A 72,089-nucleotide genomic window follows, 5' to 3' on the forward strand; every position below is an offset into this window, starting at 1 on the left:
ACTATATTTTTGCACAGCAGGGACTGAACTACTCCAATAAGCCTCCTTTCTAGTCTCCTTGTCAGCACTGTTTCCTTTTTCTCCGATTCTTTCTAAATGCCATTGCTTAGTTGCTTGTCTTGAAATATCATTTTCATAATGGGACTTCCCAACTTAATAAATTATACTATACTTTTGATGGAATTAAGTGCTTCCTTCTTAGATATGGATGAATTATCCTGCCGGTAAGCCCTGTGGGGGTCTCCTTTTTCATTTAGCAACTTCTGAATTTCCCCATCATTTTCATCAAACCAGTGTTGGAGTTTGTGAATGTTCTGACCCACATGAGCAAATGCAGTGCTATACACCAAATCTCTGAAAGCTGTCCACTCCTTTTCTGCTTTACTGTTGCCAACTGTGTGTTGGCTCAACTTTCCCTCCAAGTTGGCAACAAACTGTTCCTGCTCAGAGAAGAACTCTAATTTGTTGACATTAATTTTTCTGGTAGTCATTTTGTCTTGGAGATGCCACTTTTGTTGAATGTGAATATTTAGCTTGGAAAGGATAAGTCTATGATCAGTCCAGCACTCTGCACCACACATTGTCTTCATCACTCTCAAATCCTGTCTGTCTCTTCTAACAATCACATAGTCTATTAAATGCCAATGTTTGCTGTGAAGGTGCATCCATGAAGTTTTATTGCATTTTGGAAAATGGAAAACAGTGTTGGTGATGAGAAGGTCATGAGCTATGCAAGTCTTCAGTAGTAAGTGACCATTACTGTTGCTGTTTCCAGTTCCATTCCTTCCTAGGACTCCCTGCCAAGTCTGGCAGTCTGAGCCTACTCTGGCATTGAAGTCACCCAGAATTATAAGCTTGTCTTCTTTTGGCACATTGATGATAAGAGTCTCCAGGTTTTCATAAAATTTTTCTTTGACCTCATTAGGGTTCTTCATGGTGGGAACATAGGCACTGATGATGATGGCATGACTTTTTCCTGAAAGTTGCAATCACATTGTCATGAGTCTGTCATTCACTCCTTTTGGCAGGCATGCAAGTTTGTTGACTAGATTAGTTTTGATTGCAAAACCTACACCAGCTTTGCGGCACTCCCCTTCACTATGACCACTCCACAAAAACATGTATCCAGCTCCAACTTCAATAAACTGGTCTTTATTTGCTAGCCTTGTTTCACTCAGGGCTGCTATTTGGATATACTACCTGCTGAGTTTTCTTGCAACAAGAGCTGTTTGTCTTTCAGGTCTACTAGATTTTCTATTGTCTATAAGCGTACTCACATTCCACGTGGTGGTGGCGAGTGGAAACGTCTTTGCAGACAATTTTATATATTTTTTTGTTTGTTTCTTGACCATAGAGTGGGATTCCCTGCCTGCCATGGTAATCAGGTCAGGGCTGGATAAGCAGGCAATTTTAGGGTGCCTTTTCTAGCCCCTTCCTCACACCAGGAGGTGAGTGGTGCAATATTTAAAAGGCTCCTCAAATACCCAGGGGACTGCCAAATCCCACTGCTACTTCCAGAGAGAAACAACCCTATGGCCTGGGCCGCCTGTGTGCAGGATTGTGACTATTGCACCCAGTGTATATGTACCTGCTGCTTTGTCTCTTGCTTGTCACCACAGGACTTTGAGATAGGTATAATGGTAAAATGGTATGGGTGATGTCTTTCAATTCATGTGTAAATTGGATTTAATTGAAGCAGTCGCATGAAGTTGTGAGGCTCACTCTCTCCTCCAGAGTCATCACAGTCCAGTGGCAGCATAGAATCCAGATGATTGGTGATGGCTCAAGATGCAGTGGATGACCTTGACATCTAACCAAGCTCTAAAAAGCTAAGAGAGATGCAGGATTCTTGGCTCAGTAAGAAGGAAGATGAAAATTCAGTTTTATGCTGATAGTGACAATCCAAAGCACTTTTATGATGCCCTGAAGGCTATTTATGGGCTAAAGATCTATGGTGCATCTCAACTACTCAGTGCTGATGAAGCCACATTGATTAGTGATAAGGATATGATCCTAGGGATATGGTCCTAACACTTCCATAGTTTTCTCAACAGACCATCATCAATCAATGCTGAGGCCATTGACCATTTACCTCAGGTTGAAGTGAATCCCTCTGTAGCTGAAGCACCAACTGAAGAAGAAGTTTGGAATGCCATTAGGCTCCTTTCATGCGGCAAAGCACCTGGTGCTGAATCTGTTCCAGCTGAGATTTACAAGGTAGGAGGCCCACTGCTCATACAAAAGTTGACTGAAATTTTCCAGGTTATATGGCAAGAGGAGGTTATCCCTCAGGAGTTCAAGGATGCCTCCGTTGTCCATCTCTACAAAGGTAAAGGAAATAGATTGTCCTGTGAAAATCAGAGGGGTTTCTCTCTTAGTCTTTGCTGTCAGGATTCTTTTTTTTTTTTTTTTTTTTTTTTGCTGCTGGCAAGATTCTTGCCAGAGTCCTCCTTATTAGGCTGATCCTTCGGTTGGAAGATGGTCATCTACCTGAGAGCCAGTGTGGCCTCAGAAAGGGCCAAAGAACAGTCAGTATGCTGTTTGCTGCCCAACAACTCCAGGACAAATGCCAGGAGCAGAACAGAGGTCTGTATACAATGTATGTAGATCTGACCAAGGCCTTTGATACTGTTAGTCATGATGGCTTACGGAAAATTATGTCAAAATTTGGTTGCCCAGAGCAGTTCATCAGCATCACAGTTTCATGATGGCATGGTTGCCCAGATTCTAGATAATAGGCAATGCTCTTGTGCCTTCCAGGTCACCAATGGAGTGAAGCAAGGCTGTGTGCTTGCTGCCATGCTTTTTAGCATGATGTTTTCAGCCATGTTGTCAAATGTTTTCAATGAGGATGAACACGACATCAAAGTCAGCTCGTGGTAAATTCTTCAACTTGAAAGGCTACAAGCCAAGACCAAAGTGGAGGGAGTGTCGGTGCATGATTTTCTGTTTGTGGATGATTGTGCACTCGATGCAGCCTCTGAAGTTGATATGCAACAAAGTATGGATCAATTCTCTGCTGCTTATGCTAATTTGGGTTTAACAATTAACACCAAGAAAACTCAGATGCTCCATCAGCCACCACCACACCATCCATACGTGGAACTGTCAGTTACAGCAAATGGAGAAGTTTTGAATGTTGTGGATAAGTTCACTTACTTTGGCAGTATACTTTCCAGGGATGTACACATTGATAATGAGGTTGATGTACACATTGCCAGAGCTAGCTCGGTGTTTGGGAGGCTCAGAAGGAAAGTATGGGAGAGAAGAGGTATTAGACTGATTGCCAGACTGAAGGACTATGGAGCCATTGTGCTGACCTCATTGTTATATGCCTGTGAAACCTGGACAGTCTACCAGTGCCATGCCAGGAAACTGAATACCTTCCATTTGAATTATCTTAGGGAGATTGCGAAGATCACCTGGCAGGGTAAGGTACCAGATTCTGACGTCCTTATTCAAACTAAACTGCCAAGCATTCAAACTCTGCTTCGGGGCGTGCGACACTCATAAGCTGGCCATGTTGTTTGAATGAATGCAAAATGCATGCTTGCCAAAAAGACTGTTTTATGGACAACTCACAGAGGACAAGTGTTCACATGGTGGTCAGAAGAAGTGATACAAGGACACTCACAAGACCTCTCTTAACTTTGGAATTGATTGTGTGACACGGGGGACACTGGCACAAGGTCACTCAGCATGGTGTACCCACATTACAGAAGGTGCTGCACTTTATGAGCAAAGCAGAATTGAAACAACTCAAAGAAAACTCAGGATGCGCAAGTTTGGAGTATCCACCCAAAATGTTCACATGGACTATTTGTGCCCAACCTGTAGTAGAGCACTTCAAGCCCATATTGGTCTGATCAGCCACAGTTGGACACACTGAAACTTGACTCTAGCATAGTGATGCCCTTTTAGTCCTCCTCGAGAACAAGGGACAACAATCAAATTACACTAGCTCACTACTGCTTGATTAGGTCAAGTTCATACCTTTCAATATGTTGCTGTAGGCTCTCTATCTGCTGGCCAGCCATCTCCCTAAACATTTCTGAATATCAACGTTGAGGCCAACTTCCTTACTACCTCCCCACATTCCAAAATGTTTCATATTCTTAAACTTTTTACTAGACCCACAATGTTGGAATAATTTAATGCTTCTATCTAAACCCTTCCCTTCAAGATTTACTTTAACCATAACTTCTTAAAACCACTATTAATTTAAATTCGGGATAATTTTCCCTTACTATGATATAAAAAGCAGTAATAAAATTCAAAAATTATTAATTCCACTTTGGACGTGTTGAGTTTGAGGTGCTTACAGAAAATCCAGGTCAAAATGTCCATCATACAATTGTTAATGTAAAGTTAGAGTTCAGTAATGAGATTAGGTCTGGATACATACATTTACAGTCATCTACGTAGGGAGGATAATTGAAATGATGGGAATGAATGAATTCACCAAAGGAGAGATAGTAGAGAGGGAAGAGAGAGGAGGTCCCAGAATAGAGTTTTGTGGAATACCACACATAATGGGATAGAATGAAGATTTAGCTAAGAGGATTGAGAAAGAATGATCAGACAGGTAGAAGAACCAAGAATGAAAAAGTACATGAGGGGCAGCTGGGTGGTGCAGTGAGTAGAGCACAGGCCTTGGAGTCAGGAGGAATTTAGTTCAAATCCAGCCTCAGACACTTGACACACTTACTAGGTGTGTGACCTTGGGAAAGTCACTTAACCCCAACTGCCTGCCTTCCCCCCTTAAAAAAAAGTACATGGAAGCCGGGGGGGGTAATATGTCTGGGACAATGGGATGTTCAACAGCATAAAAACTTTAAACTAGTATAACTTTAGTTATATTAATTGTAATGATATATAAAATTATAATATTATAATAATTGTTTACTAGTTTCACTTATGTTGAACATATGTCCTAAACAAGATCTTCGGGGCAGAACTGTCTTGCTATTTTCTGCAGTAATTAGCACATTGTTGGACTGAGAACAGGCAATTAAGAAACACTGAATGAATGCATAAACTCACAATTACCTTACTCCCATGTTTTTGTCACTACTGACAATTCCTTCCTTCTGTATACTCTTTCTCCCCTTATATTTTATGACCACCTTCTATCTTGGTTCTCTTCCTACCTGTCTGGCTATTCTTTTCCAGTCTCCTTTGCTGAATAATAATGCTGCTTTCTTGCCACTAAGTATGGATATCTCCTAGGGCTCCATTCTGGACCTTCTTCCTTCCCACCTCTATACTCTCTCTCAGCAATCTTATCAATTCCTACGGAATCAATTATTCACTCTGGAAGATCTCCAAATCTATACATACCCTAACGAGACTCCTCAGCAGCCTGCTGATAGTGCCTGGAACATAGTAAACACTTAATATATGCTAAATTTACTAATGTAGCATCTATTTACTTATGTTCTATCTCTCTATCTTCATCTTCATCAATCAATCTTTTATCAATCATTGCCTATTGTCTATCTGTCTACCTATCTATTTAGCTGTGTCTATCATTTATCTATTATCATCTTTCTACTTTCTGTCTATCCTGAAATCCTTATATTTATTTTTTAAAAAAGTTTTCTAGTTGCCTTCATTTTTACAGCCCAATCATTTCTCCTTAAGCTCTTTTCAACCCTTGATCCCCCAGTCGTTGAAACCTTTTTTTAAATAAAGTAAAACATTTTTGAGTTGTTTTGCTTTATCAGACTTACTGATTATAAGAGAGGTTTTTAAAATAATTACTGGAGGGAGATAGTAATGCCAAAAAAAGAAGAAAAGAATGGAGTGTAACTGATGCATTTAAAAGAAAACATGCAAATAGAACAGAAGGAAGCTCAGAGGAAGAAAATAAAAAATAGCTTTGACACTATGTTTAATATATAATACACTTTTTAAAATAATATTTTCTCCCAATTACTTGTAAAGCAATTTTTTTAAAAAAAAATTGAGTTCTACATTCTGTCCCTCCCATTCTTCCTTTCCCCCTTCCCTGAGATGGTAAGCAATCTGATATAGATTATATATGTACAGTTACATCAAATATTTCCATATTAGTCATTTTGGGGAAGAAATTTGGAACAAAAAAGAAATAAAGAGAAAAAATAGTACATTTCAGTCTGCATTCAGATACCATCAGTTATTTCTCTGGAGGTGGATAGCATTTTTCTTCATGAGTCCTTTCAGATTGTCTTAGGTCATTGTATTGCTGACAATAGCTAAGCCATTCAGAGCTCATTATCATACAATATTGCTGTTACTATGTACAATGTTCTATTCTTTACCAGTTCATGTAAGTCCAGGTTTTTATTTTTCTGAACTCATGCTGCTCATCATTTCTTATAGCACAATAATATTCCATCCTAATCATATACCATAATTTGTTCAACCATTCCCTAATTAATGACCATCCCCTCAATTTCCAATTCTTAGCCACACACAAAAAATCTGCTATAAATATTTCTCTACAAATAGTTTCATTTCCCCCTTTGATCTCTTTGGGATGCAGACCTAGTAGTGGTATTGCTGGATCAAAGGGAATGCCCAGTTTTATAGCTCTTTGGGCATCTTCAAATTAACTCTCCAGAATGGTTGGATCAGTTCACAATTCCACCAATAACAGTATATTAGTGTGCAAGGTTTTCCCATATCCCCTTCAACAATTATTATTTTACTTTTCTTTCATATTAGCCAATCTAATAGGTGTGAAGTGGTAACTCAGAGTTGTTTTAATTTGTATTTGTCTAATCAATAATGAGTTAGAGCATTTTTTCCATACGTTTATAGATAACATTGATTTTTTTGTATGAAAACTGCCTGTTTGTATCCTTTGACCATTTATCAATTGGGGAATGACTTGTACGCTTGTAAATTTGTCTCATTTCCCTACATATTTGAGAAGTAAAGCCTTTATCAGAGATAGTTGCATTAAAATACTTCCCTATTTTCTGCTTTCCTTCTAATTTCAGTTGCATTTTGTTTGTTTGTGCAAAAACTTCTAAAAATTTTCTACAATTAAAGTTATCCATTTTATATTTCATAATATTCTCTATATTTTGTTCAGTCCTAAATTCTTCCCTTTGACATAGACCTGAAGATCTGATGTAGATCTTCACCATAGTTCTAAACTACTCTATGTTTTCTTAATTTGCTATTGAAATTACCCTTTATGACTAAATCATGTACTCATTTTGACCTTTTCTTGGTATGTGGTATGACTGTTGGTTCTGCCATACTGTTTTCTTCTTTTCCCAGCAATTATTGTCAAATAATGAGCTTTTGTCTCAAAAGCTTGGATCTCTGGGCTAGTAAACACTAAATTACTATGGTCATTTATTAAAATGTATTGTGTATCTAATCTGTTCTGCTGATTGGCCACTCTATTTCTTAGCCAGGACCAGATTGTTTTAATGATTACCACTTTATAATACAGTTTGAGATCTGGTACAGATAGACTGCCTTCCTTCTCATGTTTTTTTCCATTGATTCTCCTGATATTCTTGACCTTTTGTTCTTCCAGATGAATTTTGCTATTTTTTTCTAGCTCTATAAATTTTTTTTCATAGTTTGATTTGGCACTGAATAATTATACCTATCAATAGGTAGAATTGTCATTTTCTATTATATTGGCTCAAGCTTTCCATGAATAATTAACATTTGTCCAATTGTTTAGATTTGACTTCATTTGTGTGTGAGGCGCTTGGTAATTGAGCTCATATAGTTCCTGGGATTGTTTTGGTGAGTAGACTCCCAAGTATTTTATATAAAGAAAAGCATTTAAATAAAGTCAAATGATATGAGGATCACACTTCTGGCAGCATGTACCAAGTTCTATATCCATAAATCTCACCTCTCTATTTAGAAGAAGGAGTTTTTTCTTTATTAACAGCTCATATTTCTATTGAAGTCACCACCATGCTTCTAGTCATCTAGGTTACCAATTTTGTAAGTCATTCTTGACTTTTACCTGTCACTCACCCCCACTCTTAAGCTAATGAATTACCCCGTCTTTTGAATTCTACCTCAACAAAATCTTTTAAATGCCTCCCTTAATCTCCACTCATATACTTTCTTTGTCCAGTTCCTCATCCTTTCTTACTTGTACTATTGAGATAATCTAATCAATTCCCCTTATTTCAGTCTCTTTCCTTTCTAGCATGTCCTCCATAAAGTTGCCAAACTCATAGTCTTGCAGTATGGGTTTGGCCATATCATTCCCTAACTTAAAAATCATTAATGGCTCCCTTTTCCCTTTAGTGTAAAATAAAAATCCTCAGACAGGCATTAAAGCCTTGCATAATAAGATTCAGACTTATCTCTCAAGAATTATATATATATATATATATATATATATATATATATATATATATATATATATAATATTAATCCTCTTCTGACAGTCTCTGTTCCAGACAAACTGGCTTGCCAGCCAATTCTCCACATGCAACAATTCTCCTATTCGTGCCCCACCCCCATCCCATTGCTTTTGAAAAAGTGGTTTCTTGTGTTCAGAATCCACTTGCTTCCACTTCAATTTTGTACAGTTACTAATTTTCTTTATTTCAAAGGATCGCTCAGGTACCATTTTCTCCATCAATCAATCAATAAATGTTTATTAAGTGCCTATTATGTACCTAGCACTGTGCTAAGTGGTGGGGAAAGAAGAGAGATAAAAGACTGTACCTGCCCTCAATCAGCTTAAAATCATCAGCCCTTTCCTGATGTCCCTGTTGGGCACTGTCCCTCTTGAAATTATTTTGTGTCACTTTGTCTATACTTATATTTGCTTACCTTCGAATAGGTTCTATATATACAGGAGACTATCAGCAGATTGAGGTTAGGTGCTGTTTCATTTCTGTCTTAGTATCACCAGCACTTAGTACAATGTCTTGTGCATATTAGGTGTTAATACTTTTTGTTAATGGAATTACATTACACTGTATTTTTCCATTATATACCCTATAAATGTGGAGATGTATTCTCATGGAAATTTTGATTTTGCTGCTAGTTATAATAAAAAACCCATTTAAGAATTATGTAATCATGTTAAAACCACATATTTTAAATAAAATAATATTTTTTCTTCATAAAATGGTAATGCTTGCCATAAAGCTCAAGTATTGTTCTAAAACAATTTTATGCAAGAAGCTATGCTTCCTTGAGGCTAGAGCCACAGGAGTGGGAGCTGTGCCACTTCTATTGCTATTGCCTGGGTCTTTAAACCAAGTCTGTGTAGTTGTTTCTATCCTAGGACAAAGTATTTCTTTTTAAAACCCCTAGCTTTTATCTATGACACCCATAGGAATTTATTTTATTCTTTGATAACCTTAATTAGAATTGTTAGTGGCCATTGAAACTTGTTTGCCGTGCATTCTTTATAAGGGAAAAAGCTTTTTATTTTTCTGCTTTACTGTCTAAATTACCACTAACAGGATTCTTTAAAAACATATTTTTGGCAAGTCCTAGATATTTGCTTGGTGACTAATGTGTATGCGATATACATATATATATATATATATATATATACACACACACACATATGTATATGTGTGTGTATGTATATACACATACATACACATATATACACATATATGCATGACAGAGTGGTGTCAAAGAAAGAACACCTGCTTTGGAGTCAGCAAACTGGGTCCAAATACTGACTTTGTACTAATTCGGTGATCTTGAGGAATCCATTTTGAACCGTGGTTTCTTCATGTGTAAAATAGTGTCTCTATATTTGCACTCCCTACCTCCCAGGATTGTTATGAACTAATGAGCTAATGTGAGCAAATATAAACCACCAGATTCTAGATAAATATTAGCTGTTATTGTTTTCATTGAACACCGCCCCCCCCCCCCCCCCATTATTTGAAACTTCTGAAGAGTGCGCTTCCTCTATCAATGCAGATTCATGCCTACTCTACAGGTCACAGTGTTAGGGAATTGCTTCCTGAATTGGGAGATTAAGTGATTTCACCAGATCACATAGTCAGGCTGTGTCAGGAGCTGGGTGGGAATCGATGTCTTCCATATTCTGATGTCGGCACTCTATCCACCGAGCCAAATGACATCTAATTAGTATGACTACTGTTCTAGTTTGTTAGTATATAAAGCCCATAGATATACTTATGATTAGTGAGATGACACAACAAATGTGGGGAAATCTGTACTGAAGTTGCAAAAAAAGTTGTTAGGTTAGTGCCAAAGGAGTGATGCTAAAGCTCTAGGGATGGTGCTTTGCACATAAAAGGAGCTTAATAGATATTTGCTCATTGACCAATAATCCTTTATCCTCTATATTTGAAAAGTAGGCAAATAAGGCCATAGCTGATTAGTATAATGCTCTGGATTTATTTAGAACTTTTATTTATAAATCTTAAGAAGGTTTAAGGTTTTCACATGTATTATTCATTTTCACATGTATTCATTTATTTTCGAACATTTTATAAGTATATTATTATTCCTTTTTCCTTTCCTCTCTTCTCCTCTCCTTCCCTCCTTCTCTCTCTCTTCCCCTCCTGTCCCTTCTCCCCTCTCCTCTCCCCTCCTCTCACCTCCCCCCTTCTCCTCCCTTTCCCTCCCCTCCCCTTCCCTCACTTCCCCTCCCCTCCCCTCCTCTCCTCTCCCCTCCTCTCCTCTCCTCTCCTCTCCTCTCCTCTCCTCTCCTCTCCTCTCCTCTCCTCTCCTCTCTTCTCCTCTCCTCTCCTCTCCTCTCTTTTTTTTTCCTCTCCTCTCCTTCATTCTTTGTCTGGAAAGTGAGTTCCAGTGTAAAGAACTGGTCCTGGAACCCATCTTCTCCAATTCCCAGTCCCTATCTATCAACACCAACAACCTATGATGCCTCCTTGTTTCAGCCTGCATTCTCAGACAAACAAGATTTAGTGAATTGAATTAAAGTAGTGGGTTTGATTTATTCAGTCACCTTTTTGCCTTGATCTCATAAAATGTCTTTTCACAGGCTTAGCTGAAATCAGCTACATTTCTGAAGCATGTAATTCTGTAATCATCAAAGAAATCTAAATTGTTTAAAATAAATTGCGGTTTAATTAATAGGTTGAACTTTTCTTTTGTCAAACAATTTCTCCCTGACTAAAGGCAGCTGCAATCACTGAAATCACCTTGAGCCTTTACTGCAATGTGTATTGTGGCAGCCAGTGCTTCCAGTGGAATGGACTTTAGAGGTGTATAGACTAATCATATTTCCATAAAACAATAGTGAAGTGACTACATGAATGATTAAAGAGAGATCTAACCAAGAAATGAGGGCTCAGGTTATGGCCAAGTTATTGGAGCTTCATTGATCTCTTCTCTATCCCTCCTTTCTTCCCAGAAGAAGGAAGATTAATTTACCTTTGTAAATGAGTAAATGACACGGTGTAGCCTCTAGGTATTTCAGTAGCAGCAGGTATCTGCCCTCTAACTCCTGCCTCACCAAACCAAATCAGTGAGCGGGGTTGAAAACTTCTCAGAATGGCCTGTTTGGTCCTCCTGGCCTGGTTTTGTGGTATTTTCTCCTCCAGTTCCCAGTCTGACTCCCCTTGCCTTCTGCTGTGTTCAGTTTGGGGAGAAGAGAAACATCTAGCCTCAGGAGCCTGCCAGATAGGGATCCGTGCTGGGTGATTACAACCATTAGAAAAGAAACATAGGCTTACAGTCTGAAGGGAAGGCAAAAAAAAAATCCCAGCTTTTCTTGCAGTTCTGGCCATGGGAAGTCTAATTATGAAATACATAAGATAAACGGGTCATAAAATATGCCCCCAGGTGGTCTCCTTGACCACCAAACCAGTTGGAAGTCTTACTTTATAAATCCTATGAATGTCTATGTGTGTGTGTTTGTGACTATTCTATGAATATATAGGCACATTTGGATTTAAAAAAAATTGGTGGAGAATGAATTCTATATGTAAATAAATCAAGATTAACAACAACAAAAAAAATCATCACCATTGAAAAGTAGAAGACCCAAGCACTAGGGAGAGAAAGCTCTAGTCATAATCTCCATTTTCAGAAACAGGGGAGGAGAAAAGTCCCTCAATCTTTTTGCCTACACAGCCAACAGAAGAAGGAGAGAACAACACTGCTTGCTCATGCTTTGCTCTAGGTGACTTTCTGGTGTCTGATGCCTCATTTCCTTGTAGTGTACTCTCCATTGAACAACCTTTTCTCACTCTATTTTGCCCATTTCTCAGTGCTTAAACTTCATGAGGACACCAGATGTGATTCTCTCTTGACCGAAGCCCCATGTAGCCTCAATAAATGATTTCTTCTCAGAAGGCGCTATCACATTGCTCCTTGGAAGCCTGTAGGAGAGGAAAGATTTTTATGCTAAAGCTTAAGCAGAATGTTTTGGGAATTTAATCCAGGTAATTAAAACCATAATAGTTATTTGGTTATTTTATTTGCTTAATTTTCTCATATTTTGCTTCCTAAGTGGGACTTAGAACCTTGACATACTTTTAATTTACATGGATGAAGGTTTAGTTACAATTGGTTTCTCTCTTTCTCTGGGATGCAAATACATTTTAAAACACTGGACAATTCTTGCCATGATAAAGGTATTAAATTTAGGCAAAATCAAGGCATAGCATAATCAGATGCTTTCATTTCAGTTGATTCAAGGGTAGGAAGTGTTCTTTTGTTATGGAATTTGCATTGTGGCCTAACGGAAAGGCCAAAGAGAAGGCTTTCTCTGTGTTAGAAGCCTGCCTGCTTAGCTATATTTGAAAATATTACACTTATTAATTGACAACCCATTTTGTTCTGAACAACAAGTGCCATAAAATCCAGAAACAAATATTTTATATGTCTGGACTGATAAGTGACTTTATGTTATTAAAGACTAGTCATGACTTACAATTTAAAGGGTGACACTCCCCAGTGAACTTAGATATTTGAAATAGATGGAGATAAGCATAGAATTTGGAATACAGAATTTTAAAAGACATTATGGTCTAGAGAAATCTAGTGCTCAACTTAGTCAGGAAAACTTGGGTTCAAATCCTAACTCTTGTAATCACTGCCTATGATCATGGATAGGTCACTTTTTTAGATGTTTCTTCATCTGTAAAATGGGAAGCCCAATATCTGTGTTACTCCATGATATTGTTATGCAGCTGAAATGTAATGACATATGTGAAATACTTGGCGAATCTTAAAACAGTGTATAGTATTATCATTATTAATCTGTAAAATGAGGGGGTTGGACTAGATGCTCTCTGTCTCTTTTAAGTATTGAGATTTTTGTCACTCTCTTTTAAGTCTGAGACAAAGAAGAGGGCATTGGGCTAGAGATTAGGATCGCTGGGTTCTAGTCCCAGATTTACCACTAGTTGTGTAACCTTGGGAAAGTCATTTAACTCCTTGGAACTTCAGTTTTCCACTCCGTAAAATCAGAGACTGAAACTAAATGCTCTCTGAAGGTCCTTTCTATTCTAAAATCTTATGACTATCTCTGCTCATAAAACGGAGATAATGATACAAATCCTCTTTTTGTCACAACGGTATTGTCAGAATAACACAATTTTTGAATAAAAAAGTTAAAAGAGGCATAAAAATGTAAAGTTGTATTATTTCACAATAGCAAGAGCTGGTAGGAATAGTAGATATCAGCAAATCCAACCTGTACCTGAACAAGATTCCTACCAAGAAAATACCTGATAAATAGTCATCCAACTTTTCCTTGAAGACTTACAATAAGGAGTAGCTCATCACTTAGTAAGGGAATTTATTTCACTTTTGTAATGTTGTAATTGTTAAGAATGTTTTCCCTTTCTTCAATTCTAAATTTGCCTTTTTGCAAGTACTACTTTCCCCTCCTCCCTTCTTCTGCACTCTGGAACCAAGAAGAGCAAGTCATATGCCTTTTTTCCTTTTAAATTTTTTTTGTAATATGATTTAATTTATTTTTAGTTTTCAATATTCATTTCCACAATATTTTGAGTCACAAATTTTCTCCCCATCTCTGTCCCTCCCCATCCCAAGATGGCATGTATTCTGATTGCCCCTTTCCCCAGTCTGCCCTCCCTTCTATCACCCAACTCCCCCTCCCCTTATCCCTTTTCCCCTTACTTTCTTGTAGAGCCACATAGATTTCTATACCCCATTGTCTCTGTATCTGATTTCCCAGTTGCATGGAAAAACAATTTTTTAAACATTTGTTTTTAGAGCTTTGAGTTCCAAATTCTCTCTCTTCTACCCTCCCCACCCACCTGCCTTGAGAAGCAAGCAATTCAACATAAGTTATACGTGTATCATTATGCAAAACATTTCCATAATAGTCATGTTGTGAAAAACTATTTCCCTCCATCCTATCCTGTCCCCCTTTATTCAATTTTCTCCTTTGACCCTGTCCGTTTTCAAAAGTTTTGCTTTTGACTACCTTCTCCCCCAATCTGCCCTCCCTTCTATCATCACCCCTCTTATTCCCTTCTGTCCTACTTTCCTGTAGGGTAAGGTACCCAATTGAGTGTGTATGTTGTTCCCTCCCTTAAGCCAAATCTGATGAGAGCAAGATTCACTCATTCCCTTTCATCTACCCCCTCTTCCCTTCCATTTTAACAGCATTTTCTTGCCACTTTTATATGAGATAATGTACCTCATTCTATCTCTCCCTTTCTCCTTCTTCCAATATATTCCTCTCTCACCCCTTAATTTTTTTTAGATATCATCCCTTCATATTCCACTCACCCTGTGCCCTCTCTCTCTCTCTCTCTCTCTCTCTCTATATATATATATATATATATATATATATATTCCCATCAACTACCCTAATACCGAGAAAAGTCTCATGAGTTACAAATTTTATCTTTCCATGTAAGAATGTAAACAAAATGGTTCAACTTTAGTAAGTCCCTTATGATTTTTCTTTCCTGTTTACCTTTTCAAGTTTCTCTTGATTCTTGTAGTTGAAAGTCAAATTTTCTATTCAACTCTGTTTTTGTTTTTCATCAAGAATGCCTGAATGTCCTCTATTTTATTGAAAATCCATATTTTGCCCTGAAGTATTATACCAACTTTTGCTGGGTAGGTGATTCTTGGTTTTAATCCTAGATCCTTTGACCTCCAGAATATCATATTCCAAGCCCTTTGATCCCTTAAAGTAGAAGCTGATAGATCTTATGTTATCTTGATTGTGTTTCCACAATACTCAAATTGTTTCTTTCTGGCTGCTTGCAATATTTTCTCCTTGACCTGGGAACTCTGGAATTTGGCTACACTATTCCTAGGAGTTCTCTTTTTGGGATCTTTTTCAAGAGGTGATTGGCAGATTCTTTCCATTTCCTTTTTACCTGTTGGTTCTAGAATATCAGGGCAGTTTTCCTTGATAATTTCTTGAAAGATGATGTCTAGGTTCTTTTTCTTCATCATGGCTTTCAGGTAGTCCAATAATTTTTAAATTCTCTCTCCTGGATCTATTTTCCAGGTCAGTGGTTTTTCCAATGAGATATTTCACATTGTCTTCCATTTTTTCATTCTTTTGGTTCTATTTTATAATTTCTTGATTTCTCATAAAGTCACTAGCTTCCACTTGCTCCATTCTAATTTTTAAGGCAGTATTTTCTTCGATGGTCTTTTGGACCTCCTTTTTCATTTGGCTACTTCTGCCTTTTCAGTCATTCTTCTCTTTATTGGCTTTTAGGAGCCCTTTTGCCATTTGGGTTAGTCTATTTTTTAAAGTGCTATATTCTTCAGTATTTTTTGGATCTCCTTTAGCAAGTCATTCACTCATTTTTCATGATTTTCTTGCATCATTCTCATTTCTCTTCCCAATTTTTCTTCTACTCCCCTTACTTGATTTTCCACAACATTTTCAAGCTCTTCCATGGCCTGAGACCAATTCATATTTTTCTTGGAGGCTTTTAATGTAGGGTCTTTGACTTTTTTGACTTCTGTCTCTATGTTTTCATCTTCTTTGTCACCAAAGTAAGATTCTATAGTCTGAGTCCTTTTATGCTGTCTGCTCATTTCCCCAGCCAGTTACTTGACTTTTGAGTCTTTTTGTGAGGGTATGACTGCTTCCCAAGTGCCCTGTCCCAAGCTTCAGGGGTTTTGTGCTGCTGTTTTCAGAGCTACTTCTTTTCTGAGGTGGTATGATACTCCTCTTCTGACCTGTGCTCTGGTCTGTGAGTGATAGCACTTGTTTCTGCCATGTAATTACCATGAGGACTTCCTCTCCATAGCCCCCACAAGCTCTGCCACACCAGCACTCCTCCTCCCCCAAAGACTGCCAACCATGACTGCAACCCAGATCCAAGGAGGGCAAAGTAAGAGAATGCTGCCTCAGTGCCAGCAAGCAGATCCCTGCACCTCTGCTCTGGTTAGCTTCTTGATTCCCCCCACAGTCTGTGGGTGTAGAGCTATGGAAGCAGCCAAAGCCCCTGCTGCGACCACTTCAGCTGTCCTGGGGCTGGGTCAGGACCACTCACTTCTCTCACCCAGGTCCAATAGTTTTCCCACTGACCTGCTCTGTTGTCTTTGATGTTTGTGGGTTGAGAAGTCTGGAAATTGCCACAGCTCAGTGATTCAGGGCCTTGAGGCCTGCTTGGCCTGGTCTACTCCTGCCTGGTCTATCCTGGCAGGGCCTGCCCTGGGCTCTTCTCCCAGCAGTGTGTGAGAGACCCTTCCCACTGATCATCTAGGCTGTCTTAGGCTGGAGACTTGTTTCACTCTGTTGTTTCATGGGTTCTGTAGCTCTAGAATTTGTTTAGAGTCATTTTTTACAGGTGTTTGAAAGGATTTGGGGGAAAGCTCAAGTGAGTCCCTGTTTTCAAGTTGCTGTCTTGAAGTCATATGCCTTTAACAGGTTAAAGTTTAGCTGATTCTTCCAATTCCCATTGCCAATGTATACTGTTTACCTCTTTTACACAATTGTTTGTAATGTTAATTGGTGAGAGAAAGCAACTCCTGTCTTGCTTTTATCATTAAGAGAAATGATCTTCAACTAGAAAAGGTGAAATAAATATGGTAATAAGGAGCCCAAGTGTAGTTTGACAAAAAAAAATAGTTTTAGGCTAGACTCTTATACCGTCTATTACCAGAAGTTCAAATTTGTTATTTAATTTTAAATCACACAATATAAATTATGAATTTGTATTATATATAATGTATATGTATACATACACATATATTATAAATCACACAATAAAAATTAGAGAAAAATAACTGCAAGTATTTTCACAATTTTGATTGTAGGGGTGAGAGGGAAGGGATTCTTAACCAAACAAGGGATAGAGGAGAACACAAAAAACTCAAACATACTTTTAACTATGTGGAGTAGAAACACATTTGAACAAAAGGAATAAAGAAATCTAGGATTAGGTTGTGCTGTTAATTGGATGAAAATCTGTTTCAAATATCTCAATAAGAATCTAAAATCCAAGATATGTGAAGAAGTAGTTTATATAAATAAGACCAAGAACCATTACCCAACATGTAAGTGAACCAACAGTTTTTGAAAGGAGAATTACAAATTATTAACAACTGTATAAAAGATTGTGCCAAGTTATTAATAACAAGAGAAAGGAAAATTAAAAAAAATATTCTGGTTTCATTTTACATTCAACAAATTGGTAAAGATGGAAATAGTTACTGTTGGAGAGTCTGGAGAGTCTATAGGAAAAGGTACATTAATACTTCACTGTTGGTAGAGCTGGAACCATCCTAGAAAACATTTTGAAAATTTGCTAGAAAAATAATTAAGATTTCTATACCCTTTGAAACAAAAAATCATAATGATTTTGTAATGATAATGTACCCCACAGAGTCAAATACAGAAAGCCCTCATATAAAGCAAAATGCTAATTATGACATTTTTGTATTAGCATAGAACTAGAAATAAAATATGGATTCATTAGATGAATGCAATGGTAAATATATGTTTCAAGAAACAGTGAGGAAGAATTCAGAAAACACAAAAAGACATATATGAACTGATATAAAATGAAGTAAGGAGAAGTAGAAAATCAATAGACATACTTCTTAAAACACTATAAATAGAAAGAATAAAATAAAGGAAACTGATTATTGATTAAAATAATAATAAAGTCTGGTCCTGGGGAAGAGTTAATGAAATACACGTATCTCTTTTTAGCAGATATGGGGGATTATGGATGTGGGATGTAGGATAGATTATCAGGCCTGACCAATATAGTTTGAATTGGTTTTATTAAACTTAAAAAAAATAGCTTTGTTATTAGAAAAGTCTTGCTGGAAAGGTTGGGAATTAGATTCAGAAATTAGTGTGATGTTAAAAAAATTAATAAAATTAACAAAAAGTACAAGATAATTAAGGATTTATGAAGAGATCATTGAGCTGCACTAAATAGTTTAAACTCTTCAAGACCCATTACATCATAGCATAATGAATTTAAAAAAAATGTGTAATCTCTGATCTATTATCTTTATTCTTAGAAAAATTGTTGAGAATAGGTGCGAAGAAAACTGGAAGTGAGTGCACTTTGATTCAAATATTATGGTGTAGAAACAATGGTGCTAGCAGTTGTTGTGGCTGTGTAAGATCAATAACACCAGCACACAGAAGGGATGCCAGCACAAGTTCTTTGATCTGCTTTTCTAAGGGAAGCCACTTTTTGGATTAACAATATCACTTTAATCAAACATACATATATAATTCACTTAGCTCAGGGGGAAATGCCAACACCCTAAACTTCAGAGCAAATACAAACAGAAATTACAAACGGACAATATCAGCACATCAAATAACACAAACCAGCAGACAGGTTTCTAGCTTTCTGTCCAACGCCTCAGTACATAGTTACCAGGGAAGCACCAACCTGTGTGTTTTCAATCCAGGGGGCACCAGGAGCTACCCAGTGTCTCGTCTGGTGAAATCTCATGATTCTCTTCCATTGAGTGGGAGCCCCAAACAAAACATTAATGTCTGAGTTTATATATCCAGTTCGGGGTCAAAGGGCATTGCAACCATGTGACTCAAAACCATGTGACACTTCTTCAAGCCTCACAACCATGCGACTCAAACCTATGTGAACTAGGTTTTCTGAACTAGGTTTTCTTGTTTCTTAAGGAGGTCATCAAAGACTCCCAGATTTAATCAAAGAAACAAAGGCACTTGATTAATTCAGTACTCCAAAAGGGAAAATAGTAAAAAAGTCCCCCCTTAAATTTATTTTGGTTTTTCATTTTTTTGGCAGGGCAATTGGGGTTAAGTGACTTGCCCAAGGTCACACAGCTAGCACATGTGTCAAGTGTCTGAGGTCAGATTTGAACTCAGGTCTTCCTGACTCCAGGGCCAGTGCTCTACTCATTGTGTTACCTAGCTGCCCCTAAAGCGTCACCTTAATTACCAATATATATGGAGGGAAGGATGAGGTTCATTTTAGAAAGCAAAGTTAGTAAATTTACCATTGATTTACAGCAAAATTGTAGAATGAATTGTTATCTTATAGAATACACACACACACACACACACACACACACACACACACACACACAAAATCTATATGCTTCTGAGTACTCAGGAAATGAAGCAGGGGGCACTAAAAAGCAACAAGGGAGGAGTTGTGCTAAACCAGTAATTGTGTGTGTGTGTGTGTTTGTGAGTGTGTGTATGTGTGTGTGTGTGTGTGTGTAAAGGATACGGAGCAGATAATGACTCAAATCTGCCCCACAATTCATAGTTTGAAAAGTGTTTTCTTCCTAATTCTTTGAGGACAGTAAGCCAGTCAGAAAGCATTTATTAAGGGCTTATTCTGAGCCAGATACTGTGTTGAGCACTGGGAATACAAGGGAAATTACAATAAAATAAAACAAAAGTTAAGTAAACTAACCGAAACATTGATCGTATTTGACAATGTAGTTCATATTTCAGGTCTATCGTCTCCCACTTCTGTCACAAAGGTGCTTTTTTTCCTTCATCATTAATATCACAAAATGTTACATTCCCTTTTCTTGTTTGTTCTTTCCATTTACAGTGTTCTATTCACTGGATACATTGTTTTCTTGGTCCTGTTTAATCAATGTCTAATCATTTAAGTCTTCTCATGTTTCACTAAATTCATGTTTGTCATTTCTTATGGCCTGTTAATATTGCATTATGCTCATACACTGCAATTTATCTAAATGTTCCCCCATCAATAGGCACCTACTTAATAAGATGAAATAATAAGCATAAATATAAGGTTCTCTGTGTAGATCCAAAAAATCGCTTAATGCACAGTACAAGACGGAGGCGATATGGTTTAGAGGTTAACACGAGAAAAAATTAGAGTGTTGGTTGACTGTAAACTCCCTATAAGTCAACCATATCATGTAGTCATTAAAGGAGCTAAGAAGGCACATGAATAAATTGTATGATAACATAATAATATAATATACAAAATAGATGATTGTTCTATTTATGTTGGTCAGACTATATCTGGATTATTGTGTTGAATTCTGGCAACCATATTTTAAAACGTTCATTGACAAATCGGATTATGCAGAAAGGAAAACAAATGGATTAGTGAGAAGTGTGGAAACTGTCATGTAACGAATGATGAAGGAAACTGGGAATGTTTATTCTGCAGAAAGGAAGCTTGAAGAAGGTCACAAAATCTACTTTTCAAACATTTTTAGGGCAGTCACGTTAAGGAGATTAGAACTGTCCGATGTAGCCTCAGAGGACAGAGTGAAGCCCAATAGGTACAAATTATAGGTAGGCAGAATTTGGTTAATAAAAGGAAAATCTTTCAAACACGTAAGGACCTCCCAAAATGTAATGGATTACCCCAGGAGGTCATGAGTTCTCCATCATTGTATGTGTCCAAACAGCAGATATGAGTGATGTTATAAACTGGATTACTGAGTTTATAGAACATAGGACTGGATGGCTTTAAAAATACCATCTATCATTCTCAAAAACTGAGGATCAAAATTAGGCAATTATTCAGAGATTTACCTCGTCCATTTCTTATACTTTCAAATCACCTCATACTTAACTTATCCTAAAGAATGGGAAAATACCCTATTTAAATATAAATATATATGTATGCATGTATACACACAGATATTATAAATATATACGTATATGTACACTATTTTATATTATTTCTTGAGAAAGGTGATTGTCAGTCTTTTCCAATGTTTATCTGCCAGTAATTCATTTGCCAGCTAATCACTGCATTTTTATTTTTTTCACACAAAGGCAAATACAAATAGTTGATTTTCTCCCTTCAAAGCCTCCTTTAAACCTACACTGACATGTTTAAGACTCATCACAGTTTTTAAAAAGGACCGTATGACAGCAACCACAGTGAAGTTCTTCCATAGTAGACTATATAATGACAAAGTTTATTTGTTATTACTTAAGACCTTGAAAGATTTTTTTATTATGGTAGAGCCACAAATAAGTGACTGCTGTTCTTCTCAGCTGTTGCTGGATGGCAGGTCTATCTACCTTTCAAGTGTGGCATTATAAAAATCCATAAATCCCATATATCATTTGTAACAATAGAAATTTTGTCTTCTTTCTTCTGCTTGAACCATGTTTCAGAATTATTATTTTGTACGCAGTCCAAAAATATTCCTTTTTCCCCTTTTCTACAAAGCTGGGTGTCCTTGAATTTTATACCTATTGTTTAACACTGTTGGGGTGAGGGAAGGAAAATATTTCTGTCTTTTGAACTTCAAAGCTTCTTGTTTATTTGGAGAAGGGCTCAAAATCCAGTCCAATTCAATTAAAAATGCTCATTTAGTACCTGCTATATGCTAAGTACTACCCTAAATGCTGGGCATAAAAAGAAAGCAAACAAAACAGCCCTAGTTCATAAAGAACTTGTATCTTACTGGTGTTTTTTCTCAATTACACAAAAATTCAAATTACAAACCAATCTGATTATGACTTGGTCAGACACAGTCCCTTTTTTTTACTTACCCACCCTCATCCCCCTTTGATTGCTAGCTTACTATTCAAATTATTAATAAAGTTTCAAAATTTTTTTTCATTGATGATCTATCTAATCAGAGAATCCCTATGTTTATCAGTTGTTTAAAAACACAAACATTTGTTTACTACATTATGTTACATAAATGCTTATTTTATTATTGAAAAACAATTCAAAAATTGAGGCTTAAAACAAGATAGATTTAGTTATTCTAGGTTGAACTTATTCCTTTTATGTAATGAAAACCCTAAAACTTATTCTCATTAGAGTCTCATAGACAGATGTCTTTTATAGACTTCCGAACTTTGATTTTAATATGTCAAAATTAAAAAAATAGTTGTGTGTCTCTTGATGTCACAAAATGTGTGTTTTTACTCTATGAATGAAGGAGATGTCCCTGACATTGCCAGTCTTCCACCTAAATGCATTCTGTGGTTCTCCAGTACCTCTAAGTAATATAATACGCAGACAATTCAGCCAGACATTTAAATCTTTTCACCATACTAACTCTAAGACCCTTTATTATTTCTATCATTTCCTTCAAATATTCTGTGATCTAGCCAAACTTGACTCGTTGCTGTTTCCTGAACTTGTTGTTTCCTGTTTCCTTGCTCTTGCCCAGATTTCTGGTCTCTGTAACTGAAGGTACTCTCTCCCAATGTAGGCCCTTAGGATCCTTGGTTTACCTTTAAGTAAACTAAGCTAGATGGGGAGGCAGCAAGGTGGTGTAGTAAATAAATTGTCAGGCCTAGAGTCAGGAGGACCCAAGTTCAAATCTTGTCTCAGACACTTATGAGTAATGTGACCCTGGGCAAATCATTTAACCCTGTTTGCCTCAGTTTTCTCAACTGTAAAATGAACTGGAGAAGGAAATAGCAAACCACTCCAGTATCTTTAGCAAGAGAACCTCAAATGCAGTCATGAAGAGATGGCTATGACTTACCAAAACCTAGATGAGATGGTGGATAAAGTGTTTGATCTGATGTCAGAAAGGTCTGAGTTCAAATCCTCCCTCAGATGCTTACAAGCTGTTTGACCCTGGACAAGTCACTTGACCATCAATATACCTCAGTTTCCCTATCTGTAAAATGAGGGTAATAACAGCATCTATCCCCCAGGGTTGTGTTGAAGATCAAGTGAGATAATATTTATAAACACTTTCCAACTCTTAAACATGTAACAGTAATAACTGAATGCTGGCTATTGCTGTGATGACGCTCCTTCAGGGCACAGCACAGGCGCTAGCTCCTTTAGCTGCTGGTGACCTTTCTATATTGCCACAACCTCTGTGTTAATCTACCGCTGAATCTTCCACACAATATGCACTTGGTCCTTTGGAGGAGACAAGATGATGATTGTAGTGTGTGATATTATGTGTGATATGCTGTGGGGAAAAACAGATTAAGTCCTTTAAGAAATAAAGGCAAAAATGGATTGAAGCATGTGTATAGTTTCACTTTGTCAGGCAAGATCCTCTCATCTCTTGTTGGGCAGTGCTATATTCATGCTTGAGAGTTCTTGCAAAGAAGAACTTTCCTTTAATGAGCCCCCTAGCTAAGGCTGGATTGATACGTCACTCTTGCGGTACTCCAGCATCACATTCCGGAATCCAAGAAGGTAAAAAAATGCTTATTCTAAACAAGGTAGACACTAATATCCATATTTCTCTAAAACTTGTTTTGAATATATTTCTTCAGCACTTAAATAGATCCATGATATCATTAGCATGTAGCCTCCGTTGGTGCAGAATCTCTCCCGTTTGTTCCTTCTCATCCTGTCTGATTCTTATCTCTTTCTCTCTGCAAATTCTTCATAGGATTCATCCATTGTTCTAAAAGACTTAGTCTGGAAGTTTTAGTATTTTGCCTATAAAAGTGCATCTTTTAGGTTTTCTATTCTCTATTCCTTACTTTCATGTCCCTTGGCTCATCTCCTTTTCTAGTGATATATGGCCTTAGTGGTGGATTAGCTAACAAGTCAAACTAGTTGGGCATGGGAGTAGGAGAAGCCTCAGCAGAATCCATTTCAAGCTCCCAAAATGTAAAAGAAAGGGCTTCTCATTTGTATAGACAATAAGTCTGCTAGATTTATTTTGAGAATATGTAACTATAAATATTTTCTCAAAGAGAGAGGAGAAGATAAGACTCAGAAGAGGAACAGGGTATCTTTATTTTTGAGGGTAGGACATGGCATATACCAGATTAGAAGGAAGCCAGCTTCAAGAAGACCCTAAAAATGGTGATTCTGTAGGGGCAAGATAGCCAGAAAGATAAACAATGACAATGTTTTTGTGATCTTGTGTGAGTCACTTAACTTCTCTGTGCCTTAGTTTTCTCCTTGTAAAATGAAGGAGTTGTGCCTGATGGCTCATGTAGTCCCTTCTAGCTTTAAGTCAATTATCCTGTGAATAGCTTTAATGTTAGCTGGTGCTGTAGATAAAGCACTGGCCCTGGAATCACAATGACCTGAGTTCATATCCTGTTTCAGATACTAGCCATGTGACCCTAGGCAAGTCACTTAACCTCTGTCTCAATTACTTCTGCTGAAAATGGGGATAATAATGGTAGCTGCCTCCCAGTATTATTATGAAGATCAAAGGATATAACATTTGTGAAGTGCTTTGCAAATCATAAAGTGCTATACATATGCAAGCTATTATTTTTTGTTATTCTAAAATGTACGCCTACAATGACCAAAGAATTGAAATTGTAGGTATATTTCAAAACAATACATATTATAACAATACAAATTCAAAACATGTACAGATACATGTATATACATATATATGTGTGTATACAGATACATGTATACACACATGTTTTTATATATTCACATATGTTTGTTACTGTTGAAGGGAGGTCTTCTATGGGAGTATTTCAACAGGTTTCTTTTTGTGATCCAGATATATTTCACTTTCTCAGTTATTTAATTTCAAGTGAAATTGGGCTGAATGCAAATGTAGTCATCTCTTGATTATCCAGACTAATGGAGAGGAACCGATCAAGAAAAAAATCAATCAATTAACAGATAATTGAGTCCTTTGTATGTGCAAGTGTTGTGCTCGGTATAAACCTGGGTAGTAGGAAGAAGTTTATCAGAATACCAAGAAAGGATTGTTAATAGCCATCATTGATTTAATATGGAGCCAACGTCTGTCACTCCCTGAGAGGAAGTTAGGAAGCTCCTCCAAACTAGAAGCTAACATTTCATGAACTTAATTCGTAATTTACTAAACGTTATTTAATGGTCTGGAAGAGTCAGTTGGTTTTCCAAAGCTTTCTAACCTATTCTCTGGCAATGACTCTATGATATGGGAAAATCTTCACTATATCAGAAAAAACCTCCAATAAATGAAGGAAAAAAATTATTTAAGTGTTTACTCTATGAAAATCTGGTGAATAGAGAAAGGATCTCATAGCCAAGAAGATGTGAGTTCAACTCATGCCTCTTAACACATACAGATTGTGTCAGACTGGGGAGGTAGCTTAACACCTTAGTATTCTAGGTCAAAGATGTCAAACGTTTCCTGCAAGGAACATGCAGCCCACAGCTCTCAAGTGCAGTTCGAATCATATTGGAATATAATTGGGAAATACTTAATCAAATACAATAAAACAGAGAATATTATATTTTAAAACTGAGTCAAAATGCAGCCTGCAGGGATCCTTATATGTGGATTAGTAACCCCCATTTCTATTTGAGTTTTGCACCACTGCTAACTCTCTAGTTGAAGAGAAGGATACCCCCTGCATTGATTAAAGAAGTTCTTCACCAGGAGTGCCATATACTGATAAAATCACAGGACTGATTTCTAACCCTTAGTATATACATAGCCATTGGCTAAAGCTAAGGATACAAAGAGAAAAGCAATACAAACCTACTGCTACCAAGGAGCTCACAGCCTACTGGGAAGTTTCGACTTTGTCAGATGCACAGGCCCAGTTGGTACAGAGGGTACAATAACAAAACTTCGGGTAATGCAGTTCCCTTAATGCCATTTCCATAGATAAAACCATACCCATTGTGGAGGTTGAAACATTTGATAGTGCCATGTAGATTGTTGGTAAAGAATTTTCAGTAGATGTGGCTGCTGAAGAGGAAGTGGGTTGTAGCACCCACAGAAAAGATGCCAGATTGTATCTCCATATTAGTCATTGCTGATGGCTACAGGGGCCAGGCTAGAAGTGGGACTGGTGGTTTCAGGTAGGGTGAGTACTGCCATTTTTAGAACTCTTGGACTTTCCTTTTCATTGGAGGCAATTGGTTAGTGATTGGTGTTGGACAGAATGGTAGGCTTATTATTCTTCACAAAGGTTACTCTTTTTAATCATGCCTGCAGGAGGCTAGACTGGAAGCAGTGCCAGTGGTTGGCAGGGGTGATGTCTGTTATTCCTGGGACTTTGGGGATCAGGGACTTGAATAAAAGGCAAGTTTATGGCAAAGGCCAAAGAGCAGTTATACATCCTAGTATAATTATATGTATATACACATAATGCATGTGTACATGCAATATGCATGTACACATATACATATATAATGCATGAGTACCTGTATGTACATACACAAATATCCATAAAAGTACATACACACACACACACACACACACACACACACACATAGAGACAGAGACAGAGACAGAGACAGAGTCAGAGACAGATAGATATAGATATAGATGCTGAAAGGACTCCAAAACATTATCAGGAAAAAAGTGCTAATCTTAGTCATTCAAATTTTAATTGGCATGCTTTACTATTACCTACAAATGTTTTCACCCTTTGCAATATGGAGGGAATTTCAACTATCACCCCCCCCCCCAAAGAAAGCAACCTAAATTAATATTTTCTTTAATTTAAAATATTCTATGGTAGCTTCTCCAATTCTATTCAAATACTTTCCATAGTTACTTGAAAATTCCAGAGAAATTCAGTAAGTGTAATTTTGGGGTCATTGTCTATATGCATTCCAGAGAAGATAAGCACTATTTTCTCATGGATGCAGGATTTATAAATACTTTCATGCAGAACAAACACCCGTAGAAGAAGTGATTTAAAGGGAGATGTTACAAAATAGAAAGATGGGCGTGCAGGCTTGTGTCTTCATGGGCAAGTGATATATGAGTTAAGATTCAAAGCCATAGAAGGAGATAGCAGCATTTTGCCTTTCCAGAGATAGCATACTGCAAATAAATAAAAATCCAGGACCTTTCAAGTAATATTGATTGGCAGATTTATTTCACTTCTAACATCTGTGGCCTCTAAAATTTGGCCTTGGGGTGTCATAATAATTCAAAACTATGGATTTTTTCAAAATAAAGGATTTAGAAGATGGTTTGCAGGTGGTACTTTGCTAAATGCATCTGGATTTCTTTTTCAGACCAAATGAAGATCAAAAAGAAATATTGTGATCCTTTATTGGCAATTGGTGTGGTTTTTCAGAATATATGGATTGACTTTAAAATTTACTTAATTTTGATAAAGTATACACACATGCTTTCCTCTCATATTTCTATCTGTACAAAAGGATAGAACTCAGAAACACTAAGCTTCAATTTTTGATGTACCTCTTTCTATATCCCCAACAGTCACTCCAGTGGAAGTGATCTTAATTGGTGAATATTTCTATATCATTGTGGAGACAGGAGGCATGATGCACAATCTTATAATGATAGAGAATGGTGAAACTTCCTAATGCAAAGCTCTTGCTTCAAAGATGAGGAAATGGATAGCCCAGGGTAGTTGTGACTTACTTAAGGTCAAACAACTCCTGAATGAAAGGAAAAGTGTTAGAACTCAGAACTTTTGTCTCTTATTCTACCAGTCTTTCCACTATTTCACAATCTCTCTTACTGATTATTTTAATTAGAGAGCAAATGTCTCTGTCCATTTGGTGAATGATTAGGAAAGTGTCTATCTAATTAAATGCTCTGCTGGTATTGATAATTGGGTGAAAATAGGATATTTTTGCATGAGACAGGAATCAGGAAATTCTATCAGCAAAATGATCTGTGGGAAGCACTGGGATATTTGTTGGTACGCCATTTGAAGTGGGAATATGGATACTTTATGAGTTATAATCTATTTGTGACATCAGTAAGAAAATAGTTCTTTTCTTATTAGTTGTTAGATCCATAGGTAGATAGAGCCGTCTCCGTTTACTCATCTGTAAGATGGGGATAATAATAGAATCTACCTCAGAGAATTAAATGAGTTAAGATATATGAACCATGTTGTAAATTTTAAGGTGTTATGTAAATGCTAGTAATGATGTTGGTAGTGGTGGTGCTAGTGCTTGTGGTGATGCTTTAAGAGATCTTAGGGAAATTATTTTCATCATATTCCTGCTTCCTCATCTTTTAAATTAGATATGAGTACATTATTTGGAGTAATGGTAGTAATTAATACTGTAGAGTTTTAAGAGGCTTAAGACTCTTTCTACAGAAGTACTTTATAAAGAAAAAAAAATATGGGAGAGAAAGTGACTTTGAAGACCAGTTAAAAACATAGCATTATCGCAACCACCACTTTTAGACTCATTAGATGAAAACTTGTGGGATCCCATGTGATTGGCCTAAATGGCCTATGAAGGCTTCAGTTTTATATAAAATTGGGAATACTTTACATTTCCATCTGATGAAAAGTCATAACTCAAAATGTATTTTCTGTGTTTCTAATGCCAAAGTTTTCATCAAATAGGAGGAAGACAGGCCATCATTTTTGAGCAGAGGTTCTCTTACGAATTTCTTTGCTGATTGTCAGTTTGGCCAGCTAATGTTTTGTTTTCAGCTCTCCTACTGCAGTTGATCCCTGTAATGCCAGCTGCCTTTCATTTTCATCTTCCCTAGAACATCTGGTACTTACAATGTACCCTGTAGCTTCATTGAGTCATTTCCTGCTGATATATGTCTATATGGAGTTGTGATGATCACCTATGTACGTAAGTAATACAAACCTGTTCTCTCTCTTTCTTTTAAGCTGAGATAGCATTGGCACCGGCTTCTAATCTTATGTACCACTTTCTCCCCTTTTCGAGCCAAGATGGCAATTCTCATCTTGAATAGCTTTAAAATTGCTCATAGCAATCAATGACAACTGAGGCATCACTAAAGAATTCCTTTTATCTCCAAGCTCCAATTTAGATCTGTCATTAAGCTTGAGTAAGCTTGAACTGTCGGAACATTTTTCCTCATTGCATGCTCCAAGCACAAAAAGTCAACTTCAAAATCAAATTTTTTCTATCTCTTACTTCGTAATGGTTTAGTATGAACAATAAGCTGAACCAAAATAGTACTGTCGATTTTTAGTAACTCAGATAACAATATGGCTTTAAAATGGGGAGCCTGCCAGACTTCAAATATGAGGTACAACAAATCATTCACTTGTGCTCTATTTCTTTTTTCTTTTACTGCCAAGGAGGAGGCAACATAGTGTGGAGAGTGATAGTTTGGAAGACAGAAGGTCTGGTTTCTAGTTCTTTCTCTATCACTATTGGTGAGGCTTTGGATATGTCACCTAATCTTCCTAAGCCTGTTTCTCCTCTAAAATGCAGGCATTGGACCCGATGGCTTCTCAAGCATGCTCCAGTTTTAAAAAAAAAGAAATATCTTTCTAAATTCTGTTGCTAGTCATCTTCTTGAATTTCATCACCATATTGTTTAGTCTTTTAAAGGAAATACATGGGGAGAAGCTGCCCAAAAAAGGGGTGGGAACAAAAAAACTAGGAAACCTGGTCTCAGAAATCATCCCGCCAAAAGGTGACCAACAAGGGTCAGAGTTTAATTAATGAATGGATGAAAGTTGACATTATCAAATCAGTTCCTATCCTGAAGCCTTTCTTTCTTCCTCTCAGATTCTCATGCTTCAGTCCAATACTTTTCTAATATGCCTTGCTCATTCCTGGTTTTTAGATTTTCAATTTCATAAAGGCTGTATAAATATTAAGAGTACCGTGCTGAGATTAAGAAATGGAACTTGGCATTAACGTTCACGTATGCCAGTTGTTTAGTACCTGGGATAGTGGACAGAGATCAATCATGTGTGTTGAAATTTAAAAGGGAAGTGAGTGTTGGATCTGCAAGTTGCATTGATTTTCTGCCTTAAGGTTACTCTCCTTCACAGTCCTTCTTATTTTGGTGCAGAAATTCAAAGATTTAGAGGTGGAAGGGACGTGAGAGATCATCTTGTCCAACCATCTCATCTCACCAAGGAGAAACTAAAGGCCAGAGGTATTAAGTGACTTACCCAATGTCACACAAGTAATAACTTGCAGAGGTAGGATTTGAACCCAGCTCTCCAGTCTACAAATCCAGCATTCTTTCTGTCCCATCACGTGGATTCCTAAAGTCAATGGAGTGAATGTTCTGAATGAACACATTGAGCAGGGCAACAGAGTGTGTTTCCTGTTCTAGGAACAGACTACCTAAATAGAGAGGTAACCACCAGCCTATAAACGACAAATTCTTTGGGCCTATAACCCATAAAACAAATATAAATGTAAATGGCCCTAAGTCTATTTGGCTCCCTTCTGCTTGCTCAGTGATGGTGACTGAATGTCAAAAAAAGCAACAGAGGGTGATATGAATCATATCTTTTACACTGTCTACTGCTGTTGTTTAGTCATTCAATCATATTTGACTCTTCATAACCCCACAGGCTGGGCCCTTCTGTTTTCTACTATCTCTTAAAATCTGTCCAAGTTCATATTCATTGTTTTCATGACACCATCTAACTGTTCATCCTCTGCTGTCCTCTTATTTTTTTCCTTCAGTCTTTCCCAACATCAGGGACTTTTCTAATGAGTTTCATCTTTTCATTATTGGGCCAAAGTATTTAAGCTTTAGCTTCAGTAGTTTACCTTCCAGTGTATAGTTTAACTTAATTTCTTGGAGTATCGATTGATTTGACCTTGATTTTCTTGCTGTGCAAGGGACTCTCAAATGTCTTCTCCAGCACCAGTATTGGTGTTTGATCTTTCCTTCTTCTCTTTGATCACATCCAGCTTACCTTGGCTCATAGATCTTATATGCCAGGTTACTATGCTATATTGACCTTTACAGCATTGGAATTTCTTTTCTTCACCAGAGGCATCCGCTGCTGAGCTTCCTTTCAGCTTTTGTCTAGGTGCTTCATTAGCACTGGGACTACTTGTAGTTGTCCTCTACTCTTTCCCAGTAGAATATTGGACACCTTTGGGCTTGGGGGTCTCATCTTCTGGTGCTATCTCTTTTTAAAATTTTAAAACTGTCCATGTGTTTTTCTTGGCACAGACACTGGAGTGATTTGCCATTTCCTTCTCCAGTGAACCTTTCGTTAGAAATCTCTAAGACCTGGTTATCCTGGGTAACCCTGCATAGCTCATGGTTTCATCGAGCTAAGCAAATACATCCACCATGATAAGGCAGTGAGCCAAGAGGGGAGACTGTCTACAAACAATTTTAAAAGGTGAGATCTTTTTTTCAATGTTCATTACATTTGTAAAACACTTGAGAAATTAAAACATCTACATTAGAATTCTTTCATGAATAATACTAGAAGACTAAAATAGTTGCAGTTAAAAGGTAAGAAGTCTCATAGGTTCTCAGAAAGTTGATGAAAGGAGTGAACAGTCAGTTATGTTACACAATAAAGAAAACAACAAACATCATTTAATGGGAAAATTTGTCAGCTCACTATGCAGCACTATGGGATTCAGCAAATAGACCAAATCAAAGATAATTGTAACTTGTGTACCAACATCTGTAGCAGAGAATAAAGCATTAGAAAAATTCGACAAAATAGTTAAGCATCTTTTTGAAATTACTATGAAAATGGGTTGAGGGAACAGTGACAAAAATCATGACAGGAAACATGGTAAATGAGTTGAAAAATCAGACAAAATATTTATACATTATTTAAGTCTCATGCATATCATAAGTTCATCTTTCAATAAGAGAGATGGCAAACACTGAGCAATATCACCAAAAATGGTATTATCTTAGAGAAGAAATGGTACCTGATTTAAGATCTATTTTAAAATAAGCTGGCTATGCAATCAGATCCTTGACTATATGAGCCAGGATAAAAATTGATACCAAATTAGAAGAAATGGTAAAGATGAAAATCTTTAAGATGAAATCTTTCTTGCAATTAGTAATAACTCTAGGAATGGAGCCAAGAGGGCTCCATAAAGGCAGGAACTCCCCTGAGGTCTCCCAACTTTCCAAATGACATTAAAATAACACATTAAAATGAATTCTGGAGCTGAAGAACCAAAAAAAGGATGAGGTGAAACAATTTTCCAGCCTAAGATAAATTAGAAGGCATTTACTGTGCCAAGCAAGCCAACAACAGTCCTTCTGGGCAACTGAATTGGTGGCCATAGCAGCTTCTAGAGCTCTCAGCCTAGAGAATATAAGCTGGTTCTCACAATTGATCAGAGATTTCAGGGGACCTTTGCTGGCCCTGGAAACAGGACTCCATTTCTTTGCCCATACATGATTCTGGGTCACAATTCAAAGGTGAAGAGGAGCACTAGCAGGAGCAGGGACCCTGGTCACAGGTCTAGCAGGAAAAGACTGCTTGTGGTTACTCAATTACCAGATCATAGACCAGGAGAGCAGTGACCACATTGCTTCTTAGATCATAACACTTTGGAAGAACTGAAAACTTACAGACACTCCAGAACTAGTGCTGAAAGCAATTATATGAAAAACCTGAAGCTTGGGATAGTGCCACATCTACCTAGAGATCAGAGCCCAACTTTAACATAAAATTAAAAGTCAAGAAATAGTTTGGAAAAATGAGGAAACAACAAAAAACCAGACCATAGAAAGTTACTGTGGTGACAGTGAAGATCAAAACACAACTCAGAAGACAACAAATTCAAAAGTGCTACATTCAAACCATCAAATAAAAATGTGAATTGGTCCCAGGTCTAGAAAGAATTCCTGGAAGAGCTCAAAATGGTTTAAAAAATCAATTAAGAGAAGATGGCGGCTGGTAAGCAGGGAATAGTGTGAGCTCCCTATGGAGACCCTCCAAAAACTTATAAAAAATGGCTCTGAACCAATTCTAGAACGGCAGAACCCACAAAACAGCAGAGGGAAGCAGGGATCCAGCCCAGGACAGCCTGGATGGTCTCTGGGTAAGGTCTATCCCACACGGAGCTCGGAGCTGGGAGCTGGGAGCTGGGAATGGAGTGGAGCAGAGCCCAGCCTGAGCGGCGTGGACCATCCAGACCAGAAGCCAGGCAGAGGGGGCCCTAGCACCCTGATTCAGTGAGCTGCGGCAGTTATGAGACTTCTCAACCCACAAACACAAAAGACTGTGGAGAAGGTTAGTGGGAAAAGCTGCGGGAGTGGAAGGAGTTCACGGTTCGGCTTCCAGCCCCGGGAGCAGCGGAGGTGGGGCAGCTACAGCTGTTGTTACTTCCGGCTCCAGGCCCACCTGGTGGGAGGAATTAAGTGGCGGATCAGAGCAGGGGTGCACAGCCTGCCGAAGATCTAAGCCCAGTTCAGGTTGGGGGTTCTTGGGGAAGGAGCAGTGCCGGTGTGGCAGAGCTGGCACCTCCCCCCAAAACGTGGAACATAGAACTCTTTAGTCTACAAGCAGTCATACCCCACTGAAAAACTCAAGGGTCAAGTTAGTTTGTTGGTAATATGGACAGGCAGCGAAAACGCACCCAGATTCAGTCTCAGACTTTGCATTCTTTCTTTGGTGACAAAGAAGACCAAAACATAGAGACAGAAGAAATTAATAAAGTCAAAGAGCCTACAACAGAAACCTCCAAGAAAAACAAGAACTGGTCCCAGGCCATGGAAGAGCTCAAAAAGGAGTTGGAAAAGCAAGTTAGAGAAGTAGAGGAAAAATTGGGAAGAGAAATGAGAAGGATGCGAGAAAACCATGAAAAACAAGTCAATGACTTGCTAAAGGAGACCCCAAAAAATACTGAAAAATACACTGAAGAAAACAACACCTTAAGAAACAGACTAACTCAAATGGCAAAAGAGCTCCAAAAAGCCAATGAGGAGAAGAATGCCTTGAAAGGCAGAATTAGCCAAATGGAAAAGGAGGTCCAAAAGACCACTGAAGAAAATACTACTTTAAAAATTAGATTGGAGCAAGTGGAAGCTAGTGACTTTATGAGAAATCAGGATATTATAAAACAGAACCAAAGGAATGAAAAAATGGAAGACAATGTGAAATATCTCCTTGGAAAAACCACTGACCTGGAAAATAGATCCAGGAGAGAGAATTTAAAAATTATTGGACTACCTGAAAGCCATGATCAAAAAAAGAGCCTAGATACCATCTTTCAGGAAATTATCAAGGAGAACTGCCCTGATATTCTAGAGCCACAGGGCAAAATAGAAATTGAAAGAATTCATCGATCACCTCCTCAAATAGATCCCAAAAAGAAATCTCCTAGGAATATTGTGGCCAAATTCCAGAGCTCCCAAATCAAGGAGAAAATACTGCAAGCAGCCAGAAAGAAACAATTCGAGTATTGTGGAAACCCAATCAGAATAATCCAAGATCTGGCAGCTTCTACATTAAGAGATTGAAGGGCTTGGAATACAATATTCCGGAGGTCATTGGAGCTAGGATTAAAACCTAGAATCACCTACCCAGCAAAACTGAGTATCATGCTCCAAGGCAAAATATGGATTTTCAATAAAATAGAGGACTTTCAAGCTTTCTCAGTGAAAAGACCAGAACTGAATAGAAAATTTGACTTTCAAACACAAGAATCAAGAGAAGCATGAAAAGGTAATCAAGAAACGGAAATTGCAAGGGACTTACTAAAGTTGAACTGTTTTGTTTACATTCCTACATGGAAAGATGATGTGTATGATTCATGAGACCTCAGTATTAGGGTAGTTGAAGGGAATATGCATATATATATATGTTTATGTATATATATAAGTGAATGTGTATGTATGTATGTATGTATCTATGTGTATATGTATGCATGTGTATGTATGTGTATATATATGTATGTTATATATATATATATATATATATATATATATATATATATATATATATATATATATATATATGTAAAAGAGAGAGAGCAGACACAGGGTGAGTTGAAGATGAAGGGAAGATATCTAAAAGAAATAAAATGAAATTAAGGGATGAGAGAGCAACATACTGAGAGAGGGAGATAGGGAGAGATAGAATGGGGTAGATTATCTCGCATAAAGATGGCAAGAGGAAGCAGTTCTGTGGCAGGAGGGGAGAGAGCAGGTGAGGGGGGAATGAGTGAACCTTGCTCTCATCAGATCTGCCCTGAGGAGGGAATACTATACATACTCAGTTGGGTATCTTACCCCACAGGATAGAAGAGGGAGGAAGATAAAAAAAATAAAAGGGGGGCGATGATGGAGGGGAGGGCAGATGGGGGTGGAGGTAATGAAAACAAACACTTTGGAAAGGGGATAGGGTCAAGGTAGAAAATTCAATAAAGTGGGATGGGTTGGGAAGGAGCAAAATGTAGTTAGCCTTTCACAACACGAGTATTGTGGAAGGGTTATACATAATGATACATGCGTGACCTAGTGCTCGACTCGTTAGGGAGGGTGGGTGGGAAGGGAAGAGGGGAGAGAATTTGGAACTCAAAGTTTTAAAAACAGATGTTCAAAAACAAAAAAAAAGTTTTTGCATGCAACTAAAAAATAAGATACAAAGGCAATGGGGCGTAGAAATTTATCTTGCCCTACAAGAAAGGAAGGGAAAAGGGGATGAGAGGGGAGGGGGGTGACAGAGGGTAGGGCTGACTGGGGAACAGGGCAACCAGAATATATGCCATCTTGGAGTGGGGGGGAGGGGAGAAATGGGGAGAAAATTTGTAATTCAAACTGTTGTGAAAATCAATGCTGAAAACCAAATATGTTAAATAAATAAATTTAATTTAAAAAAAATTAAATCTGAGGAAAAAATGTCTATGATGGTCAAGAGTAGATAAATTAAATCACAACTTTATTTACAAAAATACTCATCAAGAAGTATTTTTGATAGCTGCCTCAGTCTGCCACAAACTAAATCTTAACTGTGCAGTTTGTTTCATTCCCTTAAGTATGTTTATTGAGATAAAAACAAAATTATTTGGACAAATCTACCAAGTCAGATATTGCTTCTTACTCAAAATAAAACAGAAGTCAATTTTAAGGGGAAAAAATACCTACTTCATATTGAAAATTTTCACCAAGGCCTCTGTAATAAAGTTTTGTTTTGTTTTAAATAAAAAAGAAACACTCAATGTCTATGAAAAAAAATCAATTAAGAGAGGTAGAGGAAAAAATGGAAAAAGAAATGAGAATGATTCAAGAATATATGAAAAATAGCCAACAACTTGGTAAAGAAGGCAAAAGTGAAGAAAATGAAATCCTAAAAAAACAGAAGAAGCCAAATGGTAAAAGAGGCACAAAAATCCACTGAAGAGAAGAATTCACTAAAAATCAGAATTGTGAAATGGAAAAAGGTACAAATATTCAATGAAGAAAAGAATTCCTTAAAAAGTAGAATTGGCCAAATGGAAGAAGAGGTACAAATGCTTAATGAAGAAAATAATTCTGTAAAACTTAGAATTGGGCAAGTGGAAACTAATTACTCCATGAGATATTAAGAAAGTCAAAAACACAATAAAAAATAGAACAAAATATAAAAAATCTACCTGGAAAAAATTGACATGAAAAATAGATCAAAGAGATATAACTTAAGAATTTTTGGACTATCTGATAGACTGATGAAATAAAGAGATTAGACACCCTATTTCAGTGAATTAGCAAAGAAAAAATGCCCGGATGGCCTGATAACCAGAGGGTAAAGTAGAAGTTGAAACAATTCACCAATCACCTTCTGAAAGAGATCTCAAAATGAAAAGTCCCTGGAATAGTATAAACAAGTTCTGGAGCTCCCAGGCAAAGGAGAAAAACATTGCAAACAGCCAGAAAGAAACAAATCAAATATCATTGAAGCACAGTCAGGTTAACATAAGATTTATCACCTTCTACATTAAAAGATTGGGGGCTTGGAATATAACATGCCAGAAGGTAAAGATGCTAGAATTTCAACCAAGAATCACCTACCCAGCAAAACTTCCTGGCGAAAATGGATATTTTATGAAATATAGGGTTTTCAAATATTCCTGATGAAAAGACCAGAGCTAAATAGAAAATCTGACTTTCACATACAAGACTCAAGAAAAGAATTAAAAGGTAAACATGAAAGAGAAATCACAAAGTATTCTGTAAGGTTAAACTGTTTACATTTCTACATGGGAGGATGATGCTTGTAGCTCCTAAGAACTTTGTCATTATTAGGATGGTTAGAAGGAGTGCACATACACAGAGGGCATGGTATGAGTAAACTATGATGGGATGATATAAAAAAAAATAAGTGGTGAGAAAAATGACACACTGGGAGAAGGAAAGGTAAAATGCTGTAAATTATATAGAAGTGGTGTAAAAGGAAGAGTGTTCATAGTGAAGGGGAAAATGTTTGGGTTGGGCAATATTTGAACCCTACTCTCATTAGAATTGACTGAAAGAGGGAGTAACATACACAGTCAGTTGAGTATAGAAATCTACCAACCTACAGTAAAGAAGGAGGAGTAGGGCACCAGGGAAGTTGGGGAAACAGAAGGAAGGGTGGATTGGGAGAAGTGATGTCAGGAGCAAAGTGGTTTGAGGAGGGATGGGGTGAAAAGAGAAAGAGAGAAGGATAAATATGGATGGGGGAAGCAGGACTGACTTCAATACACAGTTTGTAATCATTACTGTGAATGTGAATGGAATGAACTCACACATAACAGGGAAGTGGATAACAGGATTAAAAACTAGAATCCTAAATATGTTTTTTATAAGAAACACATTTGAAGCTGAAAGATACAAATAGGGTAAAGAGAAGGGAATGGGACAGAATCTAAAAAAAAGCAGGCATAGCAATTATGATCTCAGACAATACAAAGGTGAAAATAGATTTAGTTAAAAGAGATAACAAAGGAAACCACATTTTACTAAAATATATCTTAGATACTGAAGTAATACCAGTACTAAACATATGTGCAACAAATGGTATAACATCCAAATTTTTAAAGGAAAAGTTAATGAATTATAGGAAGAAATAGATAGTAAAACTATATTAGTGGATGACCTCAACTTTTCCCTCTCAGAATTAGATAAATCTAACCAAAAAATAAACAAGAAAGAAGTTAAGGAGATGAATAAATAGAAAAGTTAGATATGCTAACCTTCTGGAGAAAATTGGATGGGGATAAAAAGGAACATAATTTTTTGTGTTTTCCTGTGGCTTATGGTACCTACACAAAAAAATGACAATATATGAAGCATAAAAACTTCACAAAAGCAGAAATATTAAATGCATCACTTTCAGATCATAATGCAATAAAATTACATTTAATAAAGTGGCATGGAAACAGATTAAAAATTAATTGGAAAATATATGATCTAATAATAGGTCAAAGAACAAATCAGAGAAACAATCAATTATTTCATTAAAGAGAATGATGACAATGAGAAAACATACCAAAATTTATGGGATGCAGATAAAGCAGTACATAGGGGAAAGTTTATACATCTAAATACTTATGTCAATACAATAGAGAAAGAGTATATCAATGAATTGATTATGCAAAAGAAAAGGAACAAATTAAAAATCCCCAATTAACTATCAAATTGGAAATCCTGAAAATCAAAGGAGAAATTAATGAAAATGAATGTAAAAAACCATTGAATTAATAAATAAAACAAGGAACTGGTTTTTTAAAAAAAAAACTACTTACAAAATAAATAAACCATTGGCTAATCTCGTTTAAAAAAGATTCTAAATTACCAGTAACTTATCACTAATGAAGATGAAATTAAAGCAATTATTATAAGCCATTTAGCTAAATTATATAGTAATAAATATAACACGTGAAAAATGTATGAATATTTCCAAAAATATAAATTGTGCAGATCAACAGAAGAGAAAATAGAATACTAAAATAACCCTCTCTTAAAAAAAGAAATCAACCAAGCCAGGAATAAGCTCCCTAAGAAAAAATTGTCATGTCCAGATAGATTCACAAGCGAATTCTACCAAACATTTAAAGAACAATGAATTCCAATACTCTATAAGCTATTAAAAGTATGTAAAGGAGTTCTACCAAATTCCTTTTACGACATAAATATAGTTTTGATACCTAAACTAGGAAGAGGAGAGACAGACAAAAAAAACATAGTCCATTTTCCCAAGGAATATTTATGCGAAAAATTTAAACAAAATATTATCAAGGAGATTGCAGCCATATATCATAAGGATCATACTCTATAACCAGGTGGGATTCATAGCAGGAATGCAAGGTTAGATTAATATTAGGAAAACTATCAGCACAGTTCACTATATCCATAACAAAACCAAGAGAAATAATGATTTTTTCAATAGACGCAGAAAATGCTTTTGACAAAATACAACACTCATTCCTATTAAAAACACCAGAAAGTATATGAATAAATACAGCTTTTCTTGAAATGCTAAGTAGTATCTATCTAAAAGTATCAACATGCATTATCTGCAATGGAGACAAACTAGAAGCCTTTCCATAGGATCAGGGGTGAAGTAAGGATGCCCATTATCATGACTATTATTCAATATTGTACTAGAAATGCCAGCTGTAGAAATAAGAGAAGAAAAATGAATTTAAGGAATTAGAATCATCAGTGAGGAATCAAAAATGTGATTTTTCCCAGATGACATGATGCTATACTTGGAGAATCCTAGAGAATCAATTTAAAAACTAGTTGAAATAATTAGTAACTTTAACAAATATACAGAATACAAAATAAACCCACATTAATCATCAGCATCTCTATGGATTATCACCAAAGTCCAGAAGCAAGAGATAGAAAGAGAAATACTATTTAAAATAACTGCAGGCAATATAAAATACTTGGAAGTCTAACTGGCAAGACAAACTGATAATTAAAAAATACTCTTCATAGAAAATCTGATTTAAACAATTAGAAAAGTATTAATTGCTCATGGTTAGGCTAAACTATTACAACAATTTTATCTAATTCAACTTACTCAATGCCATACCAATCAAACTACCAAAAATATTTTAGAGAACTAGAAAAAAATAATAAAACTTACCTGGAAGAACAAAAGAGGAAGAATATCAAGGGAATTAATCAAAAAAATGTGAAGAATGGGACTTAGCCATACAAGATTTCAAACTGTACTACAAAGTAAAAATCATCAAAACAATCTAGCATTGACTAAGAAAGAGAATGGTGGATCAGTGGAATAGATTAGGTACACAATCCACAATAGTAAATGACCACAGTAAATCTACTGTTTAAAACAAGAACTCAGTATTTGACAAAAACTTCTGGGAAAACTGGAAAGCAGTTTGATAGCCAGGTGGTACAATGGAGAGAGTGCCAGGCCCATTGATAGGAAGTCTTCAGTTCAAATCCAGCCTCAGACACTAGCTATGTCACTTTGGGTAAGTTACTTAATCCTCTTTGCCTCAGTTTCATCATCTGTAAAATGAGCTGCAGAAGGAAATGGCAAGCCACTCTAGTATTTTTTCTAAGAAAACCCCCAAATGGGGTCATGAAGAAGTAGACACAACTGAAATGCCTGAAGAACAACAACAAAGCAACAGGTTGAGACAAACATCTCACACTCTATACCAAGATACGATCGAAATGGGTACATGATTTGGACATTAAGGGTAATACCATAAGCAAATTAGGAAAGTATGGAATAGTTTTTTTTCTGTCAGATCTAGAGATTAGAAGAATTTATGACCAAGCAAGAGACGGAGGACATTACAGGATGTAAGAAGAACAATTTTGATTTCATTAAATTAACAAGTTTTTGCACAAACAAAAACAATGTAGATAACATTAAAATGACAGCAAAAGACTGGGCCAGGCTGGGGGGGGGCGATTTATAATAAGTTTCTGTGATAAAGGCATCATTTTTCAACTATGTGGAGAACTGAGTCAAATTTATAAGAATTCAAGTCATTCTTCAATTGATAAGGATCAAAAGATATGAACGGGCAGTTTTCAGATAATGAAATCAAAGCTATTGATAGTTATATGAAAAAATGCTCTAAATCAGTAAAAAGGCAGAAGAAAACAATTCTGAGACACCACCTACATCTGTCAGATTGACTAACATGACAGAAAAGGAAAATGACAAATGTTGGAGGAGATGTTGGAAAATTGGGACACTAATACACTGTTAGTGGAACTGTGAACTAATCCAACTTCTGGAGAGCAACTTGGAACTATGCCCAAAAGGCTATAAAGCTTGCATACTCTTTGACTTAGCAGTGGAATTACCAAGTCTGTATCCAAAAGAGATTTAAAAAACAAGGAAATGGGCCTATGTGTACAAAAATATTTATAGCAACTTTTTTGTGGTGGCAAGAAAATGAAAATTGAGGGGATACCCATCAATTAGGGAATAGCTGAACAAGTTTTGGTATATGATTTTGATGGAGTACTATTATGCCATGAGAAATGACAAGTAGGATGATTTCAAAAATCTTGGAAAGATACAAACTCATGTAAAGTGAAGTGAGCAGAACCAGAGGAACACTGTACAAAGCAATTGCGAAATTGTATAAGGATTAATTGTGAATGACTTTGTTATTCTCAGCAATACTATAATCTAAAACAATCCCAAAGGATTTATGATGAAAAAATGCTATGCATATCCAGAGAAGAATCTGATGAAGTCTGAATATAGATTGAAGCATATTTTTTTAAACTTTCTTGTTTAGTTGTCCATATTTTCTTTCACAACATGAGCAATATGGAAATATGTTTGGTATGATTGCCCACGTATAACTTATCAAATTGCTTATCTTCTCAGTAATGGGCACAAGGAGGGAGGGAGAAGACAGAGGGAGGGATCAAGTTTAGAATTCAAAATTTTAAAAAATGTTTAAAATTTTTACATATAATTGGAAAATATTAGAAAAAAAACAATGGCTCTAATCTGAAAAATAACTCTAAAAATGGAAGATATGTAAAAATGAATGAATGCTCATTGCATTTTTAGAGAAATTTAACAGATATAAAGGTTGCTATAATTAGTTTGTCCAAAAAAGCTAAGAAACTACTTTACTTGGTAATGTTTCATTCTTTGCCACGTAGAGAAAGAAGACAGTCAAGAGCACCACAGGGACAGAGGAAAAGCTCACTGGCAAAACACCATTGGGGAAGTATTACTTCAACACCCTAAAAAGGGATGATGGGGTTGATTAGTATACAGCAAACTTAGTATGAAACCCAGCTGAGACAAATCATCAAGGGAAAAACTAAGGATAAACCTGGAAGCCTATAATCAAATAGAAATGAAATTCAATCCAGTGAGCATTTATTAAGTGCCTACTATCTGCCAGAAACCATGCTTTTTTTTTCCATTATACTATAGTAACTCCAACCAATTAATATGTTTACTTTATCATCATTTAAGTTACTTTTTTATGAAAATGCTCCACCAATGATATACCAAGAGAATCTTTGATGAGGATATCAAGAGAGAAAAGGCAGATTTATTCATAACCCAAATAACATATTTTGTAAAACAGCTTAATTATAAGAGGATATTCAGTAGAAGGCAAAAATTGAATTTTTCTTTCAAGAAGAAATCAGAGGTGAGTAGGGTATTAAGTAGTAACAAACATTAAGTCATTAAGTAAGTGCTTTTTATACATCTATGGCTAGGGGAAAAAACTATTAGTGTGGGTTGTGGGAGTTTTCTGTTTATCGTTTTTTCTCTTAAAATCAGCTTGCACATTGTCTAAGAGACATTGAGAGAACAAATAACAAAGAATCTAAGCAAAAGATTTAAAGAACAATAAATTAGGAGGTGTTGGAGAAAGAATCAAATTAATATTTCAATTACATAAAACCTCTTCTTCTGGTTACTGTATTAATATTCTGGGTGTCAGAATAGTACAATGCTGAATACTCCTATGCTAAGGGTATGGAGCAGAATGGTCTATAAGAAGACTATATAATATGGGAAATAGGACACTTCAGGATAGCAGCTTTTTCAAGAATGGATAATGTCCCTTAAGCTTACCTACATGAGCATGAACAACGGGACTCTTCTGAAAGCATTATTTGGGGGAAGAATGAACAGGGGAACAGAATATACATATATGGTTTATAGAATATATTTATATGTATATATGTGCATGTATATATATATATGTATATATCTATAATGTACATATATTCATGGATATATGTATGTATCCATGAATATATTTATATGTATTCACACATGAATAATTTAACAAATAATTTAACATTTAGATTCATATTTCAAATTGCTGATAAAAAATGGCCTCCTAAACATGTAAATTAATGTTTTTCTTTCTTACTATATTGCATATTAATGTTGAAAACCACTTGAAACATATTAATACCAGGAGTGTTAGGTTAGCAATAAATGTATCTGCCTTTTCTCAGATGCATATATTCATTTATGATTCTCAAGTTAGAGAAAAGAAGAATTCAATGGAACAGAGTAAATCTTTGTAGAGGAAATCTAAGTACATGGGGAAAAGCAATATTTATCTACATGGGGAATTTCTGAAATATGTGTGCTATTATAAAAGTTAATTCCCCTTCTGAATAAATGATATTTGGTTTTTATATTAGCATACTGGTTTGAACAGCTGCACGAAACTGTTAAGATATTTTTTTTAAAGTTTGGAATTGAAATTTTGTTTTTAGTTAACCAGGTGCAGGGACCAGTAGGCAAACTCTTATTTGTATTTTAGCAATTTTTCTATGTGACTCTGGGAATATTGGATTAAGTTGATAGTGAAGCAGTTTGTAAATATGAACTTTTTATTAACCCTAAATAGATTACTAATAATTGAGAGAGAGGAAGAGCTCCCCTGCTCATTGGTTGGTATGAATTCAAGGCCTCAGAAAATGGAAAATTTTAGGAACAACTAATTACATTTCACATTTTTTGACTCATCTTCAGGCTTGTAAGATCACAGGATCATAGATTTAGAGGTGGGAGGTCAATAACCCTTACATTTTGCAGGTGAGGAAATTGAGTCATGGTAATGTTTACAGTCTTGGCTAAGGTCATAAAGCTAGTGTCTGAGGCAGGATTCAACTCTTTTTCTCCTTTTCTCTATATCCAATACTCAATCATTACTCTATGCAATCTTTCAAGGAGATTAGATATAACTACAAGTTACACTTAGTACTTCAAATTTCCCTAAAATATCTTGGTAGGAATCTATTAATTTTGGGGGGAAGGTGAGTAATGGCAGACTAGATTGAAGAAGGAGTAATCTGTAGCTGTCTTATACATAGGCAGATAATTGAGCCACTTTGTGCAAATACCTGGGGTTCTAGGTTCAATGAGATATTATACATAAAATATTTTGTAAACCTTAAAATATTTATGAAAACCATGTTTTACCATCATTACCATTACCACCATGTTGTTCTCATCTTTTTAACTAGCATTCAAATACAAAGGGTTCTGTGACTGCTCTTTTATATTTAGTGTTCTTTGGATAATTGTATAGGGAATAAAATATATGCTTTTGGTAGTTCAATTGTAATTTTAGGTTGTAAATTAATCTTTAGGTTCACCAAAACAATCTGTACAACTGTAACAACAGATTAAATGACAGGGATGACAGTCACCTTAATTTCTGACCATATCATTTCATTTCTTCTGGTCAGTTACTGTATTTTGAAAGCTTTTACCAATCCTATAGTTTGGACATTATAGATATTTGGTTTGGTGACAATTATGAAAAATGTTGTTCTTAATTTTTTGTGGATCAAAGTTACATCCAAGTGATAGTACACAACAGTTTGGTCTGTGATAATGGTCTAGAATTCATTATGATTTGGTCTAGAGTTCATTATGATTTCCAGACTTCCAGACTCAATGTGGAAGCCTTTAGTCTGTGTCTTTTCTTGGAATACATTAAGAATTTTATATTTATATTTAATTTAAAAATATTATAGAATAAATAGTTTTTCAGTGGAACTACATAATGATATCATCCATGTGCATCAAGGGATTAATAAGATTTTTGATTCAACTCACTCTTTAATTTGAATGTCACATTTAAATCTGCTTACAAGAGATTATAATAGATTTAAGATTAGGTAGAACCTGAATGGAGCAGTTGGTGGCAAATTGGATAGAGTGCTGGGTCTGGAGTCTGGAAGATTCATCTTCATGAGTTAAAATCTGGTCTTACAAGCTAGGTGACCCTAAGGAAGTCACCTAACACTCTTCCCCTCAGGTCTTCATCTGTAAAATGAGCTGGAGAAGGAAATGGCAAACCACTCTAGTATCTTTGCCAAGAAAATACCAAACAGGGTCATGAAGAGTCAGACATGACTGAAATGCCACAACAACAACAACAACCACCTGAATGAACTCTTCCTCTAGGAAAAACACTTCATTTATGGCAATTATTGTTTACATTCCTGTATTTGTTGCATGTGCTAAATAGAAAAGTTTTCTTTGTATACATCGACCACTGTAGCTTTATGGTAAAAGCTTGGTCTATTCTATAGTTTTGTAGTAGATGAATATGAGTGCAGAAGGCTTTTCAATAACCAACAAAAGCAATAAAAATGCTCTGATATTTTGGGACAGCTTATTTAAGGATTTCCAAATAGATAATAAATTGCTCTTTACATACTTTTGATTATCTCCTTAACTTGTGACCTTCAATGACTAATTAAGGGAATCTAAAAGATAAATCTGTTTTATTATTCTTTTATTTTTCCATTTTTCCCTGTTATAGTTTTCCCCCCTCAACTTAATAGATACCAGAAAGATATTTTTATTTCTACAGTATATCAGAAAAAAGATTTTATATGAGACTGTAAATTTATACTGGATATAGTTGCTTTCCCTTTAATATATAATAAATTTTGCCTGTAATTTTCAGAGTTGTGCTGCTTTTCTATAATTCTTTGGGTCCTTATGTTTCCTTCTCAATGTTTCCTTCTTGAAAAAATATGCTTTGATGACCCTCTTATTTTTCTTTCTTTTTTGTAACCTCATCTTCTCTTTCCAAGTCTCTCTGTGTCTGTCTATCCCTAATTATCCTTATACTCTCACTTGTCACCATTGGAAGGAGGAAGAGGAGGAGGAGGAGGAGGAAGAGAGGAAGAAGAGGAATTTAAGTAATTTTAAATTAAGTAATTTGTTCTTATTGTACAAATTATTACCTTGATTCCACTGCCCATTTCATTTTGACTTACCTCATTGAAGTCTTCCAGATTTCTTTCCCTTAGTGTTCAGTTTTTTGCCAGAAAAATAAAACATCTCTCTCTCTCTCTCTCTCTCTCTCTCTCTCTCTCTCTCTCTCTTTCTCTCTTTCTCTCTCTCTCTCTCTCTGTATATGTATACATATATATGCACATACATATGCACACATGTATATATCTATAGCAGGCCCTTTGTTTTATATATATCAAGTTTTTATTTATTTTGTTTTATTTTTTGATATGTATATGTGTGCACATACATACACACATATATACATATATGTCTGTATATATATCAAGCTATATATATGAATGTGTGTATGTATATATATGTGTGTGTGTTATTATATCAGGTTTTTTGTTTTATATATATATATATATATATATATATATATATATATCAAGTTTGTTTGTTTTGTTTTTTGAATACCCCCTTATAATCCATTCTGATATCCTTTTCTATTTTACATAGGAGTGTGTCTACCCCTGTCACATTCACAGTTCTGATTATTTATGTAGTTACTTCCCTTCACCTTGTCTTCTTGAATTTTTTTGCTTTTGAGAGAGAAATTTGCTTTATACTTTTGATCTATACATGATGCCACCTTATTTTGTTACCCCTCTTCTCTTTCGCATGCTTCACCTTGATCACAAGTATTTTTTTTAACTATTTCTTGATTTTCACTTTAGTCTCTCTTCAGTCTCTCTTTGATATTGTAGTTTGTTTTTCTTATGATTACTTCATGATCTATCTTTCTCTTTTTCTTAAATTTTTTTCTCTCTCCCTCTCATGGGCATATCCCCCTTGTGTTTAATATATTCCTATAATATGTGCTGTGTGTGTGTATGTGCATGCGTGTGTGTGTGTGTGTGTGTGAGCGCATGTTTAACCTTTCTCTTTCCACTTCAGTTGAATGTGAGACTCAAAGCTAGCATGTCCTTCCCACTCCTTCTTTCATGTTTGTATATTCTTCACCTCATGTGTTCCTACTATGTGACATGATGAATTCCCTTCCTTTCCTCCTCCTTGCTCCCCAGCACAATCTCTTTTGTATCCTATTTCTTTCTTCTCCTAAGATAATAAAATTAAAACAAAACTGCTTCCTCAAAGACCCCCTCTTTTATTTAACTTTCCCTGTCACTCTCAGAGACAATTCTTTTCTAAGAGAGCTCTTGTTTGTTTGCCCCTTTATTATCACATAATTTATCTTCACACAATCCCTTTGACTTGATCAAACAGGTATACTTCTCTATATTTCTCTTCTCTCTTGTATTTCCATTTCAAGGTGTCTATTTGGTTCTGGCCTTTTACTTAGGAATACTTGAGATTCCTTTATTTCATTATAAATCCATTTTTTTTCATTGTACAATTATATACAAGTTTGCCAAATAGATTATTTTTTATTGTACATCTTTATCTTTTGCCTTTTGGAATGTTATATCCCAAATTCTCCTCTCATTCATGGAATCAGCTAATAGGTTTTGTGTGATCCTCACTGTAGTTGCTCAATAATTTAATTCTTTATGTCTGTTTGTGGTATTTTGGCTTTGAACTTCAAGCTTTAGATATTGTTGGTTATCACATTCCCGGGTGTTTTCATTTTGGGGTTTCTCCCAGGAGGTAGCCCATGTATTCTTTCTATTTTCATTTTGTCTTTTTGTTGTGGCCATTTTCATTTGTGATTTCTTGAAACATGGTATCCAAGCTTTTTTGTTTTATGAGGATTTTCAGGAAGTGTAATAATCTTAGACTAACTCTCCTCAACTTGTTTTCCAGATGTTACATTTTCTTTTTTTTCCAGTCTTGATTAGTTTTAAAAAAACGTTTCTTGTTGTAACGTGGCGTTCTTTTCTATTTGACTCATTCTAGTTTTCAGAGTTCAATTCTGGGCCAAGAGTTATCAATGTCTTTTGTAAAGCATTAAATTTCCTTGCTGACTTTCTTAATATCATATTGACTCTGTAACTCCTTCCCTATAAAAATTCGTCCTCTTTAACCTTTTAGACTTCTAATTTCAGCAAATGGACCTTTGTCCTTTTTGCAGAGAAGTTCAAGGCCAGCTGATAGAAGCTTCCTAACCTCAACCCCCACCCCATACACACACACACACACACATACACACATACACACACCTCCTCTCTCTGTTCCTTTTTTATTGGCTGTCCCCTATTCCTCACATGTTCCTCCCTAACCTTCACCAACTAGATTCCTTTTCTTCTTTCAAGATTCAGTTCAAGTCCAACCTTCAACAGGAAGCCCTTTGCACCCTCTTGCACTGTTTTAGTGCCCTTACTTTTCATCTATTTTGTATATATTTTGTATACATACTTAATTGTTTATATGTCATTTCCCCCACTACAATACGAGCTTATTGAGATAAGGGAGAATTTTTGTCTTTTTTTGTATCCCCAAGTTAAATTAGCAAACATGAATCTGAAGGGACTGAGAGGTACAATTTTCTGGAAGGTACAATTTCCACTACTGGAAATAGTGGTTAGGGATGCAGAACTATCAGGAGGGAGCTAAGTCTAACTGAATCCTGGAAAACAGAAGGAATGAGAAAGGAAAAGTTTTAAGATGAAAGCAAGCATTCCAAAGTGCACAGTGGATCAGGCAGATAGATCTAGATTGGAGCATTGAAGAGTTAACATCAAGGGGAATGGGAATAAGGGAATGGGCAGTAAGGGATGGGAAACAAGGCACATGCATGATAGGCAAGGGTTCAGAATTACTAGGATTGGAAAAGGTTTTTGGTGTTAAATTACATTCTTCGTTGATGAATGAGTTCGAACAGATTATCAGTGACTGGACAAGTCTATTAAAAGAAACAGGTGATTAATTAAACTATTTAGGGCCCTCCTTTAATATACCATTTTATGGTGGTTGGGGATATTAAAACCTGCAAGACCCAGCAGATTTGAGTTTTAGTAGTCAAGAGAAGAATCAGATGTGATATGGGGGAGATCGAACAGGAGGAAGTAGCCTGCAATTCAAGGTAGGTCTAATCTGCAAAAAGCATCTAGAACACTGGAAAAGGCCCTGGAACAAAGACAATACCTGACACATAGTAAGCTCTTAATAAATGTTGGTTGAGGGGGGCGGAGCCAAGATGGCGGCTGGTAAGCACGGACTAGAGTGAGCTCCGTACCCGAGTCCCTCCAAAAACCTATAAAAATGGCTCTGAACCAATTCTAGAACGGCAGAACCCACAGAACAGCAGAGGGAAGCAGGGCTCCAGCCCAGGACAGCCTGGATGGTCTCTGGGTGAGGTCTATTCCACACGGAGCTGGGAGCTGGGACCGGAGTGGAGCAGAGCCCAGCCTGAGCGGTGTGGACGATCTAGACCAGAAGCCGGGCGGGCGGGCCCTAGCGCCCTGAATATGTGAGCTGCAGCAGTTACCAGACCCCTGGACCCACAAACACCGAAGACTGCGGAGAAGGTTAGTGGGAAAAGCTGCGGGAGTGGAAGGAGTTCCCGGTTCGGCTTCCAGCCCCAGGGGCAGCGGAGGTGGGGCAGCTACAGCTGTTGTTACTTCCAGCTCCAGGCCCACCTGGTGGGAGGAATTAAGTGGCGGATCAGAGCAGGAGTGCAACAGCCTGCTGAAGATCTGAGCCCAGTCTGGACTGGGGGTCCTTGGGGAAGGAGGAGTGCGGCTCTGACAGAGCTGGCACCTCCCCCCCAAACGTAGAACATAGAACTCGTTAGTCTACAAGCAGTCATACCCCACTGAAAAACTCAAGGGTCAAGTTAGTTGGTTGGGAATATGGCCAGGCAGCGAAAACACACCCAGATTCAGTCTCAGACTTTGGATTCTTTCTTTGGTGACAAAGAAGACCAAAACATACAGACAGAAGAAATTAATAAAGTCAAAGAGCCTACAACAGAAACCTCCAAGAAAAACATGAACTGGCCCCAGGCCATAGAAGAACTCAAAAAGGATTTGGAAAAGCAAGTTAGAGAAGTAGAGGAAAAATTGGGAAGAGAAATGAGAAGGATGCGAGAAAACCATGAAAAACAAGTCAATGACTTGCTAAAGGAGACCCAAAAAAATACTGAAAAATACACTGAAGAAAACAACACCTTAAAAAACAGACTAACTCAAATGGCAAAAGAGCTCCAAAAAGCCAATGAGGAGAAGAATGCCTTGAAAGGCAGAATTAGCCAAATGGAAAAGGAGGTCCAAAAGACCACTGAAGAAAATACTACTTTAAAAATTAGATTGGAGCAAGTGGAAGCTAGTGACTTTATGAGAAATCAGGATATTATAAAACAGAACCAGAGGAATGAAAAAATGGAAGACAATGTGAAATATCTCCTTGGAAAAACCACTGACCTGGAAAATAGATCCAGGAGAGATAATTTAAAAATTATTGGACTACCTGAAAGCCATGATCAAAAAAAGAGCCTAGATACTATCTTTCAGGAAATTATCAAGGAGAACTGCCCTGATATTCTAGAGCCACAGGGCAAAATAGAAATTGAAAGAATCCATCGATCGCCTCCTCAAATAGATCCCAAAAAGAAATCTCCTAGGAATATTGTTGCCAAATTCCAGAGCTCCCAGATCAAGGAGAAAATACTGCAAGCAGCCAGAAAGAAACAATTTGAGTATTATGGAAACCCAATCAGAATAACCCAAGATCTGGCAGCTTCTACATTAAGAGATCGAAGGGCTTGGAATGCGATATTCCGGAGGTCAATGGAGCTAGGATTAAAACCTAGAATCACCTACCCAGCAAAACTGAGTATCATGTTCCAAGGCAAAATATGGATTTTCAATAAAATAGAGGACTTTCAAGCTTTCTCAGTGAAAAGACCAGAACTGAATAGAAAATTTGACTTTCAAACACAAGAATCAAGAGAAGCATGAAAAGGTAATCAAGAAACGGAAATTGCAAGGGACTTACTAAAGTTGATCTGTTTTGTTTACATTCCTACATGGAAAGATGATGAGTATGATTCATGAGACCTCAGTATTAGGGTAGTTGAAGGGAATATGCATATATATGTGTATATATGTATATATATATATATATATGTTTATGTATATATATAAGTGAATATATATGTATGTATATATCTATGTGTATATGTATGTATGTGTATGTATGTGTGTGTATATATATATATATATATGTGTGTGTTTATATATATATATATATATGTAAAAGAGAGAGAGCAGACACAGGGTGAGTTGAAGATGAAGGGAAGATATCTAAAAGAAGTAAAATGAAATTAAGGGATGAGAGAGTAACATACTGAGAGAGGGAGATAGGGAGAGATAGAATGGGGTGGATTATCTCGCATAAAGGTGGTAAGAGGAAGCAGTTCTATGGGAGGAGGGGAGAGGGCAGGTGAGGGGGGAATGAGTGAACCTTGCTCTCATCAGATTTGGCCTGAGGGGGAATACCATACATACTCAGTTGGGTATCTTACCCCACAGGAAAGAAGAGGGAGGAAGATAAAAAAAAAATAAAAGGTGGGGGATGATGGAGGGGAGGGCAGATGGGGGTGGAGGTAATCAAAACAAACACTTTGGAAAGGGGACAGGGTCAAGGAAAAAAATTCAATAAAGCGGGATGGGTTGGGAAGGAGCAAAATGTAGTTAGCCTTTCACAACATGAGTATTGTGGAAGGGTTATACAAAATAATACATGTGTGGCCTAGGTTGAATTGCTCAACTTCTTAGGGAGGGTAGGTGGGAAGGGAAGAGGGAAGAGAATTTGGAACTCAAAGTTTTAAAATCAGATGTTCAAAAACAAAAAAAGTTTTTGTATGCAACTAAAAAATAAGATACACAGGCAATGGGGCGTAGAAATTTATCTTGCCCTACAAGAAAGGAAGGGAAAAGGGGATGAGAGGGGAGGGGGGTGATAGAGGGGAGGGCTGACTGGGGAACAGGGCAACCAGAATATAAGCCATCTTGGAGTGGGGGGGAGGGTAGAAATGGGGAGAAAATTTGTAATTCAAAATGTTGTGAAAATCAATGCTGAAAACCAAATATGTTAAATAAATAAATTGCATTTAAAAGAAAAAAAAATAAATGTTGGTTGACTAACTAATTAACTATTCTGTTTCATCTCTATATTCTTTTCCAATAATTATTTCATCCACTCTTGTTTTTCAACTGTTACCACTATAAAAATGACCCCTAAATCTATATGATTTCACCTTCTATATGACCTACTTTTGTAAACTTATCTCATTCAAGTTTTTATGGACCCTATGTTCTAGCCAGACTAAGTCAACATGGTTACTTTAATTTGTTCCTGGTTTCCTGTTTCTGAATCATATTCATATTGTTCCTTAAAAATTGAAGTACTGTACATTTTCTCCAATTGTACCCATTGAAACCCCACCTATCCTTCAAGGCCCACCTCAAACCTTTTCCATGAAGGTTTACCTCATCCTGAAATAGTCAAATGTGATTTTTTTTCTTCCTTGCACTCTCATAGAAATTTTTTGGGATTTCTTCTATGAAAGTACCATCTACTTTATATTATTGTAGTGTGTCTCATATCTTCTAGTCAATTTAGATACTCAATAAATATTTGCTTGAATGAAGTAAAAATATTTCTCAGGGAATGAATAATAATTATAATATGCAGGACAACTACACTATCTTATAAAAAGAACTGCCTTCAAAATTTCAATTTCTTTTTGTTTATTCATCTCTCTGTCTCTGTGTGTCTGTCTGTCTCTGTCTCTCTGTCTCCATCTGTCTGTCTGTCTGTGTCTCTCTGTCTCTGTCTCTTTTTCTGTCTCTATGTCTGTCTGTCTGTCTGTCTCTGTCTCTGTCTCTCTGTCTCTGTCTCCCTCTCCCTCTCCCTCTCTCTCTCTCTCTCACTCTCTCTCTCTTTTCCACCGAGACCTCCAGGTCCAGATATGTTCAGAATCTAGGGAGATATGGATAATTCTGGATAATTTAAGGTCTACTTGACTAGTTCATGACATATCTGAACCCATTTATTCTCCTCTCTCTAGCTGTCAATATTTTATAATTTTAGTAGCATTACTAGCAGAGAGCGAATGGTAAGGAAATAAGATAAGAAGTAAATGTCTTAAATTAATTTCTCTCCTCATTAGCAACACTAGTCAAAAATTTGGCAAAGGAGGATGCTTAAATGATTAATTAAAAAATTATAATAGACAAATATGACTTAGACAAATATTCCTTTTACTCTAATATGACTAAATTTCCTTAGATATAATGTGTCTATATGTGATTGGGTATATCATGCATCTGAACAGTGCTATAAACCTTTCAATCCTGTCTCCATGCCATCAGATGTGTCTGGTTTTACAACTAGTAAAATTCTATAAAATATACACTGGGTATTTCAAAGACCAATAAATTTGTTGAGTGGGGATAGTATTATGTTACAGTGTCATGGTAACATGAAATTATTTACATTATAAAATGAAAATATACCCTTCACTATTTAGATGTAAAATGATCCATAATTTTGGATCTAATCTCAAAAGTACAATTTATCTTTTAAAAAAAATTTCATTTTATTTTTCAATTGATATGCATTTACTTCATTCTTCTCTCCACTCCTCCCACTTTAAAAGGAAAAAGAAAGGAAAAAAAAAAAAACTTGTAACAAATATACAGTTAACAAATGCCAAATTCCCACATTGTCCATGTCCAGAAAATGCATGTATCATTCTGCATCTTGAATCCATCAATTCTTTGTCAGGAGGTAGGTTGTGTAGATCATCAATCTTTTGGAATCATGCTTAGTTTGTGTTCTTGACTTTCAGAGTTTTTGTCTTTACAATAATGTTATTATTGTATAAATTGTTTTCCTGGTTCTATTCTCTTCATTCTGCATCATTTTTGCAAATATACCTTTCATCATTCCTTCAGCACAATACTATTTCATTACATCCATCACCCATTTATGTAATAGTAGCATCTCATTTCATTCACATACAACGATTGGCTCAGCCATTCCTCAATTGATGGGCACCCCATTAGTTTTCAGTAATTTGCCACTATAAAAAGAACTGTTATAAATTTTTTTGTACAGATAGCCCTATTAGATGTATTGCTTGGTCAAAATTTATACGCAGTTTAGTGTCTTTTTGGTCATTATTCTAAATTACTTTGTAGAATGTTTGGGTCAATTCACAGTTCCATCAATGATGCCTGAATATAACTGTTTTCTTCTAGTCCTTCCAATAGTTGGAATTTTCCTTTTTATTTTTCTTTAATCATTGACAATCTGATGAGTATGAGGTGGAATCTCTGGGCTGATTTAATTTGCATTTCTCTAATTATTAGTGATTTAGAGAATTCTTCATATAGTTGTTGATAGCTTGAATATCTTCCTTAGAAAACTGCCTGTTCAGGATTAGGTTAAACTGACAGTAATTGTGGGCACCGTGTGTCCATTGGCAAAGTAAGCAGGAGTAAGGATAGCTGAGAGATCTGGCAAATGCGTGTCTGTGCCTACAGAGCCAAATTCACAATGGGAGACGTTGACAAGGGCAGAAAGATTTTTGTTCAGAAGTGTGCACAGTTCCACACAGCTGAAAAGGGAGACAAGTGGAAGATGACTTAATCTGAATGGAATCTTTGACCAAAAGACTGGTCAGGCTCCAGGATTCTCTTAAATAGATGCCAACAAGAGCAAAAGTATCATCTGGTGAGATGATACATTGATGCAATATTTAAAAAGCCCTAAGAAGCATATCCATGGAACAAAAATAAAATTTACAATAATTAAGGAGGCAGAAAGGGCAGACGATGCCATGTCTTAAAAAAGTCGACAATGAGGAATAGTTGTCTTTTGTGTTATTTATTAAAAAACAAAGATGTCTCATAATGAGATTATTTTTTCTTTTTCTACATGTGCCATTACTCCCCTATTTAAATTGGTTTCATCAACCAGAGAACTTTAATAATGAATGACTGCTTAAAAATATTGTTCAACAGTCCTAGTAAAAGAATTATGTAGATTAGGTAGGGTCATATTGAAATGAGTCTGACTATGTTTTCTGTATTTTGGTTATAATTCACAACGAAGTTTATTGCACTTTTGTGTTCCTTTTTAAAGATTTAATTAGGCTTGGCATTTTTTGAGGTGATCGAGTCTATTTAATCCACAGCAATTCTCTCCAACTCTATCCTGGGAAGTTTTTGTTTGTTTGTTTGTTTGTATTTTAGATGTATTCAGCTGTGGCTCAGTGGAGAGAGCAGCCAAGCCTGGAGTCAGGAAGACACGCATTCAAATCTGCCCTCAAAAACTTACTAGCTCTGTGACCCTGGAAAAGTTGGCTCCTATCTACCTCAATTACGTCATCTCTAAAATAATAATAATAGGGGATAGTAATAGGACTTACCTCTCAGGGTTGTGATGATCAAACGAGATTAGATTTGTAGAATCTTAGTATAGTGCCTGGCATATAACAAACACTATATAAATGTTAGCTATATTATTATTATTATTATTATTATTAAATAATGAGGAAAGCTTACTTAATAACTTCATATGACTTTTGCCTATAGTATGTTTTTGGAAAAAATATTTTTTTGCAAAAATGATATATCTATTGATGTATAGATGATAACAATTAATTAATTAATTAATTAAGTAGATAAATGATGAATAAATAATAAATAAATAAAGACAATATATACCTATTCTGCAAGGTATACTGAATTAAAACAAACCTAGGGATTTCCACTTTATGTTCCCTAATTTTCCACATGGTAAACAGTCTAATTAAAATGATTTGGTTGTTATACTGCCTTCATGTTGTTTCAAGGCATTGTATTGTATTTTGTTTTATAACAATCCTGAGTAAAAAAAAATCACATCACATAATCATTGTCAAATTCTCAAGTAACCTGGACTGTTAACACGTACCAGATGAGTTCAGCCACAGATAGAGCCATGTGTTCAGTTGGTAAATACCTGCTTTAAGCTAAGTCGTATCTTAGGATTGACTTTTAAAATCTGTTGACTTTACAGCCTGTAGACAGGTCATGTAGTGTGTGAATAATAGTGGTCTTTCTATTTACTCATTTAGAGGGTTCAGCTATAAAGATCTTCATCAATACATCATATGATTATGTGATCATAAGGTTTAATTCAACAATTAAGTAGTCTCCTAAATGCTCTTGATTAATTCATCCTCTTAATTTTAACACAAAGTTGATACATACAGAAGTGACATTGTTAATTCATGCAGGCAAGTTATCTGTTGTATTTGGTTAAGTCTATTGTACTTGGTCTGATCTTTTAAGCAGTATGAAATAGAAAACCTCAGGAACCTAGCTTAGTTTTCAATGGCTGTAGTCAGAGAAATAAATGTTCAAATTGTCAGCAAATTTTTTTTTGATTACCCGTTCATATCTTTTAACCATTTGTCAATTGGGAAATGGCTCTTATTCTTATAAATTTGAATCTGTTCCTAAAAAAACTAGAAATTATATTGTTACCAGAAAAACTTCTTAGTTACTTATTTCCCTTCCAATTTCATATGCATTGGCTTTATTTGTGTAAAAACTTTTTAATTTTATGCAATCAAAATTCTCCATTTTGTCTCCTGTGGTCTTCTTTATCGTTTGTTTGGTCATGAACTGTTCCCCTCATGACAGATCTGAAAAGGAGTTTCTTCCTTGTTCCTCTAATTTGTTTATGATATGAGCTTTTATATCAAAATCACATATTTATTTGGAACTAACTTTGGTATATGATGTGATTTGTTGCTCTAAACCTAATTCCTGGCAGTAGCTGGGTCTTTGTATTTATTGAGCAGCAGGCTACTGTGTACATTTGTATTATTCATCTTTAAATAATTTATGGACTTATCTCTCTTTGTCTGTCTTGGTGTCTGTAGTCAAGTTATTTTTTGTGGTACTAGGCCATGCTTTGTTTAAAAATTACTATTGATCATAATCTTATGATTATGGAAAGGCTGCATCCCAGGAGTAAAGACCACAAGGCTTTATTTTTGAGCAGAGGCTGTGGAAGTGATAATCAATTTATGAGATACATTTTATAGGATTATCTCATTAAAATTACTTTGTTTTTCAAATATAAGTGGAAATATTTTTTACTTGAGAAATCACTTTCCTTTAGGACTTTGAACTTTTTTCCTGTGACTGTGGTCTCTGTGAAGTAGCTCTTCTCATCCACCCATATTGCTGATGCTTGCTACATGGTATTACATTTTTGCTGGGATATAAAAGGGCTTTATAGAAAAAAAAAGATGAACAAAATATTGATGAAGACAACAGGCTCTTCAATTTATCTCACTTAAGGACAGGCCGCAGGAGTCAAATGTTAACATTAAATGGAGTATGGCAATAGAGACAAGGACTACTTGGGAAGTATATTACAACAGTCACTCAACCCTCCATTCTAGTATCAGGACTAATACCTCTAAAAAGGTATTAGGAAGGACAGGGAAAGGATGGGACCAGACCTGGCTTCAAGCTGCTTCCATGTTCTTCAGACTAAGGCAAAAGCAGGGAGACCATGATTGTTTTGCAAGAGGCTAGTCTTAGGAACTGGTAAACACTAAGATCTTATTGGGACTGCTTAGGTTATCTTCACTCTGTGAATCAGAGTTACTCTTCAGTCAGGGAAAATTATTATTTTTGTGAGTTGAGAAGAGGTTTCATTCAGATGCATGTGATTAATTGGTCACCTTGATGCACAGACAAGTCAGCTAGGAAACTGAAACTATATGGTTAGTATAACAACAATGTTACTTGCAGCTGCTGTGGCTGTATAAGGCCAATAACACCAGCATGCAGGAGGGCTGCTAGTACAGGTTCTGTGATCTGATTTTCTAAGGAAAGCAATTTTAAGGAGTTCATAATCTCACTTTAATCAAACTTACATATATAATTCACTTAGTTCAGGAGAAAAATTCAGCACCTTGAATTTCAGAGAAAACACAAACAGAAATTACAAGGAGAAATTATATAAACAGAGCAAATAATGCAAATCGACAGACAGGCTTCTGTCTGACCATAGAAATACATACATAGTTACCAGAAAGAGAAGTATCTGGGTTTTCAAATCTGGGGGTGTTCTTTAATGACTACCCAGAGTCTCCACACCAACATTCTTCCAATGAGTGAGCCCCAAGCAAAATGCTAACCTCAGAGTATATATATACACTTCTTCAGGGTCAGAGGGTGAAATAATGAAATCTATGTGCTCACTTACTCTGCTATTGTATTGGCCAATGCCTGAATATCAAGAGATAGCCTTTATTTTATTGCATCATTTTTTGTACATACCTTGTTGTACATATTTGTTTGACTGCGTCTATGTTGTTCACTCATTTCAATCATGTCTGAGCCCATTTGGGGTTTTCTTGGCAGAGTTACTGAAATTATTTGCCATTTCCTTCTCTAACTCATTTTGCAGGTGAGGATGTGAGGCAAACAGGGGTAAATGACTTGTCTAGGGTCACACAGCTAGTAAGTGTCTGAGTTCCTATTTGAAATAAGGAAGTTGAGTCTTCCTGACTCTAGACCCAGGGCTCTGCCCACTGTACCACCTAGTTGCCTTTCACTGCATTTATATAAATCAACATTTTCAGAGAAAGCTTACTCTCATTTTCCACTTGATATTTGTATAGATGAGATAGTAATGAGTTTTCAAGAGGTTTTAATTTATCTTTCCTTATTGGCCTGAGAAATAAGTATTTAGGTATTGTGGAAAAAGTGGTAAATTTGGAATCAAGAGATCAAGTTTCAAATCTCAGTTCAAGTATTTCCTCAGTGTGAAATCTTGTTGAAGTCACCTACTCTCATTTCAACCTCAGGTTTTTCATTTGTAAAATGAGGAATTTGGACTAAATGACCAAAAACCCCTTGTGGTGATAAGATCAATTTAGAGCTAGAAGGGATGTTGGAGATTATCTAGTTAAACCTCCTCTTTTTACGTGAAGAAACTAAGGTCCATGGAGGTTATGTGACTGGCCAAAAGTCACAGAGGAAGTTACTGTTAGAGGTGGAATTTGTAACCAAGACCTCTAACTCTAGAGCCAGTGATCTTTCTATTGTACCCTTCTATATATCTATTAGCCCCCAAATGAAGGCTTCCAAGGTATTTGCAAGAAAGAATTGATAAAGTGTTTCCCTCCTATTTTCAAAACGTCTCAGACCTAACAAGCCCATTATAACAAAGGTAAAAACAGAGATGGTATAATATTTTAATTCCTGCTAAGTTTAGCTAATGCCATAGTCCAGATGAGCTTTAGACACAGAGACAGCATATCTATCTATCTATCTATCCATATGTAATTAAAAATAATTTGGGTTTTTCTAATCTATAGTTGCATAAAGTACAGGTCCCTGTCCTAAAGATTTTTTATATTATTATTTAAAGTGGGTGCACATGGAAAGTGATAATTAGGGGGTTGCTGACCAGCACCTTTGTATTCTGTCTAACATACTGGTGGAGAAAGTTTTTCATTGAGTCTCTGATTTGTTTTCAGTAAACTATCTTTAAATTAGGTTTTAATAAAAAGCCATGTAGATGAGATCTTAGCTGAAAGCCACTTAGAAGAGAAACATACCACAAAGTAGTATATTTGTCTGTGTTTATATAAATTAGAAAAGGGACTTGTTTGAGTCTATGTTTCCTTAGGGAACAGGTTATTTTTGCTTTGAACATATTTTAGACCTCATTATCTTATGGATAGTACATGTTATTTTGAGAAAATGTATGCAACAGATTAAAAGAATCTGATTAACTCTTCTATCAGATGAGATCCTGTATGACACACTTTTGAAATTTTATGGTGATTTGCTAACACTGAACAATTCCAGAAATCAACATTCTAGCAATGAAGCTATTATTGCTGTCTAAATAAAGAACTTTAACTTGAGCTGAATGTGCTCCTGGAACTTTTTCTTCTCATATCTTATGCATTTTTGCTAAATCTATCCCATGTGTATATATGAAGACTATTTTGGTGGATGGGTGCATATCTGTCAACCTATCTGTGGATCATTGTGTTTTGTTTGTTTCTTTGCGTGTTTTTATATTTTTGTGACAAGTCATGTTGCTATTTGCATGTATGAGAATTACTTTTGAGGCCAATGAGTGAACTTAAGTCTTTTCTATATTTAATTGTTGGATCCCCTTAAGACTGATCCTATTTCTGAAACCTTTATTTTAGGGGGAAAGGGGCTTTATAGAACAATCAGATAGGCCAGCCAAGGCTGAAAGAAAATAATAGGTTATCTTGTTAAATGGAGATAATGGAACTTAACTGGAAACCCCTACTGAGTGGGAGGCAGGGACAAAAGGAAAAGGGTATGGGTGTATCATCCATAGGCATCAGCAGACACATCAAAAGCTTAGAGCGCCCTTCTCCACCCCCACACCTCCACATCTGTCCAGGGCCCACACATCCAAATTAGGCAGCTCACTAACCTCCCAACAGGCATGTCTCCAAAACAAAAAGGCAAAATGTCAGGGAAGAATCAAATATACCACCAGGAAGCCTCAGGTATGTTCTTTAGGTTATAGCCCGAGGAAGTAGTCCATGGTATTCTTGTAGAAGGCTGCTTCCAAGACATAGCACATAGTTAGACTAAGCTTTCATTGTGACTCTAGGTTCTATTGTCACTTGGTGCTTAATTACTTAGGTAGCTACTTAGGCAGATAAAGAAGCTGTAGCTCTTTAATAGGAAGGTTTTTCTTAGCTATGTTTGTTGTCTCAACTCTGATACCACAGGTAGGTAACATCAATCAGCTAGGAAACAGAAAATACCTATTTTGAAACTGAATATTCCAGATTTGGAGGTGGGGGTGGGGTTAGAGAAGGGGAAAGACAGAGAGAAGAGAGATCCAGGTAGGAGGGTGTGTGTGTGTGTGTGTGTGTGTGTGTTGAGTCAGGGCACAGTTACCTTGCTGGATACAAAAATGCTAGAACAGGAAAACCAAACCAAACCACAAGTTTTCTAGACTAAACTGGACCACCAAACCATCAGAGCTCTAATTACTGCATGCTAGACAATGGGCTCATTGCTTCCTGTTTCTTAGCAGTGAGCAGTTATGTCACCTTGTTTAAAATTGTACTTGAATGTCTTCATAGTATTTCTTCCATATAAGCATTTTGTAATCATCCTACTTAGGACACCCTTGCCGTGCTGAAAGCACAGAGGAAACCAATGTAAAAATGGATATGTATTAGAATACAGAACATGGAGAAACCAGGAAAGATTGCCCACAAAAACTGAAGATGAAGGGTTCTCCTACTGCCTATAGTTATATAAGGTAGCACCTTCCACTATCCTTTACTTTTCTTATTATCATTCATATTTAAGTTTTGTATCCACTTGGGGTGACAGCATGGCAGAGGAATAGACAGCTGACCTCATATTTAGAAAGATCTGAGTACAAGTCCTGCTTCTGACATATATTGGTGGCATAATCTTTATCAGTATCTTAATGCCTCAGTGCCCTAGGCCATTCTTTGAGACTATAAGTTGATGGAAACATGATGAGCTACGCTGGTAGAGAGAGCTCTCTTATCTTGGAGTTCCATATATCAAAGAAATTGCAAGTTCCAGGAACGTAGTACAGGCTTAAATAAATGCTTGTCAAATTGACTTAATTATTCTCAAAGATCATAGATTTAGACTTGGAAGGGACCTTAAAAGCCATCTCATCCAGTACCCTCATTTCTCCCATGAAGGAAGTAAGGCCCATGGAGGTAAGATGACTTGCTGATAGTTTTCTATTTTATTCATATTTATTTGATATGAAACCAAATATAGACAATAAAATGGACAGTTTTGAAAAAATGAAATTGGAAAGCTTTTACCTGAACAAAATCAATACAGCTAGAATTATATAGAAAGTTAATTATGAAAAATCTGCAGCAAATATCTCTGAGATCTGATATTCAAGCTATATAGGAAAATTACACAAATATCTAATAATAATAGGCATTGTTCAATGCATTTGTGGTTGAAGTTTATGAAGTTTTCTTTTTTTATAAATTTATTTTTTATTTTAATTTACAACACTCAGTGCCACAAGTTTTGGGGTTCCAAATTTTCTCTCCCTCCTTCTCCTCTCCCTGACCCCCCAAGACAGCTTGTAATCCAATGTAGGTTCTACATCTAACTTCACATTGAACTTATTTATATAGCAGTCCAGTTGTAAAGAAGAATTATAACCAATGGAATGAATCATGAGAAAGGAGAAATGAAACCAAAAAAAGAAGGGAAAAAAAAGAGAGCACAAAAAGTTTGCCAATGTCTGCATTCAGACTCCATAATTCTTTCTCTGGATATGCATAGTCTTTTTCCATCATTAGTCTTTTGGAGATGTCTTCAAACCTTCCATTGATGAGAAGAGTCAAGTCTATCAAAGTTAGTCCTTATAGATACTGTGTGTCTGCAATCGTGTATAATAATCTCCTGGTTCTGCTCCCCTCATTCAGCATCAGTTCATGTAAGTAATTCCAGGTTATAATGAAGTCTGTCTGCTCATTTCTTATAGAACAATAATATTACATTACATCCATATACCACAATTTGTTCAGCCATTCCCCAGTTGATGGGCATCCCCTTGATTTCCAATTCTTTGCCACCACAAAAAGAGCTGCTATAAATATTTTTGTATGTATGGGTTCTTTTCTGACTTCTATAATATCTTTGGACTATAGCCCTAAAAGTGGTATTGCTGGATCAAAGGATATGCACATTTTTATAACCCTTTGGACAAGTTTCCAAATTGCTCTCCAGAATGGCTGGATCTGTTCACAACTCTACCAGCAATGTAGCAATGTTCCAATTTTCCCACATCTTCTCCAGCATTTGTCATTTCCCTGTTTTGTCATGTTAGCCAATCTGATAGGAGAGAAATGGTACCTAAGAGTTGTTTTGATTTGCATTCCTCTAAACAATAGTGATTTAGAGAATTTTTTCACATACCTATAGATATCTTTAATTTATTCCTCTGAAAACTGCCTGTTCATATCATTTGACTATTTCTCAATTGGGGAATGACTTATATTCCTATAAATTTGGCTCATTTCCCTGTATATTTTAGAAATGAGGCCTTTATCAGAGACAATGGTTATAAAGATTTTCTCCCAATTTTCTGCTTCCCTCCTAATCTTTGTTGCATTAGCTTTATTTATACAAAAAATCTTTTCAATTTAACATAATCAAAATTAACCATTTTGCATTTTGTAATGCTCTCTTTCTTGTTGGGTCATGAATTCTTCCCTTTCCCATAAATCTGACAGGTAAACTATTCCTTGACCTCCCAAATTGCTTATAATATCAACATTTATCCCTAAATCAAGAACCCATTTTGGCCTTATTTTGGTATATGGTGTAAGATATTGGTCTATGCCCAGTTTCTGCTCTACTGTTTTCTAATTTTCCCAGCAGTTTTTTGTGAAATAGTCAATTCTTAGCCCAAAAGCTGGATTCTTTGGGTTTATCAAAGAGTAGATTGCAATAGTCATTGACTACTGAGTCTTATGTACCTAACCCATTGAACTGATCCACCACTCTGTTTCTTAGCCAGTACCAAGTAGTTTTGATGACTGCTGCTTTATAGTACAGTTTAATATCTGGTATGCTTAGGCCACCTTCCCTAGCATTTCTTTTCCTTAATTCCCTTCACATTCTGGACCATTTGTTTTTCCAGATGAATTTTGTTATTATTTTATCCAGCTCTGTAAAATAATTTTTTGGTAGTTCAACTGGTATGGCACTGAATAATTAATTAATTTATGGAAAATTGTCATTTTTATTAAATTAGCTCAGCCTAACAATGCGCAACTGATGTTTTCCCATTTATTTAGATCTGACTTTATTTGTTTGAAAAGAGTTTTGTAATAATGTGCACATTGGCCCTGGATTTGTCTTAGCAGGTAGACTACCAAATATTTTATAATGTCTATGGTAACTTTAAATAGAATTTTTCTTTCTATTTCTTGCTGTTGGGCTTTGTTATTAATAAATAAGAATGCTGAAGATTTATGTGAGTTTATTTTATATCCTGCAACTGCTAAAGTTTTTATTATTTCACATAGTTTTTACTTGATTCTCTAGGATTCTCTAAACAGATAATCATATCATCTGCAAAGAGTAATAACTTAGTTTCTTCTTTGCCTATTCTAATTCCTTCAATTTCTTTTTCTTCTCTTATTGCTAAAGCTAACATTTCTAGTACCAAATTGAATAATAGGGGTGATTATGGACATCCTTGTTTCACCCTTGATCTTATTGGGAGTACATCTAGCTTATCCCCATTACATATAATGCTTGCTGATGCTTTTAGGTAGATGCTACTTATAATTTTCAGGAAGACTCCATTTATTCCTATGCTTTCTAGTGTTTGTAACAGGAATAGGTGTTGTATTTTGTCAAAAGCTTTTTCTGCATCTATTGAGATAATCATGTGGTTTCTGCTAGTTTTCTTGTTGATATGATCCATTATGTTGATAGTTTTCCTAATATTGAACCAGCCTTGCATTCCTGGAATAAATCCTACCTGGTCAAAGTGTATTATTCTCATGAGAAGTTGTTGCAATCTTTTTGCTAAATTTTATTAAAATTTTTTGCATCAATATTCATTAGGGAAATTGGTCTATAATTTTCTTTCTCTGTTTTGGCTCTTCCTGGTTTAAGTATTAGTACCACATTTGTGACATAAAAAGAATCTTATAGGACTCCTTCTTCACTTGTTTTCCCAAATAGTCTATAAAGTGTGGGTATTAATTGTTCTTTAAATGTTTGATAGAATTCACATGTAAAACCACCTAGCCCTGGAGATTTTTTTCTAGGGAGTTCATTGATGGCTTGCTCAATTTCTTTTTCTGAGATGGGGTTATTTGGGTATATTACTTCCTCTTCTGTTAACCAGAGAAATTTGTATTTTTGTAAATATTCAGCCATTTCTTCCAGGTTGTCACATTAGCAGGTATACAATTGGGCAAAATAATTCCTAATTATTGTTTTAATTTCCTCTTCATTAGAGGTGAATTCACGCTTTTCATTTTTGATGCTGGTAATTTGGTTTTCTTCTTTTTTTTAAATCAAATTAACCAAAGTTTTATTAATTTTATTGTTTTTTTTCATAAAACCAGCTCTTATTTTTGTTTATTTGTTCAATAGCTTTCTTGATTTCAATTTTATTAATCTCTCCTTTGGTTTTCAGTATTTCTAATTTAGTATTTAATTGAGGATTTTCAATTTGCTCTTTTTCTAGCTTTTTCAGTTGCCTGACAAATTCATTGATCTCCTTTTTATCTATTTTATTCATGTAAGAATTCAGAGATATAAAACTTCCCCTAAGAACTGCTTTGCTATATCACATAAGTTTTATTATGTTGTCTCATTATTGTCATTCTCTTGAATGAAGTTAATTATTGTTTCTATGATTTGTTCTTTGACCCACTCATTCTTTAGGATTAGATTATTTAGTTTTCAATTAATTTTTAGTTTACCTTTCCATGGTCCTTTATTACAAATAAGCTAACTGCATTGTGATCTGAAAAGGGTGCATTGACTATTTCTGCCATTTTGCATTGGATTGTGAGGTTTTATGCCCTAGTACATGGTCAATTTTTGAGTATGTGCTATGTACCACTGAAAAAAAAAGTATATTCCTTTTTATCCCCCTTCACTTTTCTCCAGAAGTCTATCATATCTACCTTTTCTAAAATTCTATTCATCTCCTTAACTTGTTTCCTGTTTATTTTGAGGTTAGATTTATCAAGTTCAGAGATGAGAAGTTTGAGGTCCCCTTCTATTATGGTTTTGCTGTCTTTTTCTTCCTGTAACTCCCTTAACTTATTCTCTAAGAATATGTGTGCTGTACCACTTGGTGCATATATATGTTAAGTAATGATATTCCTTCATTGTCAATGGTGTCTTTTAGCAGGATATAGTGTCCTTCCTTATCTCTCTTAATTAGATGTATCTTTGCTTTTACTTTGTATGAGATTAGGATAGCTACTCCTGCTTTTTTCACTTTAGCTGAAGCATAATATATTCTACTACAACCTTTTACCTTTCCCCTGGGTCTATCCCCCTGTTTCAAATGTGTTTCTTGTAAACAACATATTGTAGAATTATGGTTTTTAATCCATTCCACTATCTGCCTCTGTTTTATGGGGGAGTTTGTGCTTCTATTTCTCTCTTCTCCCTTCTGCTCCTCAAAAGAGTTTTGCTTTTGACGACCATCTTCCTCAATTTCCCTCCCTAATGACACCCTTCCCTTTTCTTGCCCTTTCCTCCTTACTGCTTCTTCCCTTCCTTCTATCCACCTCCCCCTTTTCTTTTCCCTTTTCCCTGCTACTGCCTGCAGGTCAGATTTGATTTCTATCATTATGAGAGTATGTTATTCCCTCTTTGAACCAAATGTGATGAGAGTAAAGCTCAAACATTGCTTTTGTCCATCCCTTCTTTGCCTCTGTTTTTGTGCCTCTTCATGTGGCATAATTTACCCTTTTCTACCTCCTCCTTACCTCTTCTCCCAGAATAATCCCATCACATAAGTTGCTTTATACTGACACCCTCAGTCTATCTATATCCCTTTCAATTGTCATAATAACTGTACCATTCTCAAGACTGACACACACACACACACACACACACACATATATATATATATATATGTATGTATGTATATATATATATCATATATTAATCAATATATAATGATGTAAACAATTTCCCTTATTGAATAACATAGTATTTTTTCCCTCTTTACCTTTTTATGTCTCTCTTGAGTTTTGTATTTGAAGATCAAATTTTCCACTGAGCTCTGGTATTTTCATCAGGAAGGCCTGGAATTCCCTTATTTCATTGAATGTTTATCTCCTTGCCTGAAAAATTATGCTCAGTTTTGCTGGGTAGTTGATTCTTGGTTGTAGTCCAAGCTCCATTGCCTTTCAGAATATCATATTCCAATTCCTCTTTTCTTTTATTGTAGAAATTGCAAGATCCTGCATGATCCTGACTGTAGTTCCATGATATTTGAATTGTTTCTTTCTGGCTGCTTGCACTATTTTCTCCTTGATCTTGTAACTCTGGAATTTGACTACAATATTCCTTGGAGTTTTCAATTTTGGATTTCTCTCAGGGTGCAATCAGTAGATTCTTTCTATGATGATTTTACCCTCTGGTTCTAGGACCTCTCTAGGACCTCAGGGTAGTTTTACTTGATGATTTCTTGGAAGACACTGTCCAGGCTCTTTTTGTCATCATGGCTTTCAAGTAAACCAATAATTCTTAGATTATCTCTCCTGGTTCTATTTTACAGGTCAGGTCTTTTTCCAATCAGATATTTCATGTTTTTTTTCTATTTTTTCATTCTTTAGATTTTGTTTGACTGATTCTTAACCTCTCATAGAATCATTAGCTTCTACTTGCCTAATTCTAATGTTAACATATTGTTTTCTTCATTTAGCTTCTGCATCTCCTTTTCCATTTGGTTAATTTTACTTTTCAATGAGACATTCTCTCCAGTTATATTCTGAACCTCCTTAACCATTTCTCCAATTTTACTTTTAAAAGATTTGTTCTCATCAGTGAATTTTTTCCCATTTTTTTCTTTTACCTCTCTAATTTCATCTTTAAAGTCCTCCTTGAGCTCTTCCAGGAATGCTTTTTGGGCTGAAGACCAGTTCACATTCCCTTTTGAGGTTTCAGATGTGGGTATAGTGTCAATACTGTCCTCTTCTGAATGGGTATTTTGATCTTCCCTGTCTCCATAATACAAAATCAATAGTCTTTGGTTTTCTGGTCTGTTTTTTCATGGTGTTTTTTCCCCTGGCTTCTAAAGTGGATCTCTGCCTCTGGGGCTCAGGGGGCTCTGTCCCAAGCTTCTTGTGCTGGGAACTGTGGGCCTGCTTACTGGCTTTGTGTGCTGTGGCCTCTGGTTTGGAGGTGTGGGGGAGGGGTGGTCTGGCTGCTTGAAGTCTCCTCTTCCCCTAGTACTGCACTACAGCATGGGTGGTCTCAGCCGTTGCCTGTGCTGCTGTCTGCCACTTCCCCTGGCTGTGCAAAGGCATGTCTGGGGTCCTGGTATTCATGCTTGCTGGCTCCACCTCCATGGGGCTCAGGAACTCCTGCTGTTCTGTTGACTTGACGTCTGCCAGGACACCTTTTTCCTGCACTAATCTCCTTCCCACCACAAGAAAGGCCCTCTCCTCAACTTCTCTCACTAAAAGGTTACTGAAGCACCACTTTTGGCTCCTCTATTTCTGGGTTTTTCTCAAGGGAGTATTATCTGGGTGAGGAGGGAGGGATGAGAGCTGTTTCATCTGGCCATCCTGGCTCCCAGAAGTTCAAGAAGGTGAGTTTCAAACCTTCAGACTGTGGAGGCCTCAGGAATAGCTGCTCCCATGGCCACAGGCTCTGAGTGGGTGTCTCCCATAGCTCTGAAAATCTCCTGTCCTGGGCTGAGAGGCCTGGGGATTGCAGCTGTAGCTGGTACTTCAGCCCTGGGCTTGTTACTGCTTCTGTGTTTCACATGCCCAGAGCTCTCCCAGACTGGTGCACTGGCTGGGTTCCATTGCTGCTCCCATTTGGTGTGGTCTCATGGCATTCCATGTGCCTGGCACTCCTGCCCCACTCAGTCTACTAGTGGCATCTACTCAAATCTGCTCAGAGTCACTTTTTTAGGGGTATCTGACAGAATTTGTGAGAGAGCTCCAGTAGGTCCCTCCTTTCACAGAACCGTCTTGGCTCCACCCTGCTATGAACAGTTTTCAAAAGATGAAACATAAGCTATCAACAACTACATGAAAAAATAAGAAAGTTTCAAAAACTAATAATAAAATAAATGAAAATTGAAACAACTCTAAAGATTTGCCTCATCTTTAATATTAGAAAAGGTGAGAAAAGGTGATAATATTAAACGTTGGAGTGTGTTTGGGAAGACAGACATACAGATTACTTTATGGTAGGGTTCTGAATGTATTCAACTATATTAAAAAAACTGAAACTGTACTAAAAAAATCACTAAACTGAACATCTTTTTTGACACACTTAAACCAATGCTAGTCAAAAACATGAAGGACATCAAAAACAGAAGGAAAGATCTTATACATTCAAATATATTTCTAGCAGCAATTTTTTGTGACAGCAAAGGACTGGAAACAAAATGAGTTTCCATCTATTACAGAATGTGTGAAGAATTATAGCATATGCTTATAATGAAATATTAATGGACAATAATAAATAATAAATATGAAGAATAAAAAGAAACTTGGGAAGATTTATTGGTGAACAGTTGAACAGAACCAGGTGGGCAATTTGTATGATGAACATCATAAGGTAAGAACTCAGAACTCAGATCAATATAGTGTCTAATTATGACTTCAGAGGACTGATGGTGAAATATGTCTCCTGGGAGATATTATTCTATAGTTATGAAATGAAATAAATACTTTAAGGGAAGGTCAACATTTCAATTTCTTTTGTTCACTTTACAATATTTGTTTCAATGGAGGGTTCTGGGTCTATTTGTAGGAAGAGGGGAATGGGAGACTCTGGTTTAAAGAATGTAGTTCTTGGATTCAGAACACCTGAGTTCAAATCTCATTTCTGCTGCTTACTTTAGCCATTCAGTTGCGTCTGACTCTTCCAGACCCCATATAGGGTTTTCTTGGCAAAGATATTGGAGTGATTTATCATTTCCTTTTCCAGTGGTTTAAAGCAAACAGAGGTTAAATGACTTGCTCAAGTTCACACAGCTAGTGTGTATCTGAGGTCAGATTTGAATTGAGGTTTTCCTTACTCTAAGTCCAGCACTCTATCCACTGAGCCATCTAGCTGACTCCTGCTTACTATCTGTAACCTTAAGCAAATCATTGCACATCTTTAGGTCTTGGTCTTCTAATCTATAAAATGAGGAGGGGGTGGATTTGATGATTTCTAAGTTTCCTTTGCACTCCAAATCTGTGATTCCATGATTCTATGTAAAAAAAGGAAAAGAAAACAAAATCAGTAAAACATTGAAGAAAAAGTAAAAAAAAATAACCACCAGCAGTAACAAGAACAATTTTAAAAAAACTTACAAGAAAAAATGCCTGAGAAAGACAGAAGAGAAAAAAAAATCTAAGGTCATGGTTTCCTGTGACAATTCTAATGAAAGCAGGGAGCAAATACTAGGAGGTACTCTTCCGACTGACACAAGAGTGCTGAGACAAGCAAGAAGAATGTTGTCTGTAAAGCCTAGATAAGCAGCTAATCAATATGGCAAAGGTTAGTTTATTAATAGCAACAAATAGAATTTCTTGCTGGACAGTGCCATAGGTAGGACTGTCAATACTGATGAATATGATCTGGTGAACTTCAGGTGTGGAAAAGGGGCTTAGTGAAAGTCTCCTTGGAAAAGATCATAAAGAGGTCTTTTATTTGGGCTATTGAAGTCTGTTTTATCTCACACAAGAGAAGCTTGCAAAATGCATTCTAAGGCTTTCCCTGGTAAGCTGTACATTTTTATGGTAAGATTTTAACCTCTAACTTAGCAGATAGACTGCCTGTATCCAGAAATAAAAGGTAATCCTTTTACTGTTCAAGTCTAAACTCATATGTTCTTTATTGTTCCTTAAATTAAGTTATGACCACTCAAATTTACCATTAAAAATAGCAGGGAGAGCTACACTAAAATGAGAATATTGAACTTTATTTTCTAATTTCCACACCTTAACCCTATGTGGAGCTCAGAGAAGCAAATATATTTTCTCTGCTTATTGTCCTCTGGGAAGGTATTTGCAACATTTCAGAATCTTGTCAGTCAAGTCAGAAGTGTTTAGTGTGCCCTTGATCTCAGCCTCTGATAGCCTTAGAATTTTTACTGCATTTAGCACAGTCCCTGCCAATGAACTTAGTTGGGAAAATAAGGTATATGGAAAAAAAATTTGCTTAATTCAATATTAGAATGAACTGTTATACTTAAAGTTGTTAAAGATGCACTGAACTGCCTTTTTTGTAATGAATTCCTCCACTCATGGAAGAGGTTGGATGAAACTTGTCAGCCACTTCTGTGCTCAAGAAGCTTAGCACAATATGTGGCTGAAAGGAAGACCTAATAAGTGAACCTGGATTGCTTGAGTATTGTGGAGGGGACTTCTGATGTTTCTCCCACTTCTGAGTCTCTGATATAATAGATGATGGATACTCCATGAATTCAGAGAAAGGAGAAATCCTTGTGGGCTACCAATGAAAAGATTAGTTGGAGAAAAAAAATTAATACAGGTTCTTGAAGAAATCAGATTGCCAGAGAAAAACATAATAAAAGAGCTTTCAGTAGGAGGAAGACAACATATGGAAAAGAACATGGCAGGTCATGGGCATAGTGAGAATCTCTGCCTGAGATGACTATCTACAAAAATATAAATAGTCCAGATTACCAGAAAAGAAAATAGAATACTTAAATAACATTGTTTTAGAAAAAGAAATGGAAAAAAGCCAAAAATGATCTCCCTAAAGGAAAAAAAAAACACAGGACCATATGGATTTATGAGCAAATTCTACCAAACCTTTAAAGAACAATTAATTCTGAGGTGTACAAGGAAAAGTGGAGAGGAAAATGGTGGGAGGTGGTTTGAGCAAGGATTGAATCTCACTCATATTAAACTGGCCCAAAGAAGGAATATCTATATCTCCACACATATAAGTATACATATATATATACTCAATTGGTAATAAAAATGTATCTTACCCAACAGGAAAGGAGGAGGGGAAGAGGGTAAGAGAAAAGATGAAAGGTTCATAAAGGGGAGGGAAATTTTTTAAAAGGGCAATGTTCAGAAGCAAATCATGCATTAGAAAAGGGACAGGATAAAAAGAGAGAGAAGTATCTCACATAAAAGTGGCAAGAAAAAGCAGTTCTGTAGGAAGGGAAGAGGGGGCCGGTG

This window comes from Trichosurus vulpecula, chromosome 8 (genome assembly GCF_011100635.1).
Source record: "Trichosurus vulpecula isolate mTriVul1 chromosome 8, mTriVul1.pri, whole genome shotgun sequence".
NCBI classification, from domain to species: Eukaryota; Metazoa; Chordata; class Mammalia; order Diprotodontia; family Phalangeridae; genus Trichosurus; species Trichosurus vulpecula.